Source organism: Nicotiana tabacum, chromosome 8 (assembly GCF_000715075.1).
Source record: "Nicotiana tabacum cultivar K326 chromosome 8, ASM71507v2, whole genome shotgun sequence".
In the NCBI taxonomy this organism is placed as follows: domain Eukaryota; kingdom Viridiplantae; phylum Streptophyta; class Magnoliopsida; order Solanales; family Solanaceae; genus Nicotiana; species Nicotiana tabacum.
Window position 1 is genome coordinate 207,945,793 of NC_134087.1, and position 72,089 is coordinate 208,017,881.

At 38.3% G+C, this 72,089-nt stretch overlaps 2 protein-coding genes across 3 annotated transcripts; both read right to left on the reverse strand.

The window, feature by feature from the left end:
- Positions 1–27,708: 27,708 nt before the first annotated feature.
- Positions 27,709–46,029, reverse strand: LOC142162928 (putative late blight resistance protein homolog R1B-17). 2 transcript variants are annotated; one of them, XM_075220113.1, is made up of 4 exons: positions 38,258–46,029; positions 33,126–33,251; positions 27,982–28,078; positions 27,709–27,851 (listed from the first exon to the last, which is right to left on the reverse strand). In XM_075220113.1, exons 1-3 carry the CDS (start codon positions 40,903–40,905, stop codon positions 28,045–28,047), a joined length of 2,808 nt encoding a protein of 935 aa, XP_075076214.1. In that variant the 5' UTR covers positions 40,906–46,029; the 3' UTR covers positions 27,709–27,851; positions 27,982–28,044. The 2 variants fall into 2 exon arrangements, with proteins under 2 accessions (XP_075076214.1, XP_075076213.1); XM_075220112.1 differs by lacking the exons at positions 27,709–27,851; positions 27,982–28,078; positions 33,126–33,251 and having other exon boundaries at positions 38,042–40,945; positions 44,983–46,028.
- A 1,230-nt stretch (positions 46,030–47,259) lies between these two features.
- LOC142162929 (protein BUNDLE SHEATH DEFECTIVE 2, chloroplastic-like) lies at positions 47,260–50,489 on the reverse strand. The gene is made up of 5 exons (XM_075220114.1): positions 50,302–50,489; positions 49,257–49,346; positions 48,328–48,391; positions 47,630–47,726; positions 47,260–47,496 (listed from the first exon to the last, which is right to left on the reverse strand). Exons 2-5 carry the CDS (start codon positions 49,329–49,331, stop codon positions 47,418–47,420), a joined length of 315 nt encoding a protein of 104 aa, XP_075076215.1. The 5' UTR covers positions 49,332–49,346; positions 50,302–50,489; the 3' UTR covers positions 47,260–47,417.
- Between the last annotated feature and the right edge of the window lie 21,600 nt (positions 50,490–72,089).

The window sequence follows — 72,089 nt, forward strand, 5'->3', positions numbered from 1 at the left end:
AAAATGGAGAGAGAGGGTAACAAAAAGACCCGGTCTACGGGCAACATGGGTGAGTCACTAGGTGGGGGAAGATCAACTTTCTGGGGAGGGACATCTAAGTCGTCCTAGTGTGTTGCACAGTTTTCAGCTAGTGCACCGCCATCAAGGCCCAGCCAGCAGCAACAGTGGAGTCGTTTCAGGCCCAGTCAGGGCAACAGAGTATCTTATCAACGGGGTTGGTCAGGAGAGAGATCCCAATAGCAGCAGAGGTCCCCGTGCCCCAATTGCGGGAAGATGCACTCAGGGATTTTCTACTTAGAGTTACCCGTATGCTATGGATGCGGGATGAGGGGCCACATTTAAAGGCATTGACATACATCCCACCAGGGAGCAGGTAGGGGCACATCACAATCATCCAGTTCAGCAGTTGCTACATCATTAGCCGCGAAGATGATCAAGAAGGGGTGTATCTATTATCTAGTCTGTGATACGGACACCGATGCCGAGGCACCTAGCCTTGAGTCTTTACCAGTTGTGAATGAATTTTCGGATGTCTTTCCAGATGAGCTCCCTGGGATTCCACCAGACAGGGAGATTGATTTTAGGATCAATATGATGTCAGGCACGCAGCCTATATCAATTCTACCTTACATAATGGCACCGGCAGAATTGAAAGAGCTAAAGGAACAATTGAAGGATTTGCTAGAAAAGGGTTTCATCTACCCGAGTGTGTCACCGTGGGGCACACCGGTCTTATTTGTAAGGAAGAAAGATGGGTCGCTACGGATGTGTATTAACTACCGGCAACTCAACAAGGTCACAATCAAAAATAAATATCCTCTACCAAGAATAAATGACTTGATTGATCAATTGCAAGGTGCTACGTGTTTCTCAAAAATTAACTTGCAGTCCAAGTATCATCTATTGAAGATAAGGGAGCAGGATATTCCAAAAACCGCTTTCAGGACTTTGTATGGGCACTTTGAAATTATGGTGATTTCTTTTGGGCTAACAAATGCCCCGGCAGCTTTCATGAATCTTATGAATAGAGTCTTCAAGCCTTTTCTAGACTCCTTTGTGATAGTATTCATTGACGATATTCTTGTATATTCCCGAAGTCGAGAATATCATGCTAACCATCTTCGGGCAGTTCTATAGACTCTTTAGCAACATCAACTGTATGCAAATTTTCGAAATGTGAGTTTTGACTTGAATCTGTCACGTTCTTGGGACATGTCGTCTCTAGGGAATGAATTATGGTTCATCCTCAAAAGATTGCAGCAGTGAGGAATTGGCCCAGACCTACCACTCCAATAGAGATTCATAGTTTCTTGGGTTTAGCTGGGTAATACAGAAGATTTGTGGAGGGAATTTCGACTCTTTCCTCTCCATTGACTAAATTGATGCAGAAACTAGTTAAATTCCAATGGTCCGATGCTTGTGAAAGGAGTTTCCAACAATTGAATTCAAGATTGATTACAACACCAGTGTTAACCCTGCCACAGAGTACAGAGGGATTTGTGGTGTATTGCGATGCCTCAAGGATCGGGTTTGGGTGTGTGTTAATGCAACATGGCAAGGTTATAGCCTACACTTCTAGGCAATTCAAGAATCATGAAAAGAACTATCCAACTCATGACTTAGAGCTTGCGGCGATGGTTTTTGCACTAAAGATTTGGCGACATTATTTGTATGGGGTGCATGTGGATGTATTTACAGACCACAAGAGTCTTCAATATATTTTCAAACATAAGGAGTTGAATCTGAGACAAAGAATATGGCTAGAGTTACTCAAGAACTATGACATTGATATTCTCTATCACCCGAGAAATGCTAAGTGGATGCTCTTAGTCAAAAATATATGGGGAGTTTGGCTCATTTGGAGGCATATTAGAGGTTGTTGGCCAGGGAAGTTCACCAGTTGGCTAGTTTGGGGGTTCGCCTTGCGGACTCTAATAGAGGAGGAGTAATTGTGCAGAATAGGGCTGAATCACCGCTTGTGGTGGAGTGAAAGAGAAGCAATTCAATAATCCATTATTAGCACAACTGAAAGAGGGGATTTATAAACATAAGACCACAGCTTTTTCCCTTGGCATGGATGATGGTACCCTGCAGTACCAAGGTCACCTATGTGTTCCGGATATTGACGGTCTTTGGGAGAGGATCATGGTAAAAGCTCACACTTCTAGGTATTCCGTGCACCCAGGTTTTACGAAAATGTATCATGATCTTAAAGAAGTTTATTGGTGGAACAACATGATAAAGGATGTGGCGGACGTTGTAGCAAAATGTCTGAACTGCCAGCAAGTGAAGACCAAACATCAAAGGCCCGGTGGGTTGGCTCAAAGCAAAGAAATTCCAATGTGGAAATGGGAGATGATCAACATGGATTTTATGGTAGGGTTACCGTGCACTTCGCACAAGTTTGACTCAATTTGGGTAATCGTGGATCGACTTACGAAATCAGCACACTTCTTGCCAGTTAAGTCTACCGACACAGCGAAACAATATGCCCAGCTGTATATTAAGGAAATTGTCAGGTTGCATGGCACTCCAGCCTCAATCATTTTAGATCGAGGGGCTCAGTTCATAGCCAACTTTTGTAAGAAATTTCAGCAAGGCTTGGGTACACAGGTAAATCTTAGCACAACGTTTCCTCCTCAAACCGACGGGCAAGCAGAGCGGACTATTCAGATGTTTGAGGATATGTTGCGTGCTTGTACTCTTGATTTCAAAGGTACCTGGGACAACCATTTTCCACTCATAGAATTTGCCTACAACATCAACTTCCATGCTAGTATCCAGATGGCACCATTTGAGGCGTTGTATGGTAGGAGATGTAGATCTCCCATTGGGTGGTTCGAGATTGGAGAAGCTAAATTGATAGTGCTGGACCTCATGCATCAGGCTATGGAGAAAGTCAAGATTATTAAAGAGAGGTTGAAAACTGCTCAGAGTTGCCAAAAGTCTTATTCGGATGTGCATCGCAGAGATTTAAAGTTCAAAAAGGATGATTGGGTATTTTTGAAGGTTTCCCCCATAAAGGGTATCATGCGATTTGGAAAGAAAGTGAAATTAAGCTCGAGGTATGTTGGACCGTACAGAATCATTCAGAGGATTGGTCAGGTGTCGTACAAGCTCGAGCAGTCATTATTGATAGGCAAGTTCGGAAATTGAGAAATAAGGAAATTGCCTCCGTAAAAGTGTTATGGCAGAACCAGCAGGTTGAGGAAGCCACTTGGGAAGCAGAGGAATAAATGAGAAAGAAGTACCCCCATTTGTTTGTATTGCCATGTAATAGCTTTTATGCATTTGGTTCCTATGAACTCTTATCTTTTGACTTGATCTATGTAAAATTGTCCTGTTTTGGTTATATGTTGCCTACGCGGCCATGGTTAGTGTCGTACAAGTTATGTTATGTCTATGGAATGTGTATATGCTGTTAGGATACGTTTCTGGGGCTCTCTGACAAGTGGATAGGCCTAGATACAAAGGAAACTCTGCGAAATTTTTCGAAATTTAGGGAGTTAGCAAAATTTGGGACTGTTAACATTTTTCATGATGTGAAAAAGATGAAGTTACATAAGGATGGCTAATGAGTGAACCTTGACTCTCATTCGAGGATGAATGATCTTAAGTGGGAGAGGATGTAAGGCCCGTCAAATTTCTACTCAAAAACTCGAATCCCGTGGTGCCAAGTTAGGATCATGTGTTAGAAATTCATAAAATTCTTCGCAACGAGAAAGCTCACAATGGTTCAGACCCTTTGGATTGATCTGTACATTAAAAAGATAAGAAATTATGTTTTCCAGAAAAGTGCAATTTTGCGGTCGAAAATGCGGTCGCATAACAGCTTTGTGAACCGCATAGTCACCGCAGAGTCAGTCAGTGTGATGGTTAATTTGAGGTCAGCTATGAGGCCAATTATGCCATTGCATAATCAATATACGGGCCGCATAGTCATCGCATAATTCTTTTGGAATTTTTGTGAGTGGCAGTTCCGCAGTGCATTATGCGATCGCAGAACAGGAATGCGGACCGCATTTCCAAAGCATACCCAGACCGTTTGTCCAAATTCTGGGACCATTTTTGTGGTCCATTTTGTGGGCCGCATGGTCATTATGCGATCTCATATGCAATCGCAAATCGGGTCGGGGATCCTATTTTCTAACTTTTAAAACCCGACCCCATCCCATTAAAAATACCCCATTAGACCACTTTTTGTTATTTCATAATATTTAGAGTGAGAGAGGGAGTTCTAGAGTGAGACAGAGTAATCTTCATCAAGTCCTCTCTCAATCCTTGCTCCCAAATCCTTGAAGATTGTCAATTGAAGCTATTAGGTCTTTATCCTTCATCCTAAGAGGTAAGAACTGTACCCTCACCAATAATTTCAAAATTTCTGTTAAAATAGGTAATTAACAAGTGGGTACATGGGTATAGGGGCTAGTAATCTTGCATGCACAAGAGATAATGGGGTATGGGGAGGATGAGAACTAAAGATACAACAATTGGGGTATTAGATTGAAGAAATTTCTTTGAAAAGGGGCCTAGTATAATAATGCACCTTCTATGTTTGATAATATGCTCAAACGAGCTAGAATCTTAATCTCATCTCTAATTCTGGTTCAATTGTAATTTTTATACACTGGATTGAAGTGCTAAGAGTCCCGGAATTTTATAAGAATTAGGGAAAAGCTTTATTGAGGTATGTATGGCTAAAACCCCCTCCGCTGAGAAATTGAGCTTCTGTGAAGCCCGTGTAAGCGTTGTAAGTTCAAAACATAATTGATGCAGTGCTTGTTATGTTAAGTGAGTTGATGTTGTGAAAATGCATGTGGTATGTACTTCCTTATGTGTTTTATGTGTTATTCTTGTAAATGGAAGACGTGTGGAGAACATGATTTATGTGCTAAATGCCTAACTATCCTGCCAAGGTTACTTTGGGAGTAATATGCCAAACTTGACGAATTCCATTCTATGCTTATGACTTAAAATTGCTTTTGTATATGCCTATGACATTAAGTGGCAAGATAAATGTTGAAATGGGAATGATATGATACGTGGGTTATGGAGTGTGGAAATTGTGGCCCCAAGTGCCGGTAAACTAATACATGTGTAACCAAAGATTGGTGCGAGATGAATAACGGAAAATGGTAACGTCTCAGGGAGACGGCTTAGCCGATCGGGTCGTGATCGGATGCCATGAGATGTATATACACATGGTGGTAATGTATTGATGATTGAAACTGGAAATTGTGAATGAAATAATGGTAACGTCTCGGGGAGATGGCTTAGCCGATCTGGCCGTGTCGGACTCCACTAACGGAAGCGGTGGTAATATGGATAATGATGCCATAATATGGAATGCCCCAAATCTAAGATGTCAGAGATTATGTGAAAACTATGTGAACCTTTGGTATTGTTTATGTGGGGCTTACTTGAAGCTTTGTTGTCCTTACGATTTCTTTTTACTCTTGTATGGTTGTTCTTTCTAACTGGATGGTGTTTAGTTATACATACTAGTACTATAACATGGTACTAACGTCCCTTTTGCCGGGGTCGCTATATTTTTAAATGAATGTAGGTGGCTCCATTGCGGATAGTGTCGATCGCGCATAGCGGAGTACCTTCTTCTCAAAGTCTTGGTGAGCCCCTTTCTCTTTCAAGGGGTTATATTGCATATCTTTTGTCGTGGACTTCCACTTTTGAGGTATAGCTGGAGCCTTGTTGCCGACATTGTCATACTTGTCTCTTGTATTCTTAGAGGCTTCGTAGACATAGGTGTCAGTAATGTACAGGTGTTGGATGGGTCTATGAACTATGTTGTAATTCTAACTCTTGTTTCTCTAAACTATAACTGTATGGAATCTTGGATGTCTACCTACGGCTAAGGTTGTGTTATAAAATTAGCTAGCCATGTTGAATGTACAACCCCTTTTTATTGTCTAATTAAACGATATTGTATCCCTTAATCGCATTGAGTTGGGTAGGAAATGTTTGATAAGGCTTGCTTAGTTGGTTTCACTCGATTGAGCACCGGTCGCGTCTCCCGAAGTTGGGGCTTGACAAACTTGGTATCAGAGCCTAAGGTTTTGAAGTGTCCTAGGATGTCTTGGAGCCGTGTCTCGTAGAGTCCTTCTTATCGGTGTATAGTCGACCACTTCTATAAACATATAAATTCCTGCTTCTGCAAGTAAAATTGAAGTTCATCAATATTTCTGCTACTGGTTTGAGTGTTAGAAAATGTAGAAAAAATACTAAAACTATCAAGGCCTTCTTCATCATCCACAGCAGCAGAAGTGCTACATTGCATAGCGGGATTAACATTGCCAGAAGCACGAGCAGCATTATCACATTCATTTGCATAATAATTATATAGTTGTTGTAAATATTCATTTAGCTTGTTCATAGAAACATATAAATTTGGGGTTTCAGTTTCTCCAATCTCCATATAAGTATATCAAGCATTCATTAATTGGTGACAATCAGACATTTTAATAGAAGGATTTAAAGCTACACCAATTAAGTAAATCGGAGGAATTGGAAAGAAATATTTTTTGAATTTTGCTTGCATTTTTTCAACAACATCCTTATATTTTTCTTTCTTCTTAAATTCAGATAGTAGAAAAGAAATTTCAGCTATATGTACTAAAGCCATAGTAACAGTGGGGTAATATGCTCCAGAAAACTCAACAGTAGCTGTATAAAATTTATGTAAAAATTTAACAACATCATTAATGACCTCCCAAGTATCACTTGTTAACATACGCCTTGGATTAGTACAATGTGCATTAGCAACTTCAGTTATTGGGAATCTATATTTGCAGCAATATTTTAAAAATATATATGTATAATTCCATCTAGTAACAATTTCGTCTGGCATGAATCTAGGTTTAAGGTTATACTGGATACACTTAGTCTTAAATTCTTTTATTCTAGATTGTCTATTATTTCCTTGAATAACACCAACTGCTCTTCTAACATGAGTAATCTCAACTGAAAATAAATCAAGGCCACTTTTAACAATTAAATTATAAACATGACATGCACACCTAACATGAAAAATATCATCAAGAGGTGGTTGCAAATGCATTTTTAAAATTGAAATTGCGGCATTATTGTTAGAAGCATTATCAAAAGACATACACAATACTTTTTCATTTAGATTATAAAATTCAACAACTTCAACAATAGTACTACTTATAAACGCAGTAGTATGACTCTGATCTTCATCATATTTAAAAGCGATAATACGTTTTTGCATACAAGTACTATCATCTATCCAATGGCATGTAATTGTCAAATAATCATTTCCATTAACAGCATGGCCAATATCAGAAGTTAGACATACTCTAGAAGGAAGGTGGCTAAACAAATAACATATGTATGTTTGATATTGTCCATGAAGTCTAAAGATATCTGCTCTACAAGTACTTCTAGGGATACTTTTAAATAAAGGATTGTAAATCTTTTGAATATACATAATAAGATACGATGAAGAAGCAAAAGAAAAAGGTAGACAACCCAAAGCAATCATTTTTGCTAATTCCTCACGATCCCTCATTTTATCATATTTTACTAGACCTCCAGTAGTAGGGTTAATAGTTGTTTGATTTCCATCCCCATCAGTGCCCATTCTATGGGATGGTCAACTCTCATATGTCTACTAAGCGTCCCCATCCCACCTAAATTTCCTCCAGTCAAATGTTTAAAAGTATCGTTACAAATTTTGCACCTAACTCTATCAGTACCTTCTACTATTTCAAAAAAATTCCAAACCTTACTTCTTTTTCTACGAGTAGAAGTCGAAGACACAGGTGGTATACTAGGATTGGTTCCACGACCACCACCCTTGTAGCACTAGCAACTCCAACTCCAATACTACCAACTCCACCACTAGTAGGTGTAGGTGGTATCTCATCTTCTATTCCAATTTCATTATCTTCTATTCCAAAATCTTCTTGTAATTGTTCATAATCTATATCTACATTATCATTAGGCGATGATTCAGAAACATGTGTTAATGGGTCATTACTATTACTATCAGAAGCTCCAGGACTACCTCTTTTTTTATTTCCACCCCTACCAGTAACTTTTCTACACGCTCTTTTAGCAGCACTAAACATATTGTAAAAATTAAAGTATAAGTTAAAATTAAATATGCAATTAAAATATTAAATAAGAGAAAGAGTTGGAGGGAGTGCACCGAATTCGACAATAAATTGAGGACTTGATTACGCAATTCCGGTGTTACCACGAACAAACATCAAGCAAGTATATCAATTTTGAACTTCAAACTTCAAATTTCTGAATGACAACTTCCGATAAAATAAATTCAAGAAAAGAGAGTCAAATAAAAATTATAAAAATTAGAAGATGAAATCTTGCAAATTGAAGGGAAGAGAGAAATTGAGAATTTGAGAATTGAGATTGAGATAAGATTTTTGAGTGAAAAAATGAAGAGGGGGGGGGGGTATTTATAGATTTTTAAAAGGGTTAATTTTGTAAAGTACTAAATACAAAAAATTAAAAAAAAATGGCCATTTATGCAACAAATCCATTGGCCAACGGATATGTGATGAAAAATCCGATTTTTCCAACGGATAGTGGGCCCCACGCTGCAGGAAAGTACAAAAAAAATAAAATAAAAAAAAATTCTGACAGTTAACCGGTCCGGGTTAACCGGTTCGGGCACTGTTCATGCCAACCGGGTTACCCGGGCCCGGTTAACCGCTTGCCCAAACGAACCCCTCCGTCCCCGGCCTAACCCCCTACCCAGCCCACCCGGCCCCCTATGAACCGGGCCGGTCCGGTTCAGGTTTAAACCGGTCTGGGCCGGTCCGGTTCCGGTCCAACCCGGCCCGTTAGCCACCTTTACTCTAAATACAGTATTATCAAAAGGCGAAAAGCACAAAAAAACTCTAAGGTCTATTGGGGCTTTAAGCGTAAAGCGCAAATAAAGCGTGAGTTTTAATGAAAAAGGGCGCAACTAGAGAAAAAATAAAAATATGTATATGTAGTCCAAGACTAATAATTATAAACATGAATAACAAATATATGGACAAAGAAATTAAAAAAAATTATGATAAAGTGAAATATCAATTGCTTAATATCGTCTTTCATATATATATATATATATATATATATATATATATATATATATATATATATATATATATATATATATATATATATATATATATATATATAAATAAATATAATACTTGAAAGTGTAATTTATGGGTGGGAGGAAGAGAAAAAGAAATAAAAACGAATATAAGCTGAGAAAACTTTTTCCAGCTAAAATTTAAATGCATCATTTTTTCCCGGCGTGGGAAGGTTTTCTGATAATGAACTTTTCCCCCCAAATTTGAGTATATTTTGCTTTGCTTATGAATAGAATTTTTTGAGAGTTTAATTTGTGTGTGAAAAGAAAAAAATGAAAGAAAAATGGTTAGACAAAGTCGCCGGTGAATGAATATCCGCCGGAATTAGAGAAAAAACGAAAAAAAAAGTAAAAGAAAAAAGACAAAGAAAAAGGAAAAGGAAAAGGAAAAGGAAAAAAAGGTAAGAAAAATAGTAAAAAAGAATAAAAATTAATCTGAAAATCATTTTTTCTTGCAGTGAAATACACACACTCTACCACATCAGCGTTAAGGGTGCAAATAATTTCATTTAAAATAAGTTTAAGGGGGTAATAAGATTCCCGCAAAGAAAAAGTGTGTAGTTGGGAATCCGGGTATAGGTTATTATACATTTTCCCTAATTTTCAAGTTAAAATGCACAATTATGCACAATTTAAATGGATTGCCTTATATTTAAAATGAAATATTCCTCGGTAAAGGAGTCATGAAAAGTATAAAGTGACTTTTTCACAAAGTACAAAAGAATATTTGGGCTCCTTTTATTTCCTTTTAAAACTTATGAAACTGACTTTTAGTCATATTTTAAATCTATTACCATGACCGTGCGAAGCGGATAAATATATTAGTATACTATAAAAGAGGAGCAAAAAGTGCTGACATGGCACCTCTCAAAATCCTGGATTCATATTTATGTTTTTCAGATTTTTTTGCTTTTTCATTCATTTTTTTTATTTATCTGCTAATCCCTCCGTCTCAAATTATCGGTCATATTTCTCTTTTACATGACCCTTAAGAAACATTAATTATAAGGGATTTTTGACTATTTACCCTTATTTATGTCTTGATATGTAATCTATTCTCATTGAATATTTATTCTAAAATAACGAATAATTTGAGACTAACTATGTTTAGAAACCACAATGGATAATTTGAGAAAGAGTGAGTACATAAATAATAAACTGAAAAGTTGTCACAATTAATTCGTATGTGTTATGACCTTTCCATCTTCTTGTAGCGGTTATCATTCCATGGAAGAGTCTATTTAAAAGTTCTTCATTATTACCGAAGTTCATGACCCAAGTTTTCAAATTGAGCATGACGATTCTTCTTTTACTTAGCCAATATTTTTTCGATCTCAGGAATCTGACATTCAAAGCCTATGAGTGTTCAAATGAATCCAAACTTCAACGCCTATGAGTGTTCAAGTTCTTAGTTTCTCATTACTTTGTATTTACATTAATAACTGGAGTATTCCATATGTACTATAGGCTTAATTGATGCTTTTATATTTCATTTTTTGTTTCTCAAAATCCCCAATCTTCCTTCTATTTACCTTCTATCATTGTGCTCAATGTACTATAGGAATGTTTTCTCAAAATCATATCACTGAATGCAAAGCTTTAAAGAATTAGATTAATATTATCCATCTGCTTTAATTTAGTTTAACTGGATACGGAATTTAAGAAAGTAGGAAAGTAAAACTTTTGAAACTTGTGATCTTGCACGTACCATAATATTTGAGTGGCTATAAAAGTTTATCATTAAAAATAAAATAAAATATTCATGTTTAATTAAGCTTCTCCAATCCTAGAAGCACTTTTTTTTGTCTCAACTTAAAGTGTTTGGCCAAGCTTTTTGGGAGAAAAAAAATGCTTTTCGGAAGAAGAGGAAGCAGTTTCTGAGAAGCATAAAAAAATATAAGCAGAAACAGTTTTGACATTTCTTCTTAATTACCAAAAATATCCTTAACAATATATAGTATAGACCAATATAACCTTACTTATTTTAAAATAATACTTAGGATATTAACGTATAAGTATTTCTTTTTTTCAAATTAAAAGTATTGTTAATTTTTAAACGAACTAAAAAAATAGTGTTATTCTTTTTGGAATGAAGAGAGTATAAAAAATATATTTGAACTCAAAAAAAAAAAGAAAACTTGCACCACAAAAGTTCTCAGATGCTAATAGTTTAGTTAATTAAAAATAATTTTACTCATGTGATGAAAAAAAAATTAATTTAATTTTTTGCTAATTAGTTAATGTAAAGATTTAGTTGTTTCTTTTTCAACATTAAAGGTAACTTAATTTAAACACTTGATTATATTTTCCTCAACATTAAATGTAATAACTTAAGTTTCATTATTTAAATTTTAAGTATTAGCTCATTACAATTTTTTATAATTTTAACTGCAATTATTATTTTTTGTGCTACTCTCAAAGAATAAAAAATTTGATTTGACATTTTTCTTTTGAATCTTTATTTTTATTGACTCTTGCCAATAACGTTTTTTTTCTCTTTTTCTCTCTAACAAATTTCATCGATTTGTTGATTTCCTGCTAATTCAACTAATTTCATCTTTTAGTAATAAATGAAATAAGTTAATTCTAAAGTTATAATACTAAAAAAATTTAATGCGGAAGGGTTCAAATAAGGCAAGGTTACAGGTAAGTTGAAATGTTTTACAAATTTTAAGGTACTAAAAAGATAATTTTGAATTTATAGATAAAGTTCTAAAATTTAAATTTAAATTAAATCTATATATATATATATATATTAAAGCAAGAAAGTTACCATATATAATTGACATTATGGTTAAGCCAAGTGGCAAGCTAATAAATATCAATAGTATATGGTAACTTTATTCTATATTTGACTATTTTAGTTAAATACAAATATTTAAATTTAAATTAAATCTATATATATATATATATATTAAAGCAAGAAAGTTACCATATATAATTGACATTATGGTTAAGCCAAGTGGCAAGCTAATAAATGTCAATAGTATATGGTAACTTTATTCTATATTTGACTATTTTAGTTAAATACAAATATTTTATATATATATACGAAATATAAATTAAAATATATATGGAATTTAAATTAAAAGATAATTTTGAATTTATAGATAAAGTTCTAAAATTTGAATTTAAATTAAAAATAAAATTTATCTTTTTTTATCATGTTATCATACTTAATTTGGTTAATGATCATATGCAATCATGTTAGGAACTTTTGTTATTTTTTCTAATTATTTAAATACTACTTTGCCTCTACCAAAAAAAAAATACTCCATATAATTATAAAACTCTTTCATATTTAAAATCCTATAAGTATAGTTCTTTGAAACACTGTAGCTAGATTTGAATAAAATGAAATTCGTTTAAAATAAATGTAATATATAGGCTACACGTCTATGTTTATCTAAATAACAAAAAAGAGTTTACAAAACCAAATAAAAACTTACTTACATATATAACAAAGTAAACATACATGCTGGAGAAAGAAACATCACAAAATCAGTCAATATTAAAAATAAAAAAAAAAGTTATTTCTTTTTTCTTCTTGAAGAATATTTGTTTGAAAAGTCAATTTGCATAAATGGACTTCAAACAAATAACAAAACTTTGGCTATACAATTGCTATCATTAATTTCAATTTAGCACATTCAAGGAATTGAAAGGTATAAGTTGAAACCCCTTCTTTTAGCTATAGTCAAGCCAATATTGCAAGGGTATAATATTTTTTTGGTCAAAGAATATTAGTTTTGAATCTTTAGATTATGTGAAAGTTTTTTTTTCAAACTCAACAAGAGATAAATTAGTTTATAATTGATAGTTTCTATAGTGACTTTTAAATGTAACAAAGAGTATATATAAAGAAAAAATTGGTATGACGTGAAATATTTTTTTAAAATGTAAATAAATTATTTCGGAAAACTCTTTACTTTTTTTAATTCAAAGATAATAAAAAGATAAGATATTTTTGAACATTAGTAGAGAGTTTTAAAATTATTATAATAGAAGTTATATAATAAATAAACTCAAAAAATCGAAATCTTATGGAATATTTACATAATATCCGGTCATATTTATTGTTTACTTTTTATAGCTAATATAAACAGATAATATACCGACAATACACGATTATACACATTATATATGGATTATATAAAAATTACACATCATTCAATTTTTAAATTTAAGTGGTCGGATGAGCACCTATTTAGGCTGATTAGATAAAGCCAAAAGAAAAATATGAAATAATTTCAACCAAAGACTAAAAATGTAATTAAAGTTCATACGTAGACAATTTTTATTAAAACTGATCCTTTTATAGTGAAATAAATTAATTTTTTGTAACAAAAGAAATAATGACATAAAAATAAGATAAAAGAAAATATATATTGAAAAAATGTTAGAAAAATCTAAAATCGAGAAATAAAAGATTACAACAAATTTCTTCTTATGTTTCATCTTTGTTGAGTATAAAAATTTTGAAAGTTAATCTCATCGATTTTAAATATTTTTTTCAACTCAAATACATAGATTATAAGATAAAATATCCTAGAATATTTTTTTAATTTACATTATGTGTCGTTTTTAAAAAAATCACTATTACTAACAAACTGATATGATATTCGAATTTGAATTGGAATGCAATTTGAGTAGTTTGTATTGAGGTTAAGCCAAGTATGGTGTCGAAAAATAAACTACTTGACAATTTTAAGACAATACATGTAATATTTTATAATAATAATAATAATCAACTAATTTAACGTTTAATGATTTGAGAACTGGGTCCAAGTCAGTGAAGCAGCCTCGTCTGGACTGTCTAACTCATAGGTGTGCCACCACTCATAGGCGGCTCCCCAAAGTTGGAAAGCAGTGAAAGAAACTCCGCTCGATCCGATAATACCCATAGTACGAAGAATACGATGGCAACCCTGTAGAAATCCCAAGGCATCATCTGTCGCTAGTCCACTGAAAACCGGAGGATCATACTTCTTGAACCTCTCGAGTCTCCGCTGCTCATCCTCAGAAGCAGCTGCCCCATCCTCGGGCTGAACTAGAACTGTAGTCTGTACATGAATGATCTCTGGGACCTGCTCAACCTGCACTCGCTGCTCAGGAGTGCGGGCGGCGGGAGTCTGTGCCCCTCCCCCGGCCTGGGATGTGGCTGCAGCAAGGGGAAGCAACCCTGCCTGAGCCAGCGTGGTGTACATACTCATAAACTGTGCCAATGTCTCCTGAAAGGCTGGAGTAGTAGTGGTTGTAGGCGTGTTGGGTGCCTGAACTCCGGCTGGATCTGCTGGCGGTACCTCAGCGGCAGCTCGTGCAGGTACTCTGGCTGCACCCCGTGCACGTTCATGGCCTCCGCCCCAACCCCTACCTTTGACGGCTGCAGGAGGGGGTGCAGGTGCCTGATCGTCCCGAGTAGCACGTGTCCTTACCATCTGTGAGAGAATAGAAGACAGAAATTTAGAATTGATGTCAAAAATATCGCACGACAAGGAGATCAATGAAGTGAAGAATTTTTTCCTAAACAGTTACATAGACTCTCGTAGATAAGTACAGACGTCTCCGTACCAATCAACGAGACTCTAATAATCCGGCCTGTGTTCCGTGACTCCTATGAACCTAGAGCTCTGATACCAACTTGTCACGACCCTAGTTTACCAACTGTGAACATGTCATAACGGCACCTGGTCTCCGTGACCATGTAAGCCTAACACTTACAGAAAAACATAATAATTGTAGAAAAATAGAATACCATATCTAAATAAATAAATAAAAAGAAATTGTATAGAATGCCTCTCGGCATGAACAACTCAATATCTCAAGACTAAAACAATCCCAAAACCCGGAAACTCACGGGAAACACAGGCTACAGAATATGTATAGAGAGGCTCCAAACTCCAGAATATCTAACAAACGGAAGGAAAGAGAACTAAATACTAAAGATGGAATAAAGAGGGAGACTCGTCGGTATGCGGACGCAGCATGTCTACCTCAAAGTCTCCGTAGTCCTCCTACCTCACTGATAGTGCACCTGAGTAGAGGTACCTGGATCTGCACATGAAAACATGCGCAGAAGAGGCGTGAGTACACCACAACGGTACTCAGTAAGTGTCAAGCCTAACCTCGGTTGGGTAGTGACGAGGAAGGTCAGGGCCCTACTGAGGTTAAATAAAATATAAAGATGACAGGATAAGATAAACAGTGCAATTGAGAATCTACAATAAGAATCTATACAGGATAATAAGAGTACAATAACGGAAACAGAGGTGAAAGCAAACCATAAGGGAAGTAACCGGGGATCTCTAAGTATCCCGAGGATCTCTTAGTATCCTCAACATGTACTAGGGATCTCTTGGTATCCCGAGGATCTCTTGGTATCCTCAATATATGCCAGGGATCTCTTGGTATCCCGAGGATCTCTCGGTATCCTCAATTTACACCAGGGATCTCTTGGTATCCCGAGGATCTCTTGGTATCCTTAATATATATGCGAGGGGATCTCCCGGGAATCTAGCCCGTAGTCCCAAAGTAAAAGTGCAGGGGAAATCTCCCGGGATATCGTCCCATAGTCCCAATTTAAAACACAGAGCAGCAACACAAGAATATTAAATTAAATGCTAATTCCGTACCAAGTAAACATTTACTTCTAGCCTAACATGCTTCACGTAATGCAATTCAGGAAATTTAAGCAAATAGGCAATTAAGTCAACTAAACATGCCTTCCTAAACTAGCAACATGCTAAATTCACAAGTAGAATAAAACAGGAAAAAAAAAGAACTCAATTGAAATACTTAAGGAAAAGTCGGATTTTCAACAATTAGCTCAAGTACGCGCTCGTCACCTCACGTACAGGGCATTTCAATTATCAAATATAGCACATCCTAAGGGGAAAGGTCCCCCACACAAGGTTAGACAAGCCACTTACCTCGAATGCTCCAAACTCAACTCACGCTTCTAGAATAGCTTTACCCCTCGAATTCACCACCCCACCGCTCGAATCTAGTCACAAATTACTTAAATGCATTAATGAATACTATTGGAACTAACCCCAATGCATAAAATAGTTTTTACAAGGTTTTCCCCCAAAAAAGGTCGAAAATACCCCCGAACCCACATGGTCAAAACTCGAGGTTCGGACCAAAACCCGGTTACCCATTCCCCCATGAATCTAAATATATGCTTAGTGTTGAAATCGGACCTCAATTTGAGGTCCAACTTCCCAAATTTAAGAAAACCTAAGTTCTAACCAAAACCCCCAATTCCCATTTATGAAAATCCTTGATTCAAGTTGAAATCATGTTAAAAGATGTCAAGGAATAAAGAAATTAAGTTAGAAATCACTTACTAAATCGTTTTGGAGAAGAAATGTTGTTTGGAAAACCGCCTCTTAGGTTTTGGGTTTTTGAAAAGTGGAAAAATGACTGAAAACCCCGAGTTTATATACTTTGCCGAGGGTTGGCGCGGACCGCGCAGAAATGTACCGCGGCCGCGCCGAGGGAGGGAAAAAGTGGGCTCTCTCTGAACCCACCCAGCGCGGACCCCACTGATTTGGTGCGCGGCCACGCTGGTCGACCTAGCTACCGACCCCTCTGAACCCCACCACGCGTACCGCACAGAAAAACACAGCGGCCGCGTGGCTGCCATCGCGGACCGCGCGGAAATGGCCGCAGCCGCATTGGGGCCTGCAACACCTGAACCTGCAATTTTTTTTAAGTCTAAGACCTCCCGGGCCCCACTCAAAACTCACTCGAGCCCTCGGGACTCCAAACCAAACATACATATGATCTCGAAAATACCTTACGGACTTACTTGTGCGATCAAATCGCCAAAAATAACATCATAATCAAAGAATCAAGCCTCAAAATCATCGTTTCCAATTCAAACTTCTCAATCTTCTAACTTTAGACATTTAGGTCTGAAACACGCCAAACGACGTCTGATTTCGACCAAACTTCACAGAAAGCGCTTAACGCATATTTAAAACCTGTACCGGGCGCCGGAACAAAAATACAGGCCCGATACCTATATTTTCTAACTCATTTTCATTTCAAGTTTTCATATCATTTTCAGAAAAACAATTTCTTTCAAAAATTCTTTACTCGGGCTCGGGACCTCGAATTTCGATTCCGGGAATACGCCCGAGTCCCATATTTTCCTACTGACCCTTCGGGACCGTCACATCACGGGTCCGAGTCCGTTTACCTAAAATGTTGACCGAAGTCAACTTTAACAATATTTATATCAACATTCATCAAAATTTTCACATAATTCGCATATTTCAACATAAAAGCTTTCCGGCTACGCGTTCGGACTGCGCACACAATTCGAGGCAACTAAAAGCAAGGGTTTCAAAGCCTAGGAAGCATGGAAAAGGAAGGAATCCGGTGATGACCCCTTTGGGTCGTCACATCCTCCACCTCTAAAACAACCGTTCGTCCTCGAACGGACAAAAGAAAAAAGTACCTGAGTCGGGAAATAGATGAGGATAACGACTCCGCATATCAAACTCGGACTCCCAGGTCGCCTCCTCGACCGGCTGGCCCCGCCACTGAACCTTTACCGAAGAAATGTTCTTTGACCTCAGCTTTCTAACTTGTCTGTCCAATATTGTCACTGGCTCCACAATATAGGATAGATCCTTGTCCAGCCAGACTGAACTGAAATCCAACACGTACGATGGGTCACTGTGATACCTCCGGAGCATCAAAACATGAAATACTGGGTGCACTCCTGCCAAGCTGGGGGGTAAGGCAAGCTCATAAGCAACCTCCCCAACTCACCTCAATATCTCAAAAGGGCCAATATACCTCGGACTCAACTTCCCTTTCTTCCCAAATCTCATAACGCCCTTCATAGGCGAAATCCGAAGCAGACCTCGCTCACCTACCATATAGGAAACATCACGAACTTTCCGGTTTACGTAACTCTTCTGTTTGGACTAGGTTGTACGGAGTCTGTCTTGAATCACCTTAACCTTTTCCAAGGCACCCTGAACTAAGTCCGTGCCCAATAATCTAGCCTCGCCCAGCTCAAACCAACCCACCGGAAATCTACACCGTCTCCCATATAAAGCCTTATACGGTGCCATCTGAATACTGGACTGATAGTTGTTGTTGTACGCAAACTCCGCCAATGGCAAGAACTGATCCCAAGACCCTCCAAACTCAATCACACACGCGCGGAGCATATCCTCAAGAATCTGAATAGTGCGCTCGGACTGTCCGTCCATCTGAGGGTGAAATGTTGTACTCAACTCTATCCGAGTACCTAACTCGTGCTGAACGGCCCTCCAGAACCGTGATGTGAACTGAGTACCTCTATCTAAAATGATGGAAACCGGGATACCATGCAGACGAACAATCTCCCGGATATAGATCTCCGCCAACCTCTCTAAGGAATAAGTAGTACACACAGGAATAAGGTGAGCGGACTTGGTCAGTTGATCCACAATCACCCAAATAGCATCGAACTTTCTCAAAGTCCGTGGAAGCCCAACTACAAAATCTACGGTGATCCGCTCCCACTTTCACTCCGGAATCTCTATCTGCTGAGGTAACCCACCTGGTCTCTGGTGTTCACACATTACCTGCTGACAGTTGAGGCACCGAGCTACAAATCCAACTATATCCTTCTTCATCTCCCTCCACCAATAGTGCTGCCTCAAATTCTGATACATCTTCGTGGCACCTAGGTGAATAAAATACCGCGAACTATGAGCCTCCTCCAATCTCAACTCCCGAATACCATCAACATTGGGTACACAGACCCGACCTTGCATCCTCAATACCCCATCATCACCAATAGTCACATCTCTGGCATCACCGTGCTAAACCTTGTCCTTGAGGACAAGCAAATGAGGGTCATCATACTGCCGTTCCCTGATACGGTCAAACAAGGAAGACCGAGAAACCACACAAGCTAGGACTCGACTGGGCTTTGAAAGGTCCAGTCTCACAAACTGGCTGGCTAAGGCCTGAACATCCATTGCCATAGGCCTCTCTGATGCTGGTAGATATGCCAAACTCCCCAAACTCTCTGCCCGGCGACTCAAAGCATCGGCCACCACATTGGCCTTGCCCAGGTGATACAAGATAGTGATGTCATAGTCCTTCAGCAACTCTAACCACCTCCTCTGGCGCAAATTTAGATCCTTTTGCTTGAACAAGTGCTGCAAGCTTCGATGGTCAGTATAAATCTCACAAAGCACACCGTATAGGTAATGGCGCCAAATATTTAGGGCGTGAAAAATGGCGGCTAACTCAAGGTCGTGAACAGGGTAGTTCTTCTCATGTATCTTCAACTGTCTGGACGCGTAGGCAATCACCCTACCATCCTGCATCAACACCGCTCTGAGGCCAACCCTCGAGGCATCACAATAGACTGTATAAGACCTCGAACCTGTAGGCAGTATCAAAATTAGGGTTGTGGTCAAGGCTGTCTTGAGCTTCTGAAAGCTCGCCTCACACTTCTCCGTCCATTGAAATGGAGCACCCTTCTGGGTCAACCTGGTCATAGGGGCTGCAATCGATGAAAACCCCTCCACAAAACGACGGTAGTAGCTAGCCAAACCAAGGAAACTGCGGATCTCGGTAGCTAAGGATGGTCTGATCCAACTCTGCACGGCCTCTATCTTCTTCGGATCCACCTGGATACCTTCACTCGATATCACGTGGCCCAAGAATGCCACTAAATCCAACCAAAACTCATATTTCGAGAACTTAGCATATAACTTTTTCTCTCTCAGAGTCTAAAGCACAGTTCCCAGGTGCTGCTCATGATCTTCCCGACTCCGGGAATACACCAGAATATCATCAATAAAGACAATGACGAACGAGTCAAGATATGGCCGGAACACACTGTGCATCAAATGCATAAAGGCTGCTGGGGCATTGGTCAGCCCAAATGACATAACAAGGAACTCGTAATGGCCATACCGAGTCCTGAAAGCAGTATTCGGGATATCTGGTTCTCGAATCTTCAACTGATGATAACCTGAGCACAAATCAATCTTAGAAAACACCCGTGCACCCTAAAGCTGGTCAAACAGATCATCAATACGAGGCAAAGGATAACGGTTCTTAACTGTAACTTTGTTCAACTGGAGATAATCAATATACATATGCATAGAATCATCCTTTTTCTTTACAAACAAGACAGGAGCACCCCAAGGCGATACACTAGGCCAAATAAAACCCTTGTCAAGCAATTCTTGCAACTGATCCTTCAACTCCTTCAACTCAGGAGGAGCCATACGATATAGGGGAATAGAAATGGGCTGAGTGCCCGGCAACAGATCAATGCCAAAATCAATATCTCTATCAGGCGGCATGCCTGGAAGATCAGCTGGGAACACATCGGGAAAATTTCATACTACTGGAACTGAATCAACCGAAGGAGTATCAATACTGACGTCTCTCACATAAGCTAAGTACGCGGCACACCCCTTTTCAACCATATGCTAAGCTTTAAGAAAAGAGATAACTCTACTGGGAGTGTGATCTAAAGTACCACTCCACTCAACACGCGGAATATCTGGCATAGCCAGCGTCACGGTCTTGGCGTGACAATCAAGAGTAGCATAATGGGGCGACAACCAATCCATGACCAGAATAATATCAAAATCAACCATATTGAGCAACAATAGGTCTGCTCTGGTCTCAAAACCACTAATAGTGACCAAACACGACCGATAAACGTGGTTCACAACAATAGAATCTCCCACAGGAGTAGATACATAAACATGAGAACTCAAGGAATCTCGGGCTACACCAAAATGTGGAGCAAAATAAGAAGACACATAAGAATAAGTGGAGCCTGGATCGAATAGAACTGATGCATCTTTGTGACAAACCAGTATAATACCTGTGATGACGGAATCGGAGACAATAGCCTCGGTACGGGCAGGAAGGGCATAGTATCTGGCCTGGCCTCCCCTTCTAGGGTGACCTCTACCTCCCCGACCTCCACCTCTAGCTGGATGAGCAGGTGGGGTAGCAACTGGAGTTGTAACCATAGCCTGAGAACTCTGCGGGGCACGTTGTGGCTGAGAAGTCTGTGGAGGTGCACCCCTCCCAAGTCTAGGGCAATCCCTCACCACGTGGCGTGTGTCACCACACTCGAAACAAGCTTTGGGAGGATGTGGTGGCTGTGACTGGCTAGGGCCAGGTCTGCTAGACTGACCTCTGAAAGCACCCCGCGTAGGAGACGCGCTAGAAACTGGAGGTGCATAATATGGCTCCTGAGATCTGGGAGGAGCTGGAGCATTGTTGGCTACTGGAAGAGCTGAATGAACGGGGTGACTCATATAGCCCCTACCATGATGACCTGCAGTTGGGGTACGGGCACCAGAAAAATGGCCCGACTCACGAGACCTCTTGGCCTCCCTCTCCTCTCTCTCCCTAGCATGCATACCCTCAACCCTCCTAGCAATGCTCACTACCTGCTGATAAGAAATATCCATCTCTAACTCACGAGCCATGCTAGATCTGATGGGAGGAATAAGCCCCTCAACAAACCGGTGAACCCTCTCGCGAGAAGTAGCAACCAAGGCTGGTGCATGCCTAGTCAATCTAGTGTAACAGATGGCATACTCTGAAACAGTCATAGCACCCTGGCGCAAATGCTCAAACTCTACAAGCCATGCGTCCCTAAGGCTCTAAGGGACGAACTCTCTCAAAAACATGTCTGAGAACTGGGTCCAAGTCAGTGAAGCAGCCTCGTCTGGACTGTCTAACTCATAGGTGCGCCACCACTCATAGGCGGCTCCCCAAAGTTGGAAAACAGTGAAAGAAACCCCGCTCGATCCGATAATTCCCATAGTACGAAGAATACGGTGGCAACCCTGTAGAAATCCCAAGGCATCTTCTGTCGCTAGTCCACTGAAAACCGGAGGATCATACTTCTTGAACCTCTCGAGTCTCCGCTGCTCATCCTCAGAAGTAGTTGCCCCATCCTCGGGCTGAACTAGAACTGTAGTCTGTACAGGAATGATCTCTGGGACCTGCTCAACCTGCACTCGCTGCTCAGGAGTGCGGGCGGCGGGAGTCTGTGCCCCTCCTCCGGCCTGGGATGTGGCTGCAGCAAGGGGAAGCAACCCTGCCTGAGCCAGCGTGGTGTACATACTCATAAACTGTGCCAATGTCTCCTGAAAGGCTGGAGTAGTAGTGGTTGTAGGCGTGTTGGGTGCCTGAACTCTGGCTGGATCTACTGGCGGTACCTCAGCGGCAGCTCGTGCAGGTACTCTGGCTGCACCCCGTGCACGTCCATGGCCTCTGCCCCGACCCCTACCTCTGACGGCTGCAGGAGGGGGTGTGGGTGCCTGATCGTCCCGAGTAGCACGTGTCCTTACCATCTGTGAGAGAATAGAAGACAGAAGTTTAGAACTGATGTCAAAAATATCGCATGACAAGGAGATCAATGAAGTGAAGAATTTTTTCCTAAACAGTTACATAGACTCTCGTAGATAAGTACAGACGTCTTCGTACCAATCAACGAGACTCTAATAATCCGGCCTGTGTTCCGTGACTCCTATGAACCTAGAGCTCTAATACCAACTTGTCACGACCCTAGTTTACCAACCGTGAACATGTCATAACGGCACCTGGTCTCCGTGACCATGTAAGCCTAACACTTACAGAAAAACATAATAATTGTAGAAAAATAGAATACCATATCTAAACAAATAAATAAAAAGAAATTGTACAGAATGCCGCTCGGCATGTACAACTCAATATCTCAAGACTAAAACAATCCCAAAACCCGAAAACTCACGGGAAACACAGGCTACAGAATATGTATAGAGAGGCTCCAAACTCCAGAATATCTAACAAACGGAAGGAAAGAGAACTAAATACTAAAGATGGAATAAAGAGGGAGACTCGTCGGTATGCGGACGCAGCAGGTCTACCTCAAAGTCTCTGTAGTCCTCCTACCTCACTAATAGTGCACCTGAGTAGAGGTACCTGGATCTGCACATGAAAACATGCGCAGAAGAGGCGTGAGTACACCACAACGGTACTCAGTAAGTGTCAAGCCTAACCTCGGTTGGGTAGTGACGAGGAAGGTCAGGGCCCTACTGAGGTTAAATAAAATATAAAGATGGCAGGATAAGATAAACAGTGCAATTGAGAATCTACAATAAGAATCTATACAGGATAATAAGAGTACAATAACGGAAACAGAGGTGAAAGCAAACCATAAGGGAAGTAACCGGGGATCTCTAAGTATCCCGAGGATCTCTTAGTATCCTCAACATGTACTAGGGATCTCTTGGTATCCCGAGGATCTCTTGGTATCCTCAATATATGCCAGGGATCTCTTGGTATCCCGAGGATCTCTCGGTATCCTAAATTTACGCCAGGGATCTCTTGGTATCCCGAGGATCTCTTGGTATCATTAATATATATGCGAGGGGATCTCCCGGGAATCTAGCCCGTAGTCCCAAAGTAAAAGTGCAGGGGAAATCTCCCGGGATATCGTCCCGTAGTCCCAATTTAAAACACAGAGCAGCAACACAAGAATATTAAATTAAACGCTAATTCCGTACCAAGTAAACATTTACTTCTAGACTAACATGCTTCACGTAATGCAATTCAGGCAATTTAAGCAAATAGGCAATTAAGTCAACTAAACATGCCTTCCTAGTCTAGCAACATGCTAAATTCACAAGTAGAATAAAATAGGAAAAAAAAGAACTCAATTGAAATACTTAAGGAAAAGTCGGATTTTCAACAATTAGCTCAAGTACGCGCTCGTCACCTCACGTACAGGGCATTTCAATTATCAAATATAGCACATCCTAAGGGGAAAGGTCCCCCACACAAGGTTAGACAAGCCACTTACCTCGAATGCTCCAAACTCAACTCACGCTTCTAGAATAGCTTTACCCCTCGAATTCACCACCCAACCGCTCGAATCTAGTCACAAATTACTTTAATGCATTAATGAATACTATTGGAACTAACCGCAATGCATAAAATAGTTTTTACAAGGTTTTTCCCAAAAAAAATGTCGAAAATGCCCCCGGGCCCACATAGTCGAAACTCGAGGTTCGGACCAAAACCTGGTTACCCATTCCCCCATGAATCTAAATATATGCTTAGTGTTGAAATCGGGACCTCAATTTGAGGTCCAACTCCCCAAATTTACGAAAACCTAAGTTCTAACCAAAACCCCCAATTCCCATTTGTGAAAATCCTTGATTCAAGTTGAAATCATGTTAAAAGATGTCAAGGAGTAAAGAAATTAAGTTAGAAATCACTTACCAATCGTTTTGGAGAAGAAACGTTGTTTGGAAAATCGCCTCTTAAATTTTGGGTTTTTGAAAAGTGGAAAAATGACTGAAAACCCCGAGTTTATATACTTTGCTGGGGGCTGGCGCGGACTGCGCAGAAATGTACCGCGGCCGCGCCGAGGGAGGGAAAAAGTGGGCTCTCTCTGAACCACCTAGCGCGGACCGCACTGAATTGGTGCGCGGCCGCGCTGGTCGACCTGGCTACCGACCCCTCTGAACCCCACCACGCGGACCGCATAGAAAAACACCGCGGCCGCATGGCTGCCAGCGCGAACCGCGCGGAAATGGACGCGGCCGCACTGGGGCCTGCAACACCTGAACCTGCATTTTTTTAAGTCTAAGACCTCCCGGGTCCCACTCAAAACTCACCCGATCCCTCTGGGCTCCAAACCAAACATACATATGATCTCAAAAATACCTTATGGACTTACTTGTGCGATCAAATCGCCAAAAATAACATCATAATCAAAGAATCAAGCCTCAAAATCATCGTTTCCAATTCAAACTTCTCAATCTTCTAACTTTAGACATTTAGGTCCGAAACACGCCAAACGACGTCTGATTTCGACCAAACTTCCCAGAAAGTGCTTAACGCATATTTAAAACCTGTACCGGGTGCCGAAACCAAAATACGGGCCAGATACCTATATTTTCTAACTCATTTTCAATTCAAGTTTTCATATCATTTTCAGAAAAACAATTTCTTTCAAAAATTCTTTACTCGGGCTCAACCCGAGGAATTCGTTACTCAGATAAGAAAAATCATGTTTGCTTGCTTAAGAAATCTTTATACGGTCTGAAACAGTCGCCTAGGCAGTGGTATAAAAGATTTGATACATTCATGATTCAAAATACATTTTCTCGAAGTACATATGATAGTTGTGTGTATTACAAAAAGCTTGAAGATGATTCTCGTGTATATTTGTTGTTATATGTGGGTGGCATCCTTATTGCTGCTAGAAGCATGTCACATATTATCAGATTGAAGAAGCAGCTAGGTGAGGAGTTTGAGATGAAGGATTTGGGTGCTGCAAAAAAGATATTGGGGATAGAGATTGCTCGAGATAGAAGGGTTGGAAAGTTAATGTTGTCTCAATTGTCCTATATTGAAAAGGTCTTCAAGAGATCTAACACGATGTGTCTTTTCCTTTTGCTTCCCATTTCAAGTTGTCTGCAAACATGTCACCAAAAACAAACGAGGAGATGTAGCATATGTCTAGTGTTCCATATTCGAGTGTTGTAGGTAGCATTATGTATGATATGGTTTGCACTTGCCCTGACATTTCACATGTTGTTAGTGTTGTGAGTAGATATATGGCATGTCCCGGTAAAGAACATTGGCAGGCAGTGAAGTGGATCTTCCGATATTTGAAAGGTACTCACATGTACGCTTGACTTTTTACAAAGACAAGTTGAGTGAATCCTTAGTTGGCTATGTTGATCCAGATTATGCAGGAGACTTAGATAAGAGAAGATATCTGACTGGTTATGTTTTACTCTTTCTGGTAGTGTCATCAGTTGGAAGGCGACTTTGCAGTCTCTTGTTGCTTTGTCTATCACAGAAGCTGAGTATATGACAATTACGAAAGTACTAAAAGAGGCTATTTGGCTACAAGGTTTGGTAAGTAATCTTGGACTAGCTCAGAAGAAGATACCAATATTTTGTGACAGTCAGAGTGTCATTCATCTTACTAAGAATAAGATGTTTCATGAGCGGATGAAGTATAATGAAGTCAGACATCAATTTATTCGAGATATTATATCAAAAAGGGTTGTTAATGTGGAGAAAGTGTCTACGCATGATAATCCAACTGATATGATGACCAATGCAGTCCTGGCCAACAAGTTTTGGCATTGCCTAGACTTGACTGGTGTGTGCAATACTCAATAGAGCCCTCACAAGGGTTAAGGGCAAGGTAGAAAGACGTTGTTCCTGTTAATAAAGAGAATTCAAAGCAAGGAGAAGATTTGTTATTTTATGGCTTGAATTATTTTCTTGTATTTTTAGGAAACTCATAATCCCTATAAGTTTAGGAAAACACATTCTCCAAATAGATTTGGAAAAGGAAAACCTATTGTTCTTGTCAAAGTGGGAAACCTTTCTCTTATAAGTTTGGGACTATTTGGGATATATATATATAGAGGTTGTAATTGGGATTCTAGAGATTGTACTGTGCTTTTCTTCTCATTCATAGTGAAAAACTTTCTCTACTTCTGCCCCAAGGATTAGCCTTAGCCGAACCTCGTTAAATCCTTGTGTTGATTTTTCTTCTCTATTTGCTTTGTGTGGGATTGTGTGCTAGTTAACCCACAATCTTCCGCAACACACCCAATTTGTTTTTCCTTACATCTGATGAGAATGAGCTGATATTTTCTCTATTTAAAATATACTGATTGGTGTCTATTTGGAGACTCTGTGGAGAAGTGTGATGTTTATTTGCAATGTAAATACAGTGGAGATGAGAAAAATGTTCAAAATGAAAAATGCAAGAGTGCCACTCGTTTTTTTTGTTTTGTAACATTTTGGTTAAAAAATTATCACTCAATAAATGGAAAAACGAATCTAGCCTTTAAAAGATCTTTTGTCCACGTGGCATTCATCAAGAGAACTATTGAAAAATACTGGAGCTAGCGTTATTGGAGCAGAGCCTATCCCGGTATTGACCATACTATTGCTTAATAATCTTGCATCTTCACAAGTTTGTTGTTCCAAAAGAACATACACTTCTGTAATCACTAACTTGCTTAAAATGCTGGCATTAGCAAATAGGTTTGCCAAAATGTAGGTCCTTTGTCATATAACACTAATTTCTTAATGCAAAGCTTCTTCCACTTACATTAGAGAGAAGCTTCTACTCTTCTACAATATAAAGCTCAAGAAATCTTGAACATGTGAAACTGGAACAGGAAAATGATAATGTAATCTGTTTATCAAATACTTTATCGGAAACAACCTTTCTACTTCTCACAAGATAGGGGTAAGGTCTGCGTATGCCCCATCCTCTGCAAACCCTACTTGTGAGATTTCACTGAGTACGTTGTTGTTTGTTTATCAAATACTTCGTTGTGCTTCTCTTGGGATCAATGGTGGCAACCTACCTAGGAGCAGATGGATCATAACTTTTATGATTCAACTAAATCCAATATTTTAAATATGAAGCATGAATATGTATGTGAAAAATCACTAATATTCAATAATTATTAAATTCTAAATCTATAATCTCGAAGATGAAATGAGTTCAATGCAAAAATTTTAAAGATTGAACCCATCAAAGTATACATTCTGGATTTGCCTCTGAACCTACCCGAGAATAGTGCATATGAAGTCTACTCATCGAACGTACTCATAAATCCACCAAGAAATCCAGCAACATTGCAGTCACCACATAACATATCGTTTTTTACCTCTGAAGAAAGAAAATGCAAACATGAAGGATATGATTAATCGTCAGACGTCGTTGCAGCATCTTCTTGCTTAAGAACAAAATTACAATGTTAAACCATAGTCACCAAAAGCACAAAGGATAGAACAAGTACCTGCACAACCAACATAGTCCACCGGCTTTGAACCGCCCGTTGAAATGATCTACAGAGTTAACCCTAGTGCCTTGACATTGTGAGCAGAACAATGCACCTGAGAGCAATATAGTGTATAAGAAGCAGAAAGTGTTGAGCTAAATCAAAGTCCAAATGGATGATTTCAGGTTTGTGTAACCAATATGTATATATCTATTTCTCAAATAATCATGGACATAAATGATGAGTATAAGCAAGAAAAAGAACCATAAAGGCAAGTTTGAGTATGTAACCGGCAAAGAACCGGTAAGGCTGCAGCATCAACAAAAGTTCTCTCAACTAGGAAATTCTCGCCCAGATACAGTGTAATTGTCACATAAAATTTGATGTATAATTTTGACAGGAATTTATAAAAAAGCGGTTCTTCCATCTAGTTCTCAACATCAAGAGTCAAATTACACTACACCAGATGCAAATATAATTTTAATAAAAGAAGTTCAAAGCAGAGAGGAAAAACAAACATTATGATGATGTAATGCATTCGCTGGTACCTGGAGCTTACAACAAGAAGTTGTTTAATGTAGGAGTTCCACAAAATGCTTGGTTTCACGCACGCACTCTCACCAGAGATGCAAATAAATGAAAGATTTTCTTAGAAAACATAATCTTTATGATCTTTCATTTGACTGTAGATGCTGAGTTCAGGAACACAAGATTAGAAAGGTTAGAGAGTTTAGCAAAGGATTATGCCAACCCAGAACCATCAACTCCCCGTCTCAACTATGTGTGTTACTTAGAGGAACCATCATACAAGGATTTTCAAGCATTTATTTGCCACTTGTTACAACACATACTTTGTGCATTCAACTGGAGATCGCATGACAGGGAGAAAGGCCAGTAATGTGTTAATTGAGGCCAAATACATAGACATCCCCTAAAGTAGGCTTCAATTTTCATTTTGATACCTCAATTAAGGCTAGTACCTATTAGACAATTTACCAAAGTTGGCTCCCCTTGGATGTGATGCGTCAGTACGTCCATCGCCCAGGCAAACAAAAAAGGACCGAGTGTCGATCCCTGGTGCAACCCCAACACGACTGGGAAGTGATCCGAGTCCCCTCCTCCTATGCTCACCCAAGTCTTGCTCCATCATATATATCTTTAATCACCCTAATGTATGCAACAGGTACACCTCTAGCCTCCAAACATCTCCACATAACCTCCCTCAAGACTTTATTGTAAGCCTTTTCTAAGCCAAAATATTTGAATAGTTCTCCTTAGAAAATAGTTGGTAGACATAAAAATTCTCTATTAGTTAAGCCACCTTTTTCTAAAAAGGATTGTGGTAATTCTAGTTTGACACTATTTGGAATGGCTCTATCAGATTGAGCCTCAGCTCCTATCACAACCCCTGAAAATTGGGCATTCACTCTAAATTCCAAGCAGTCTTTTTCAGTTTTATTTGTTTAAATAAAAAAAGAGTAAAGAAAGTCCCGAAGAGCGGAACGTCCGTCCAACTCCCCCAAATACAAGGGAGCGTCCAGGTCTTATTGTGAAAAAAAACCGCCCGCCACACCAGTTCATGTCTTTATTTCGTGTGTTCCTGGGAGGAATTCGATCTCGAAATACCGCCTAAATAACTACGGCCAGAGAGTCAACTAGGTCGGGAAGAAAGAGTCTGGAGATCATTTTGATCTCCAGTCATTACCATCTCTTTCTCAAACTGAACACTGTTTCAAGGCCTGGTTGCCATTTTGTTGTGCATACTATTGCAATGTTTCAAAGGTAAAAAGAAACAATGAATTCGTTGGGGCTTTCAATGCAAAGCACAAATACAACACGAGCTTTAAGGAAGAAAGGCACAAATGAAAAAAAAAAAAAAAAGTATACATGTAATAAGTATAAGCACAAATAACAATTGTATGAACGATGGAACTAAAAGATACAATCAAGTTAAACAGCCATTGTTAATTAATGCATTCCTCAAGACAGATTTCATGAGTAAAGAGATGCACACCTTAACCTAAACCGACGCATAACCTAACTAAGGTGCCTGGACTTTAGCGTGCCTCAAACGAACCTCTAACTATATTATTGTATCAATGTGATTTATCCTGGAAAATTTTCTCTTTCAAATCGTCCAAATCATGCACTGTAGAGATAATTTGTATGCTTTAGTCAGCTTCTTGTGCATAACAAGATTTCATTACCTTACCTCAGTCCAAATAGTTACGAGTTATAACCTGTTTGGTTTCTACCTATCACATCCCAAATGTAACATGAAAGGCACTCGTAGGCCTAAACTTCAGGCGAAGGCTGAATACATATGTAGCCCCCTAAACTTGCCTGTTTTTTTCCATTTGGGCACCTAAACTGAAGGTTGTATTAATTGGACACCTAAACCTAATTGAAGCTGTGTCAATTGAACACAATTTTTACAACGAGCAAAACTAATTCATGCGTGACGGCCAAATGCTGCTGATGTGGCCATGTGACAAATAACAAAATGACATATCAGTAAGGAGAAAAAAAAAACCTTTTCTTCCACCTCCCCCTTTTGACTCTTCACAAAATCCCCCATTGCACACATAAAAATACCATGCCGCCTTGTTAAATATAGCATCCAGTCTTCCAGTTAAACCTGGTGATCCCAGATGCAGTGCCATCGCCTTATAAACTCCGACAAAATTGCAGGGGTCGGATGTAAAATCATTCAAGCTTTTACGAATTGCTTGTAGTACTAAGAAATCAATAGAGTCAAGCACACCATAAAGCCAAAAATAAAAACAGTAATTTATTCTTTATTTATAAGAGCCTCATTATTGTCACCATGGTGGTTGTAAATAAATGAAGAGAGGAATGTAAAAGGGGTTTATATAGAATAATACTGGAGACTCTTGAATATTTCTTTTCCGTGAGAAGCTATAACGAGTTCTCATGGGATATGGCCAACTGGTGTTCTTGAACGCTTTAATGGCGACGACTTCAAAGTAGAAGTTGATATAAGAAGAAAACGAGTGGCTTATGAGAAAAAGCAACAGCTAACAAATGGAAAGAAAAAAGTTCTTTTCATAAAATCTTCTGTTGAATAACATAATTGGAAGAACAAGAAGAGACCAAAATTTATATTAAGCTAATTGGCTCCCTTCTTCCTTGGTGGGTATCCAGTATAGCTGCTACAGTTGTCATCATTAGCCGTGGAACTGAGCCACCAATTATCTCCCTTCGCGGAACAAACAAAAGAAAATAGTTTGACCAAAAATAAAAATATTTGATTACAAAACTAATTAAAATGTTAATTTTACTGTCAAGGTGGTCAAGATGGTAGTGAAGAAGGTGAGAATGGTGGTGGCACATTGAGGTTGAAGGAGACAAAAGTGAAAAAATATATTACTGCTATAAAAGAAAGATTGGGGGTTTTCACTCTCTTACAGGAGAGTGTAATACACATGTTATGCCATATCAGCAGTATGTGTTCAATAGACAAAATAGAACTGGAGTTCCGGTGCCTAATAGGTACAACCTTCAGTTTAGGTGTCCAAATGAAAAAAATGGTCAAGTTTGAGGGAATGCATATGTATTCAGCCTCAGGCGAACTATAACATTTTAGACAGCCTCAAGCAATCACTACTAGTATCAAATGAAAAATCAGATGAAACGTTCCCTGTAAGACTATCCGTAATTTAAAGTCTCAGCTAAACTTCACGTAACAACATGCATCAAGAGTTACCCATTAGTTATATGTACCAACATCAAATTTATAATATCAATAAACCATAGATGAAGCACAAAGTTTTGGATATGACCCCAATATATATAGCCGTAACAAACCATAGTATTAATTACTATTACAACCCAAAGGAGTCCATGGAGCAACTCTAAAGTTCAAAACAACATGATTAAGCAAAAGAAACTCCAAATATAGCACCCACATATGAGAAATGGGGCTCACCAAAACAGCCTTCTCAAACCAACAATGCCTCAACCGCCGAGTAGCGTCTCAACAACAGGAACTTTCATACCTTGATATAATGTAGAGATACATAGGTTAGGTAGCTGCCTATAGCCTTGATAACAGTCATACTTACGGCTTCTCCTAAGTTAGCCTTGATTATAGCTACCTAACAGGTAACACATATGACATATCCTTTCCTTGACAAAGATATATATCTTTTAGGGAAGGAGTTATAGTTATTTTACATCATCCAAATATAATAAATCGCACAGACATAATTATTGTTTTGATTATTTTATATATATATATATATATATGCGATTTATTATTAAAAGGTATAAAAGATGCATGATCAACATTTTGCGTAGGTGCTTCGTGCTTTAATAATAGTGAATGTAGTTTAAAATATTATATAAAAATTTGATGATCAATATAAGATATTGTTTGAGTAGGAAAATAATTCAAATATAATATGAAAATGTACTGTAGTTCAAAGGTAACACGAATATATTATAGTTTTCAAAGAATGTTTGGTTAATATTTTTTTTCACTTGCTAGGCTCCTTAATATTTCAGATTTTAAAGAAATTTAGAAAATTGAAATCAAGTAATTAGCACCAGTTGGCTTAAAATTTTGAAAAATTTCCTATTATAAAAAAAAATAGAACTAATTGCAGCCATGTTAATATCGGTTGGGTTAAAATTGAAAGTACTCTTCGACATATAAACACATGTTCAAGTCTTTTGAAATGAGACTAATCATTTACAGTCTACATTTATAGTTTTATTCAAATAAGAAAATAATTTATATAAGGTAGTATATTAATCGATAAAAATCAAAATTTCAATTGAGTTTCTAGTCATAAATACGAGGAAAATAATTAAATTTACAATTTTGTCCAACGTAAAATAAGTTTTAAAAGGTAAAAAGGTGAAAGACATTTTGCTTAGGGCCTTTGGTGCTTTTAATATAATATATTAATTAATATAGATAAACTACTTAAGTTTTTTCAAAAATTTAGTGAAACCTCCAAGGCAATAATGAATTATTCGACTACAATATATACAAGCCTTGAAAATATTTATTCTTTACAATTACTATTTTATTACTCATTTTTTATTACCTATTCCGAAAATAATTTGATTCACGTAATCAAAGCATCCAGTTATCCAAATGTTACAATATTAATCAAGAATATACAACAACATACCTGGATGGATTTAGGATACGAATATCCACGGGTTTGTTTCCGTTATCTTCTTGTTCTTGTTGAATTTGTGCAGCAGAAGCCTCGAGTTTGGGCTTACAGTTGCATAACACAATTCGTTGTAGTGAGCTGTGTTGAAGTTTGGCAAAATGCCAAAGTCCCACATTGGTTGGGAGTTAAGTTTGGGGGGATTTTTCCCCTATAAAAGAAGGCCTAATGTTTAGGATTGAAACACACCTCTCATTTGCCTTCTCATCTGTTTAAGGCATTTGTATCTTCTCTCTTTAGTATTATTTCACTTGTATTTTTGGAGTGGAATAAAATATTGGTTGTGTCCGAGGAGTAGGCAAAATTAGCCGAACCTCGTAAATTCTGGTGTTTCCTTTATTGTTGTTTTATTGTCTTATTTATTATTTGGTGGCTGTCAAATTTTTGGTATAGTAGTTGTGACTTATTCACACTATATACATTTGGCTTCCGCAACAATTGGTATCAGAGCCAAGGTACTGTCTAAGTATGCTCTGTGGTTGCAGCATAGTCTGATCTTCCACATCAGAAAAGATTTATCTTGGTAACTGAGTCAAGGTTCTGTCTGAGTATGCTCTGTAGTTGCAGCTTAGTCTGATCTTCTACATCAGAAAGGAAATAATCTTGATTTGTGTCGTCAGCTATTAAATAATATTTGTGTCAAATATGGGAGACAATAAACAAGAAGAATCTACATCAAGTGTCAACAATACGTCATCATTGGCATCTTCGCTTATGACAAGAATTGTGTCAAATGCGAAATTTGCGGTAGAAATTTTTGACGGGTCCGGACATTTTGGGATGTGGCAAGGCGAGGTTCTAGATGTCCTTTTTCAACAAGGGCTAGATCTGGCCATTGAAGAAAAGAAACCAGATGTTATTGGAGAAGAAGATTGGAGAATTATCAACCGTGTTGCTTGCGGTACCATTCGATCCTACCTTGCTAGAGAGCAGAAATATCCATACACAAAGGAAACTTCTGCAAGTAAATTATGGAAAGCACTGGAGGATAAATTTTTGAAGAAAAACAGTCAAAATAAATTGTACATGAAGAAGAGACTGTTTCACTTCACCTATGTTCCTGGTACCACGATGAATGAACATATCACCAGTTTCAATAAGTTGGTCACAGATTTGCAAAATATGGATACAACTTATGATGATGGTGACTTGGCCTTAATGTTGTTGGCGTCACTTCCTGATGAGTACGAGCACCTTGAAACTACTCTACTCCATGGAAATGACGAAATTTCTCTCAGAGAAGTTTGTTCAGCTTTGTACAGCTATGAACAAAGAAAGCGAGAAAAACAGAAGGGCGGAGAAGGAGAAGCACTGTTTGTGAGGGGTCGTCCTCAAAATCAAACGAGGACAAAGAAGGGAAGATCCAAGTCAAGATCCAGACCCAGCAAAGATGAATGTGCCTTTTGTCGAGAAAAAGGGCACTGGAAGAAAGACTGTCCGAAGTTGAAGAATAAGGCCAAACATAACAATGGAAAGGCTATTATGGATTCAAATGTAGCTGATTGTGATGATTCAGACTTCTCATTAGTTACAACAGAGTCATCAACATCATCAGACATATGGTTGATGGACTCGGCTTGTAGCTATCATATGTGTCCCAACAGGGACTGGTTCGTGGAATTTCAAGAAGGAGAATATGGAGTCATCCACACAGCGGATAACAGCCCTCTTACCTCATATGGCATTGGTTCAATACGATTAAGGAACCATGATGGAATGATCAGAACATTGATAGATGTTCGATATGTACCGGATTTGAAGAAGAATCTCATCTCTGTGGGAGCCCTAGAATCAAAAGGGTTCAAAATCATTGCAGAAAATGGAGTGATGAGAGTATGCTCCGGTGCACTAGTGGTAATGAAGGCTAATCGGAAGAATAATAATATGTACCGCTATCGTGGCAGTACAGTTATTGGGACAGCGACAGTAACATCCAGTGACGACAAAGAGGCAGAAGCAACCAAGCTATGGCACATGCGCTTGGGACATGCTGGAGGAAAATCCTTGAAAACTCTATCAGATCAAGGATTGTTAAAAGGAGTAAAGGCTTGCAACTTGGAGTTTTGTGAGCATTGTGTTAAAGGGAAACAGACAAGGGTTAAATTTGGTACAGCGATCCATAATACTAAAGGCATTTTGGATTATGTACACTCTGATGTTTGGGGTCCTTCCAAAACACCTTCATTGGGTGGGAAGCACTATTTTGTAACCTTTGTTGATGATTTTTCCCGAAGAGTATGGGTGTATACAATGAAGAGCAAAGATGAAGTGTTGGGAATTTTTCTCAAATGGAAGATGATGGTGGAGAATCAGACAGGCAGGAGAATCAAGTGTATTCGCACAGACAATGGAGGTGAATACAAAAATGATCATTTCAATAAGGTCTGTGAAAATGATGGCATCATCCGACACTTCACTGTTAGACATACACCACAACAGAATGGAGTGGCAGAACGTATGAACCGGACCTTGCTGGAGAAGGTACGGTGTATGTTGTCCAATGCTGGCTTGGGCAAAGAATTTTGGGCTGAGGCAATTACATATGCATGTCACCTCATTAATCGTCTACCATCTGCTGCTATTGATGGCAAAACACCATTTGAAAAATGGTACGGAAAACCTGCTGTAGATTATAACTCTTTGCACGTGTTTGGCTCAACTGCATATTATCATGTGACGGAGTCAAAATTGGATCCAAGGGCAAAGAAGACTATTTTTATGGGAATTACTTCTGGAGTCAAAGGATATCGCTTATGGTGCCCTATGACAAAGAAAGTAATATTCAGCAGAGATGTTACCTTTGATGAATTTGCTATGGTAAATAAGGTAACAGAAGATACCAAACAAAATGAAGGTGCTTCTAAGCAGGTGGAGTTTGAGGGAAAATTTATTTTTCCTACACAAGAAGCAGAGGAGGAAACAAATGAAGATTACCCTCTGGAAGGAGAGCCAGTAGAGGAGATTCCAACTCAGGAATCTCAACAACAACTTGAATCAATAGCAACCAGCAGGCCAAAAAGAACAATAACGAAACCTGTTCGTCTCATAGAGACGGTTGCTTGTGCAACCTCAATTGTAGCTGATGATGTTCCTACTACTTATAAAGACGCTGTCCAAAGTTCAGAAGAAGATAAGTGGAGGATTGCCATGAATGATGAAATACAGTCCCTTCATCAGAATCATACATGGAGATTGGCCAATCTCCCGAAGGGAAAGAAAGCAATTGGGTGCAAATGGGTATTTGCAAAGAAGGAAGGATTTCCTAACCAAGTAGATGTTCGCTACAAAGCAAGATTGGTGGCCAAAGGATATGCTCAAAAGGAGGGAATTGATTACAATGAAGTGTTTTCTCCAGTTGTAAAACATTCCTCCATTAGAATTATGTTGGCTTTGGTAGCACAATTGGATTTGGAACTAGTTCAGATGGATGTAAAAACTGCGTTTTTACATGGAAACTTGGAGGAGGAAATCTACATGACTCAGCCAGAAGGATTCAAAGTTGCTGAAAAAGAAAATATGGTGTGCAAACTTGAAAAATCGTTGTACGGATTGAAACAATCTTCTAGACAATGGTACAAGCGATTTGACGAGTTTATGTTGCGGCAAGGGTACAAGAGAAGCAAATACGATCATTGTGTGTATTTGCACAAGCTTAAAGATGGTTCCTTTGTATATCTTCTCCTATATGTTGATGATATGTTGATAGCTTCCAAGAATTCGGAAGAAATTGATAAGTTGAAGATTCAACTGAAGAAGGAGTTCGAGATGAAGGATTTGGGTGAGGCAAAGAAAATTCTTGGCATGGAGATAATTAGAGATAGACGTTCAAAGAAACTCTGTTTATCTCAAAAGGAATATTTGAAGAGAGTACTTCAACGTTTTGGCATAGATGACAAGACTAAGCCAGTTAGTACTCCACTTGCTTCCCATTTTAAGCTAAGTACTACTATGTCGCCAATGGATGAAGCTGAACGAGAGTATATGTCAAAGGTACCATACGCAAATGCTGTTGGTAGCTTGATGTATGCAATGGTTTGCACAAGGCCTGACATTTCACAAGCTGTTGGAGTTATTAGCAGATATATGCACAATCCAGGGAAGGAGCATTGGCAAGCTGTGAAGTGGATTCTACGGTATATTCATAATACTGTAGATGTCGGGTTAGTTTTTGAGCAGGAAGACAATCAGTTTGTAGTTGGATATTGTGACTCAGATTTTGCGGGTGATATGGACAAACGAAGATCAACTACTGGTTATGTGTTTACTTTTGCAAAGGCACCAGTTAGTTGGAAGTCTACTTTGCAGTCAACAGTTGCTTTGTCTACAACAGAGGTAGAGTACATGGCTATTACAGATGCTGTGAAAGAGGCAATTTGGCTTCAAGGATTGCTAAAGGAGCTTGGTGTTGAACAAAAAGGTATCACAATTTTTTGTGATAGTCAAAGTGCTATTCAATTAGCGAAGAACCAAGTTTATCATGCAAGGACGAAGCACATTGATGTTCGGTATCATTTCGTACGAGAAATCATAGAAGAAGGTGGAGTCACGGTGAAAAAAATTCATACTACAGAGAATCCTGCTGATATGCTGACAAAGGTGGTGACTGCGGTCAAGTTTCAACATTGTTTGGATTTGATCAACATTGTTGAACACTGAAGATTGAAGATGAAGACACAACCAAAATTTGTTATTGAGAGAGAATTGAAAATGTGGAATTTTGCCAAGGTGGAGATTTGTTGAAGTTTGGCAAAATGCCAAAGTCCCACATTGGTTGGGAGTTAAGTTTGGGGGGATTTTTCCCCTATAAAAGAAGGCCTAATGTTTAGGATTGAAACACACCTCTCATTTGCCTTCTCATCTGTTTAAGGCATTTGTATCTTCTCTCTTTAGTATTATTTCACTTGTATTTTTGGAGTGGAATAAAATATTGGTTGTGTCCGAGGAGTAGGCAAAATTAGCCGAACCTCGTAAATTCTGGTGTTTCCTTTATTGTTGTTTTATTGTCTTATTTATTATTTGGTGGCTGTCATAATTTTTGGTATAGTAGTTGTGACTTATTCACACTATATACATTTGGCTTCCGCAACAAGCTGATGTCTGCAAACTCAATGGGTATCTCTTCCAAATTAAAGCAAGATCTAAGCACAAGGCATTCAAGGGCAGGGAAATTGTCATCCGTGGCTTTCCAGTAGTTGAGACGTGTCCAATCAATTAGCAAAAGCTTCAACTGAGTAAAACCCCCAGCAACTGTATACCATTCATTGTCCTTCATAACACTTAGCACCTTTAGCACCTCAAGGTTAGGCAATTCACTTATAATGTTTATGTCCTCCCACCTTAGACAAGTTCCATTCAACTCTAACTTCTTGAGCGTTGCTGGAAAAGCTTCTGCACTTGGAATAGTCGCTTCTCCAAACTTCCACGTGCTATGAAAATAAAACCTCAAATTTTCAAGTTGATGAAGATAGACAAGATTGTCGAAAAGTCTAGAATCTTCAAAGTCATCTCTATCTCCATAAATTCCTAACTTTTTAACATTTTCAATCCCTGAAATAACCTCCTTTGTGCAACTAAATGCAGACAACAAATAAATAGTTTGTACGTTTGAAAGGGCCAAGTGCGTCCCCTCTTCCTCAGCAGATACACTTGGAGGATTTGGTAAATAAAATGCATTCAGTTTGAGATGCCTTAATTGCATTAGTTCCCAAATTTGCTCCGGAAACACTATACATTCCGAACTAGACCCTTCAAATATGAGTGTGTGCAGATTCCATAACCTGCAAATTTCTGGAGGTATGTCAATGAAACGCCCGGACAACGCTAGGTACCTCAACCAAATGAGGCATAGTATTTGTGAAGGGAATGACTCCAACTCTATGGGACTCAAGTCCAAGGTTCTGAGTAATTTGAAACGAATAATCTCTGATTCCAGAGTAAAATTTGGTAAAGGACAATAATTGGAAAGAGAGATAATAGAACGAGTTCGTTTCAAGAAATAATTGCTATCATCGACATCATCATCTCTCTGCCCCCTTATCAAATGATGCAGTTCAGGGGTAAGAAGGGCCCTATAGTAACCACAGTGAATATCATCATGTTCAGTCCATCGTTTACAGGGCCCTATTTTATGCCTGCTAAGATGACGATATTTTGGAGGAACAGGATTTGGTTCATCATCAAGTTCAAGTACAATGTCGTGACTTTGAGCTATTTCATCCGAACCATCATCTTCATCCAAATCGAGGTAATGAAATACAATATCATTCATGATAAAATTTTGGCTTTGAGCTTCTCTCAAGCATAGCTCATATATTAGATCATGAACCTTACATGATTTAATTTCTGTTTCATCCCATTTTTTCTCACAGGCAAGAATTAGACATCTGTCGACAAGATCTTTTAAACACTTCTCAGCCTCCCCTTCAAAGTCTTTTTCCAACTTCAAAAACCCCTCAGCTAGCCATAATCTCACCAACCTCTTCACCGAAATCTCTCTGTCTTCTGGAAAAGCTCCAAAATACAGAAGGCATGCTTTTAGGTTACTGGTCAAGTGATTGTAACTCAACCCAAGCACATGTAAACATTGTTTATCAGGATCATTTGTGACAAACGACATGACATCTTGAGCAACATTTTCCCAATCTTCTATTGTCCTTTCAGATTTGGATAGAAGCCCAGCAACCACAACAATGGTTAGCGGTAACCCTTGGCATTTGTCGACAATTTGCTTCCCAATAATCTCATATTCAGATGGCAATTCTTCATTTGCAAACGCCGCACTTTTGAAAAGGTTCCAACTCTCATATGGATCCATGAAACTCATCTGTAAAGAAAAATTCTCTGTACCAGCATAACAAGCTACATCAGTGTCACGGGTAGTCAACAATACTCTGCTCTCATTGTTTTCACTTGGAAAGCATTGTCTCACGTCATCCCATGCTTTACTGCTCCACATGTCATCCATGACAATTAAATATCTCCTGCTTTTTAAACTCTTTTGTAGCATATCTGCTAGCTCTGCCTCATCTTCCATATAAAATGTGTCACCCATTCTAGAACGGAGAAGGCTTAGCAAGATTTCTTTTACATTGTGATGGCTAGATACAGTAGCCCAGGCACGAACATCAAAATGAGATCGAATGGATACGTCATTATAAACTTCTTTTGCTAAAGTTGTTTTACCAATGCCCCCCATCCCCAAGATCGGGATGACTTTCAGTTCACCAGAGGAACGTCTTGTCAGATCTTCTAACAACCTTTTCCTTTGATCATCACGTCCCACCATATTCTTCTTAACATTCAAAACATCTTTTGCTGAACTCGAACCTCGAACCAAAGATTTCTTTGATGCTTGTTTGCCTTTGTGTTGAATCTTCATGGACTCTTTCTGGAGATGACTAATGTCCTCAGCTACTTGTTGCAAGCTATCACAAAACATCTCGTGTGCCGTTACTTTCTGCATTTCATCATTTGCCATTGCAGCTTCTGTTAGTCTCAGCTGAATTGTGTATTCAACTGCATTTGCAACTTCTTTTATCCGTGCTTCCAAATCTGTCATTTCCTCAGACACATTGCTTCTCTCAGAGTTTTTGAGGAAAACTTCCAGGGAACTAACTTTTTCATGAAGAGTGAGGATTTCTTCTTTGTGATCACGAATTAGAGATTGTATTGGTGATTTCGACGTCAAGAGCAGTTTTATCGTTCTCATAAGAGAAACAATACTAGCATAAGCCATATCTACTGTATCTGTGTCCTATGAGATTATGACCTGAAAGCTGCATGTTGCAAGAAGCAAGTGGCGTTACACATAACATGATATTTGCAATAGGGAGGCAAAAACAGCAGATCAGATAAATTTCAGGCTTCACTTATCTCAAGTTCTCAATTTCCTTTGCGTACTGATCTAGACTTGTATAATTAATACTATAATATTTATAGCTTTTATGGACATCGTGTCTTATTTATTTTGATGTTCAGGTCACGTATGTTACTACACACGAGTTTACACTTTTGCGGTACAGCGGTATATAATCTTTAGACTTTACTCTCTAAACCTGGAGAAGGGTATGTGCAATTTGCCATGCATCTATTGGTTTGGTGTAAATACCCTGTGTGGGGTAAGTTTTTATGTAAATAGAGTAATAACCTTTGGAAGTACCTAATACCTATATTTACTGGTCATTAGTGTACATGCAAACTATATTTTCATTTGTGAAATCTCTTATAACTATATGTATCCTATTCCAACTTTTTTTATTGTGAGTTCGCGTCTCCCCAAGAGCAATGTGGGAAGTTCTTGGAGGGAAGGATGCTGGGGTCTATTTGGAAACAGCCTCTCTACCCCAGGGTAGGGGTAAGGTCTGCGCACACACTACCCTCCCCAGACCCCACTAAGTGGGATTATACTGGGTTGTTGTTGTTGTTGTTTTCCTTCACCGCTCAATTTTTTAAATACTTTTGTACTGTTTCACAGAAAATTAAATGCTGTGATTCTGTAATACTTTGAACATGAAATTCTCTACTTTTCTTTAAAAAAAAAACAAAATCGATCAATCAACTATATATGTCGCAATCCCAAACTGCTTGAATCGGCTATATGAATCCTCCGTATTCATTCTGCTCTATTTGAAACATTTTTATTGGAATACAGGTAAATAAGTTGTATATTAAGGCAAACTAAAGGCTTATAACTAGAGATATTATAAAGCTCACACTTACCTCGAAAAGTAACACCACAACTCCTAGGAAATATCAGATTAAATGTAAGTACAATAATGACAAATCTTTAATTTCTACTTAGGTATATATCATCTACATGGATCTTTACTTCAATAGTGTTCTATGCTTGGCTAAATCAACTTTAATGTTTGAATACCGTAGTGATTGGGCCACATATGAGTTCCGAATTTTTCCTATACAATTACAGAACGGTTGACTTTGTTTGTTAGAAGAACCATCACATTAAAAATTGAAGTTGGATTAGCTAAATGAATTTGAAATCCTGAAAGTTGTATAAGTCATAGTATATATAGACTAAGATGATCAGTTAAATGTTTTCAAACTTCTTAGTCAAAATATGGAAAAGGTATGTATCACGATAATATTGTTTATCGTGAAGGTTTTATTTTTCACAATATAAAAGGTTTCAATTATTGATTTATTCCATATTGCTTTAGGGCATTTCAAAAATTATTCTGTTGCCGCTCTTTAGTGGGAAATGGTAATAATATTCTGGAAACGGCAAAAGGAAAAAGTCTAAACAGCAGCAAGTTTTAAATTTAAAATAAAAAGGACGGAATATCTCTAGTCGCAAATATAGCTTTTAGAAAAAATTACTCTCTATCAGATGGAACAATATTCCTACCAAATCAGGCCTATATTTTATCTTCTTATCCAGAGGCGGATCCAGGATTTTAAGAGGATGGATACACTATTATAAATAAACGGATTTAGGATTTAAATTTGATATTCAACCTTTGGCTTACGGAAACCATTACACTATTGAAATTATAAATTTACAATTTTTAGACATTTTCATGATTTTTCCAAAATACATCTATACTCCATGTCGAAAATTTGTTAGTCGAACCTGTTAATTGCTCTATATTACATCCTCAATTACTACTAGTTTTAATATAAGACATGTCGTTTAATTATATAAAATTTTATTATTACATAAGAAGAACAAAGATAGACTTGGGGATTTTAAAAAATAAACCAAATAAAGAAAGAAAAACAAAGAACCAAGTTCTTAATCAAAAAGCAAGATGGACAAGAAAATTAAATCCTTGACCGCACTTGGTGCACCCATTAACCATTGCACCATATGACTCTCAAGAACTTAGGTGCACACACATATATTTGTATTATTTTAAAGTAATATAACATCTATGCATGGTTCAAGGAGGAGAGCATGGGTGCACGTGAACCTGCTTTCATCCCCGTAGATACGCCCATGTTCTAAGAAACGGATCCAGAATTTAAACTCTATGCGTTCAACCTTTCAGATTTTTAGTAATGAACCTATTAAATTTTTAAAGTACTGGGTTATAACTTTACTGGATTTTTATACATAAACTTGTGTCCTGTGTCGAAAGTACTGGGTTCAGATGAATCCAGTATTCCTAAGATGCATCCGCTCCTACCTGTTCTTATTCGGTTTGGCTCACTTTGTATAAAACTTGATTTTTTTCATTCCTTGGCCCAATATTAGAGACTCGTTTCTAGTTTGAAAATTTGAGTTGGATCTTCGAACTCGAAGAACACCGAAGCTTCATTATTAAAATCTTTATTGCTGGATTAGAAGAGTGGATCGAAATTCATGGTTAAAGTAGCTATTGGATTTACGAGTTTTGTTGGGTTTACTGATATTTTGAGGTACATTTCATTGCTGAAAACGTAAGGTGAACACCTAAGAAATTAGAAAACCTCCATTGTTGGAGTTCAAGTTTCTCAAATCAGTAAATTTTACAAATTTTTGTGCAATATGAGTATGACTTTAATAGTAACCCATGAAATTTTCTCTAGTTTTTACTATTCTTTGTGATGAAAAACTTTCTAAAGTACATCGATAACAAATATAGTATTAATATCGACATAATATTAAAAAATTTATGCCACATAATGCACCCTAAGTTCTCTTTAGGGGCACTTTCAATTAGTAATATTCAGAAATGGAACTATATGCGAAACTTCAGGCCAAATTAAATCTCCAAATAGAAATCAGTGTTTTCAAAGATGAAAAGCGCAAAAAAGATTTAAGGTCTATTGGGGCTTTAAGCGCAAATAAAACAGGGGCTTTAATGAAGAAAGGTGCAAATGGAGAAAAACTACACATATGTATGTGTAGTCCAAGACTAATATGTATAAGCATGAATGTCTTATATATGGACAAATAAATTGAAGAGAATTAATTACGGTAAAGTGAAATATCAATTGTTTAGTGTCGCATCTTCAGGATTACACTCATTTGCAAAGAAAAGTATGTCTTAGAGCCTTGATGACAACATTGAAGCGCCCGCTAAGGGCGAAGCGCTCAACATGTTTTGAGCCTCGCTTCAGGGCTCAAACGCTATGCTTTCCTCAGCCAAGAGTCCATTGGAAACAGTCTCTCTATCCACACAAAATAAGGGTAAGTCTCTGTACGCACTACTCTCCCCAGACCCCACGGTGTAGGATCAGACTGGGTATGTTGTTGTTGTTCAGGGCTTAAGCGCGCTTTAAGCTCGCCTTTAATAACACTGATAGAAATTAAGCAATAGATTCCACGTTGAAATATTAGTAAGATGCTAGCTTATGTTATATTCCAATAATGATTTGTTTTTGTTTCAGAAGTGAATTGCAAATGTTGATGTATTATTACTAATTTTTAGGAACTTTTGTCAATAGATTAAAAGAAACAAATACATTGCAAATAAAACCATAACAATATTATAATAGACGAGCAACAGAAACTCTATAACAGTCTCAAATCACAAATCTATTATTTTCCCGCTTTTATTTCCCGTTAACATCTTGATATAACCTTTAGGGCCTCTATGTTTATGCATTTCCAAAAGGGACTGGAAAAGTTGCTACTGTTTGACCAGGAGATCATGGGTTCTAGCCGTGGAAACAGCTTCTAGCAAGGATGCAAAATAAGGCTGCATACAAGAGACCCTGATTACGGTCCTTCCCCGGACCCTAAGCATAGCGGGAGCTTAGTGCAGGACGTCCCTTTTAACGACCATTTAAGCATTGAACTTGTACTATATATATGATATATAGCGCAAGGAGACAAAACATTAAACAAGAGTAATTAAGGGCAACTAACCTTTCAATGGCAGATCAGCAATACAGGAGAGTTGGGAAGCAGCAAAATCACTTCAACAAATATACACAATTAATATAATGAATATCAACAAACAAATGGGTAAAGCACACTAAAAATACAGTGTGTAACCAACATAAAATCAAGAGAACAAGGAATTGAGAAAACAAAGGAAAATAGCGTACCTCTAAGGGCTGCAATGATTTAGGCAACCAAGTTACCAAGTGAATTCTATATAATAAAGAACAAAAGAGTTGACTTTATGTGAATTTCATGACAACTTCAATTAGGGAATATAATATTATACCAAATGGGCATAATATATTATAAGCCATGATGGTTATAAGTAAAGGCAGATCCACAAGTTGAAATTTATGGATTCCCACAGTGGCCTTAAATTAATATATAATAATAGGTCAGTTCAAAGTCAAATATTTATAGATATCTAATAGATTTCTCAAAACATATACATGGTCTGATTATATAGCACATTCACATTAGCTGGTCTATGAGGATTGGAGATTAATAAATCAAAGAAAGATGTGAGATAACAAAGAAGATGGCATACCTCTGAGTTGTTAAAATCGTGTCTACGTTCATGTTACCATCAAGTAAATTTTATATAAGGAAAGAAAGACTTGACTTTGTTAAATGGGATGACAACTTCAATTAAGAAATATAATATTTATGAGCCACATGGGTGTTAGTATTTTATAAACCAGGTTGGCATGTTATCAGTTATCACCAAGTAATTCTATATAAAAAAGAAAGACTTAACTTTATAAAATGGGTGACAACTTCAATTAAGGATATACAATATTAGGCCACATGAGTGTTAACATAAGAAGGGGAACCTGGTGCAACGGTAAAATTGTCTCCACGTGATTTATAGATCACGGGTTTGAGTGGTGGAAGCAGCCATTAGTGCTTTTATTAGGATATGTTATTTACATCACACCCCTTGAGGTACGGTCTTTCCTAGACTGCGTAAATACATGATACCTTGTGCATCAGGCTGCCTTTATGAGTGTTAAATACAGGATACCTTGTTGGTTTGAAAGTTTATGACTTCTTGTTTATTATATCTAAATTATTTATGAATACTCTTGAGAAGTCATTTTCCTTACTTTGCGTACCAAACACCGGAAAATGAATAAGATTACTACTTTTTTTCCGAGAAAATATTTTCTTGGAAAACATTTTCTGTTATACCAAACACACCCTATATTGGAATCTCATATGTAAAATATTCGAATTTCTAACATATTCATATTATGCTGCAGCTTTTTCGGATTTTTAAAATTGTGACTATATTTCAATTACCATTTGTAAATCTGGTTATTTCTAAACTTTTTCGCCGAGTTAAAGAAATGCTTTAGGTTGAAAATTCAGAGTCGCAATTCAGTTGGTAAAGCTTTAATTTTCTCTGAACACTATAAAAAATCTTTATTTTTAGCTAGCAATATCCAATTATCCGGATATTTTCCAACTAAGAGTTCAACTTCATTGCCCGAACACGATTGGTAATATCCAATTATCCGGATATTTTCCAACTAAGAGTTCAACTTCATTGCCCGAACACGATTAGTGCTAACCACACTAGGCGCCACCAATCTAGATATTTTCCTACTAAGAGGCTAACTTCATTACTCGAACACGATTGGTGCTGACCACACTAGGCGCTACGACGATAGCAAGAGGGGGTGGGAATAATCTTGCATCTTCACAAGCTTATTGTCCCAAAAGAACATGCACCTCTGTAAAATCACTAACTTGCTTAAAATGCTGGCATTAGCAAATAGGCTGGACAAAGTGTAGGTCCTTTGTCATATAACAAAAAATTCTTAACGCAAAGCTTTTTTCACTTAGTTCAGAAAGAAGCTTCTACAATATCAACATGGGTGAATGCATCATGGGAGTGTCGGGTTCAACTGAACTCAGTACTTTTGACGTGGAACATAAATTTAAGTGTAAAAGTTAACCAAAACTATAAAAACTACTATATGAACCCATAACTTTAAAAATACAATAAGTTCAATGCTAAGAACATCAGAGGTTTAATCTATAGAGTTCAAATCCTAAATCCGCCTCTGAATATAAAGCTCCAGAAATCTTGAACATGTGAAACTAGAATAGGAAAATGATAATACAATCTGTTTATCAAATACTTCTTTCTGCTTCTCTTGGGATCAATGGTGACAACCTATCTAGGGGTGGATGGATCATAACTTTTATGGATTGAACTAAAATCCAGTATTTTTGACAAGGAGCACGATCATATATGTGAAAAATAACTGAAATTTCAATAAATATTAAATTCTGAATTCATAATCTCAAAGATACAATGAGTTCAATGCAAAATTATTAAAGATTGAACCCATCAAAGTGTATATTCTGTATCTGCCTCTGAACCTACCCGAGAATAGTGCATATGAAGTCTACTCATCGAACGTACTCATAAATCCACCAAGAAATCCAGCACCATTGCAGTCACCACATAACATATCTTTTTTACCTCTAAAGAAAAAAAGTGAAAACATGAAGGATATGATAAATCAGACGGCGTTGCAGCATTTTTATCGACTTGCTTAAGAACAAAATTACAATATGAAACCATATTATCAAAACAAAAAGATGATAGTACAAGTACCTGCACAACCAACATAATCCACCAGCTTTGAACCGTCCATTGAAATGATCTACAGAGTTAACCCCTGTGCCTTTGCATTGTGAGCACGACACTGCACCTGAGAGCAATATGGCGTATAAGAAGCAGAACGTTCTGAACTAAATCCAAGTTGAAACGTATTATTTGAGGCCTCTGTAATCAATACGTATATATCTATTTCTGAAATAATCCCATAAAGGCAAATTTTAGCATGTAACACGGCAAGGTACCACTAAGGCTGCAGCAGTAACAAAAAAGGTTTTTGAATCCAGTACGCTGTAATTCTCAGACAAAACTTTGATTAATAATTTGAGGGAAGTTCGTAACAAAGGTGTTTTCCGTCGAGCACTCAACATCAAGAGTCAAATTACTAATTGAAGCAAATATTGTTTTAAGAAACGAAATCTCAAGTAGAGGTAAAGCAAACATTATATTGATAAAAGATATAATAGCTCTCGTACTAAAATCTAGGAGTACAAGATTTCTCACGAAAGTACTGCTTCCGTTACAGTGCTCTCCATTGCCACAATTCGATAACCATTGAATAAATAGAAAGGCAAAATTACAGTATTATGCAATATTAGTCACTTGAGACTCAAAACAGTATGAGAGTGTTTTCCGAGAGAAACACTGAGCCTTAAATCAATGACGCGAAAGAAAGTTTACAGCAATCCACTTACCATTTCCATCACAATTTTGACAGACAATGCTCCTTACTTTCGTGTCTTTGTCAGTGTCAGTGGCCTGGAAAATAGAGAATAATGTCAAAGCTCTGGCATAATTCAACCAACTCAAGGAAATAGAAGCAAAGATGATTTAGAGTTGGATCACAAAAAGAGGTGAAAGAAAAATTCTAGGAGAAAACCAAAGTTTCAATAGAACTACAGCTAGCATTAAGCCTAGGAGTTTCACATTTACAAATGAGAGACGAAAAAAGAAAGCGAGAAAAAGGTTACTGATCCCATCAGGAATGAAATTATGCCGCGTGACGCCGTTCATATAAATAGAGAGATAATTGGTATAATGCTGATGCCATCACATTAACAGAGGCAGAGCCAAGATGTCAACTTTATGGATTCTGAATTTTAGACCGGCGGCAACTTTATGGTTCTTAATTTAGTATTTTGCACATGTTTAACGCCTTTCTTAACACAAATAAGTGTTTGAGCAAATGCTACCGGGTTCGACCGAACCCATACCCGGGCTTCTAGCTCTGCGCCCCTGACCACATAGTTTTCAAATTCCCACGAACAAGTTTATTTGGCGGTTTACTTAGCCAAGTAGTGTCACCACAATACTGGACCAGTTTGAGCACAAAAACTTCTTAAGAACATTCATTGCTCCCGTCTCAAGTCAAGACTATGAGCACACAAACTTCTTAAAACCCTCCTCTCCATTCTCAAGTCAAGACTATAAGTCCATGAGCCCCCTTTAGTCCACCTAGCTCTGTACCGCCATCACGCTCTGAGTTATATATGTCTAATGCCATACTGGATCTTAGCCTTAGTGTCTAAACATTAAAGTCAAAAAATGTAGCCATTGCATATCAATTGAGCACATTTAACTGCAAATTTTCACAATTATCTAATACATAGAGGTCCAAAATTACCTTCACTTCCACAACTCTTGGAGCTGTAGGTAACATCTTTGATCCATTGAATCTTTCCTCCGGTGCAATTCCCATTAATCAGATTTAGACCTGACAAGAATATAAGATATCCCAATTACTACACACAAAAAAGAAATTTGAACCTTTACAACCGAACACATTAGCATTCTACACTTGCAGACCCATAAACAAACACAAAGAGTGACAATTATGCGTAAAGTCACTGAAATTTATCCACTGTAACAGTAAATACAAGTTTTTCACTACATTGAAGTAACCGCTACATGGTGTTCCTATCGCCTCGTTTTTCTTATTATCTTGTTGTTGTTACTCCTTCATGCTACTGCTTTCTTTTCATCTTTCCTTGAGCCGGGAGTCTATCAGAAACAGCCTTTCTACCTTCAAAGTAAGGGTAAGGTCTGCGTACACACTATCCTCCCCAGACCCCACTTATGGGATTATACTCAGTTTGTTGTTGTTGCCGGTGCTGTTGAAGTAACTAAACATTACCAACTATAATAGTTATTGAACTTTATCCATTAACAGTTTAGCCACATTAATGTACTTGAACTTTAACCACTATAACAATAAAATTCAGCTTCTTTTAAGTGTCAAAATATACTTTTGTGACTAGATTGTTATAGAAGGTGAAAAAGGGCAGTCTGGTGCACTAAGCTATAGTGGTCCGGGGAAGGACGGACCACAAAGGTCTATTGTATAGAACCTTAGACTGTATTTCTGCAAGAGCCTGTTTCCAGGGCTTGAACCCGCTACCTCTTGTCATGGTAATAATTTTACTAGTTACGCCAAGGCTCCCTTCCATTGTTATGAAAGGTAAAGTAACTAAAGTTTAACCACTACAATAGTTACTGAACTTTACCCATTTATAACAATTTTAGTCACATTAAAGTAACTAACTTTATCCATTAAAACAATAAAACTCAGCTTCATTTATTTAACAAACCATAATTGACAGAAAATACAACTACCTATTAAGCAAAAAGGGATAAATAAATTACAAGAACAAATAGAAGCCGGAATTTACCTGGTTTATTGACAGAATTGAATGAAGCTAAAGGTGAGAAACACAGAGAGTTTTCCATTAAGAAAATGAAATTCAGCTGTTTCTTGAATTAGTTGAAGTAACAAATTTGAGATGGAAAAAAGAAGTGAAGTTGGGAAAAGTGAAAGAGTTGCTAATTAAAGTGCTGGAAAATGTTAGGTTATAACGAAAACTACATGCAGCCGCAGGTTTACTACATAAGGATTATTCCTTTTTTGGTCTCTCCCCTCCGTTGATCTAGACTAAAATCTAAAAGTAAAATGACTAATATAACCTTCTCTCCAGCAGCCAAATAAGCAATAAAATATCTTCCATCCCATTCTTCGTGTCGTTTTATCCCAAAAAATACTTTAAAATATCTGTTGTTGTAAAAAATACTTGAGAATGTTATGAATAGTTTGTACATTGGATGCCCATATCGTTAATAACTTAAAGATTAAATCTCTTACTTTATGTCCATCATCTTTACTTTTTATGCCTATAAAAGGCCATGCAATTGCAATAGAAAGATACATCAAAGTGAAAGAAGAAAGCACTTCTCCCTTCTTTCTATCTCTTCTTATTTACATCTTACTGCATTGCTTTCATTTTATAACACGTTATCAGCACGAAGCTCTAATTTTATTCTTAAGTCCCGCTAAGTTGAGCCATATTTTATTAAGGTGTATATCATTATAATCATTTTATTTATGGCAGTACATATCATATGTTCACTGTTTGCAGATTACTTGTGCGCTTGGGCATCTTAAATAGTTTAAGTGCATTGCAGTGATAAAATAACTATTTTCTTCCGTGCTCAACTCTTAGAGGACCTCAAAGTCATCAAACTAGCTATGCACTAATGTCATACTTATAATATTCATGGACTCTCTGGATCAAAACATATCTTTAAGGTATTTTGAAGAACTATGAGAAATGAATTGACAAGCAATAATTTTATAGTTTAATTACTTTATATTTATTGGAACATATAAATAATGTTAGTCACGATCAATTCTATTAACACATATATATATCAAAAATATAAAGTGAAATGAAACAAGTATATAATTTCTACTTTATGGCAAGAATAAAATGAAATAGTAGATTGTTAACATGATATAGCTCTATTTTCATTTCTTTTACCTTAATCGTTTTGTTTTCATTAATTGTTTATTATTATAATTATTTCTCTAACTTATTTATCTTTTATGATAGTTTTCATTATGTCAAATTTATCAAAACTTGAATTTGTGGCACTTGACATCACCGGGAGGAACTATTTATCATGGGTCCTTGATGCTGAAATTCACCTTGACGCTAAAGGTCTTGGAAATACTATTATACAAGGAATGAAGCATCAAATCAGGATAAAGCGAAGACCATGATTTTCCTTCATCATCATCTAGATGAAGGGTTAAAAACTGAATATTTAATCGTAAAAGATCCACTTGAATTGTGGATTAATTTGAAGGATCGGTATGACCACCTAAAACTTACAGTATTACCGAAAGCTCGGTATGAGTGGATACATTTAAGGTTACAAGACTTTAAAACCGTAAGTGAGTACAATTCTGCTATCTTTATAGTAAGTTCTATATTAAAATTATGTGGAGACATTATCACAGATGAGGACTTATTGGAAAAAATATTTTCTACTTTTCATGCTTCAAATGTGGTGCTACAATAACAATACCGTGAAAAAGGTTTTAAGAAATATTCTGAGTTAATCACATGCCTACTTGTGGCAGAGCAGAATAATACTCTATTAATTGAAAATCATGAAGCCCGTCCCACTAGGTCTGCTCTATTTCGGGAAGTGAATGCTATAGCAGCATATGATAAGTTTGAAAGAAAACAAAATAATTACCGTGGTCATGGACATGGTCGTAAACGTGGACGTGGCGGGGGGCGAAACAATTATCGTTATTATGGTGGAAATAAATTGGAGAACAATAAGAGTTCTCAAATTAATCATTCAAAAAGTAAAGCTAGTATGTGTCACCGATGTGGTATGAGAGGTCATTGGGCACGCATTTGTCGTACGCCAGAACATTTTGTCAAACTTTATCAAGCTTCCCTCAAGAAAAAAGAAAATAATGTGGTGGCACACTTGACCTTTCAAAATAATGATGATGAATCAGGTTCCTCAAACAAATATGACTAAGGCACATCTTGCATATAAAGATGATGATTTTGAAGGCCTAACAAATATTACTCATTTTGAACTTGGAGACTTCTTTGAGGATATTGACTGAAGAACTAATCATCTTACTAGGGAATGAAGCTATAAAAGTTCTTATTTTTATGTTTGCAACTAGTTTATTTTTCTTGAGTGTATTTTCCTAATGCGTCACGTGTTGCTAGTGTCTACATTCCTAATGTATTTCTTAACGTTTTTTTCCTGCTTGTCTTTCACATTTCTTATGATGTATTATTTGTCTTTTTTTTATGAAGAATATGAAAATTCTCCAGTCTCCAATTGGACTCAAGATTAATAAAGATGATATATGTCTTTTGGATAGTGCTACAACATACACTATTTTAAAAGATAAGAGATATTTCTCTTATATGGTAATGAAAGAAGCGAATGTTAATACAATATCCGGTAGTACAAGATTAATTGAAGGTTCTGGAAGAGCCAATTTATTACTACCAGGAGGAACAAATTTGGCTATTGATGAAGCATTATATTGTAGTAAATCTCAAAGAAACTTATTAAGTTTCAAAGATATTCGCCAAAATGGCTATCATATTGAGACTACAAATGATGAAAATATTGAATATCTTTATATTACTACAATAATGTCCGGTAAGAAATATGTGCTTGAAATGTTACCTGCTCTTTCCTCCGGCTTATACTACACATGTATTAGTAGGATTGAAGCACATGCCGTAATAAACGAGAAGTTTACTAATCAAGATAATTTTATTATTTGGCATGACTAGTTGGGCCATCCTGGTTCTAATATATTGCGTAAAATAATTGAGAATTCACATGGACATGCAATGAAGAATCAGAAGATTCTTCAATTTAAGGAATTCTCTTGTGCTGCATGTTCTCAAGGAAAATTAATTATTAGACCATCAATTATTAAAGTTAGGATGGAATCCCTTGCATTTCTGGAACGTATACATGGTGATATATGCAAGCCCATTCACTCTCCTTATGGACCATTCAAATATTATATGGGTTTGGTAGATGCATCTACAAGATGGTCACATGTGTGCTTACTATCAACTCGCAATATGGCATTTGCGAGATTGTTGGCTCAAATAATAAAGCTAAGAGCACAATTTTCAGATTATGCAATTAAGACAATTCGTCTTGATAATGCTGGTGAATTTACATCCCAAGCATTTAATGATTATTGTATTTCAACTGGGATAATAATTGAGCATCCGGTTGCTCATGTTCATACACAAAATGGTCTAGCAGAATCATTGATCAAACGCCTCCAATTAATTGCTAGACCAATGCTTATGAGAACAAAATTTCCTATTTCAATATGGGGTCATGCTATTTTGCACGCAGCAGCACTTGTGCGGATAAGGCCCACAAGTTAATCATAAAGTCTCCCCATTACAATTGGCTTTTGGTCAGGAGCCAAATATTTTCCATCTTAGGATCTTTGGTTGTGCGATATATGTTCTAATTGCTCCACCACAATGCACAAAGATGGGTCCTCAAAGAAGGTTGGGGATATATGTTGGATATGAATCTCCTTCTATTATAAAATATCTAGAGCCGATGACTGGAGATTTATTTACGGCAAGATTTTCTGATTGCTATTTTGATGAATCAATATATCCAACATTAGGGGGAGAAAATAAGTAGCTGAAAAGAAGATAGATTGGAATGCATTATCACTATCTCATTTAGATCCTCGAACAAATCAATGTGAACAAGAGGTTCAAAAGATTATTCGTTTACAAAATATTACAAATCAATTGCCAGATGCATTCACTGACCTACCAAGGGTGACTAAGTCACATATTCCAGCTGCTAATGCTCCAATTCGAGTTGATATCCCAACAGGACAATTAATTAAAGCAAATGAGTCTAAGCCATGCTTGAAACGTGATAGACCAATCGGTTCTAAAGATAAAAATCCTCGAAGAAGAAAAGGAGCAAGTGATCAAAGTGAACATAACACAGAGGTAGTGGCTCAAGAAGAGCCCCAAGACATAACAAATAATAAGACCTTAGAGGAGGTCCAGGTACCTGAAAATAATAAGAATGAAGAGATATCAATAAGTTATGTCTCAACCGGGAAAAGGTGGAATCGAAATAATATTGTTATAGATAACATTTTTGCTTATAACATTGATGTTGAAATAATGCAACAAGATGAGGATCTTGAACAAAAATCTGTCAATGAATGTAGACAGAGAAATGATTGGCCAAAATGAAAAGACGCTATCCAGGCAGAGTTAACTTCACTTGGAAAACGTGAAGTCTTCGGATCCATAGTTCGAACACCTGAAGGCATAAAGCCAGTAGGGTATAAATGGGTTTTTCTGCGAAAACGAAATGATAAAATGAAGTCATTAGATATAAAGCGAGACTTATGACATAAGGGTTTTTCCAAAGGCGTGGAATTGATTATATGGAGACATATTCTCCTGTAGTGGATGCTATCACCTTCAGGTATCTCATAAATATGGCAGTGCAAGAAAAACTTGATATGCATCTAATGGATGTTGTTACAGCCTATTTGTATGGATCATTAGACAATGAAATTTTTATGAAAGTATCTGAGGGATTCAAAGTGCCAGAAGCATATAAAAGTTTTCGAGAAACTTGTTCAATAAAGTTTCTCGAAAACGGTCTGGATCTGAAACAATCAGGTCATATGTGGTACAATTGCCTGAGTGAATACCTGTTGAAAGAAGGGTACAAGAATGATCCAATTTGTCCTTGTGTCTTTATAAAAAGGTCTGGATCTGAATTTGTTATAATCGCCGTGTATGTTAATGATTTAAAGATCATTGGAACTCCTAGGGAACTTGCAAAAATAGTAGGCTGTTTGAAGAAAGAATTTGAAATGAAAGATCTTGGAAAGACAAAATTTTGTCTTGGTCTACAAATTGAGTATATGAAAGATGGAATATTTGTCCATCAATCAACATACACCGAAAAGATTTTAAAGCGATTCTATATGGATAAAGCACATCCATTGAGTACCCCGATGGTTGTGAGATCACTTGATATAAAGAAAGATCTATTCCAACCTCATGAAAATGATGAAGAGTTTCTTGGTGCCGAAGTACCATATCTTAGTGCAATTGGGGCATTAATGTATCTTGCCAATAATTCCCGACCAGATATAACTTTCTAAGTAAGCTTATTGGCAAGATTTAATACTTCGCCAACACAAAGACACTTGTCACGACCCAATCCCCGAACCTGATCGTGATGGTGCCTCTCATGAAGACAAGGCCAGCCAGACCCAAACGGAATACCTCTTTTAAACAGTTAATCATCATAAACAGTAATAAAATATAATATAGCATTCATAAATTGCGGAATTTAACGATAATAACAGCAGGAACCATCCCGACACAGCCCAAACTGGGGTGTCACAAATCATGATCTACTACAGAATCTACTATAGGTCTACAAAGTACGGAATTCGATAAAACAGTCTGAAGAAAACATAAATGATAGAGGATAAGAGAGACAAGGGGCTGCGGACCTCAACAGCTACCTCGTAACTCCAAATCACTACCTAGCCTAGAAGGAATCAGCGCTCAGGAACGGACTCTGCGATGCCTGAATCTGCACACATGGTGCAGGGAGTAATGTGAGTACTCCGACTCAGTGAGTAATAATTACAAATAATGGCTGAAAGTATGAAAATACATAAAGGCACAAAGCAATTCCATATCAAGCAGTAAAATCACTTTAAGCAGTAAATCAGTGAAGAAATCAAATGATATTCCTTTTGAAAACAAGTAACAGGTAATTTAACAGGTAAATGACATGTAAAAAATTCGCCCCTCGGGCACAATATCAATCGCTCGGCATAATATCAGCCCCTCGGGCTCACTCTCAGTGCAGTATCAGCCCCTCGGGCTACCTCACAATCACTCAGCATAATGGTCAGCCATTGTTACCTGACCAAATTGCATCATACAGTATCATTGTTACCACTATTTCAAATCACATGGGTACCCGCGCTCACTGTGGGTGTGCAGACTCCGGAGGGGCCCCTTACGGCCCAAGCGCTATATCAAGCCACCTCGTGGAATCATCACTCAGCATATCCTCACATCACTCAATCCACCGCGTGGCATATAAAGTATCTCAGACCATCGACCTCATATCACTCAACATATCCTCACATATGGCCCTCGGCCTCACTCAGTCCGAAATTCCTCACAAGCCCCTCGGGCATTAGTAAAATAGTAGATCTCAGCCAAAACATCATTTAGAAATATCATTTAAGTTTCCAATCTGAGTAAAAGTGGATGAGTTTGTAAAACAGTAGAGATAAACAGGATTGAGTTCATGTAATAAGTCAAAACAGTGAGGAAACAATGATAAAAATCCCCGAAGAGTTCAATTAGTTAGCACGAAGCCCAAATATGACAATCAGCCCAGATCATGATGATAACAAATACATTTCAGTCAAATATTCGGTAAAATCATCAATCGGGATGGACCAAGTCAAAATCCCCAGTAGTAAAAGACCCCACACTCATCATCCAGCGCGTATCTTGCCTCAATATAGTACTACGATGTGCAAATCCGGGGTTCAAACCATCAAGACATCATTTACAATCATTACTCACCTCGAACAGGTGAAATCTCTAGCTCGCAACGTCTTTGCCCCTCCAATCGGCCTCCACACGCGTCGAAACTAACCAAAATCAGAGCGAATACATTACAATATGCTAAGGGGACAATACCCAATCGAAAAATATTAAGAATCTCGAAATTAGCAAAACCCGAGCCCCGGGCCCACATCTCGAAATCGGGTAAAATTTATATTTTTAGAATCCTCATGCCCTCACGAGTCTAACCATACCAAAATTATCCAATTCTGATACCATTTGGTCCTTCAAATCATCATTTTACATTTTTGAATGGTTTCACAATTTTCTTCGCAAATTCCATTTCAAATCACAAATTAAATGATGAATTCAGTGATAGGTTCATGTATTCTAGCCAAATCTGAGTTAAAATCACTTACCCCGATGAATTTCTTGAAAAACCTTTGAAAAATCGCCAAAATCCGAGCTCTCTAGGTCAAAATATTAAATAAAACCCAAAACCTCATATTTATAGAGTACCCCTCGGATACCGACACCGCTGACCGTACAAAAATGACCGCGGTCCGCGCAAAAATGACCGCGGCCGCGCAGATCTTGCTCTGCAGGGACATGCATTAGTATTTTGGCCACAACTTTCGTTTTTGAATCACCTCAAAATTCCTTGTAGATCAAAAGATATGAGCTTCCGAAGTAGGACCAGCAACCTGCAGTCTTCACGACCGCGGCCACTTTGACGCGGCCAGCACTAGGCCAGCGCACCAGTGTGAAAGGGAGCACGGTCCACGCCAAAACTGCTGCTCCCTCCATTTTTCTGAGTTCCGGGGTGTCCGTACTCGCTCAAAACTCACCCGAAACACACCCGAGGCCCCCGGGACCTCAACCAAAAGCACCAACGCATCCTAAACATTATTCAACCTCGTTCCAATCATCAAAACACCTTGACTAACACCAAAATCATCAAATCACATCGAATTCAAGCCTATGAATCTCAAGAACTTCCAAATTCCATTTTTGATAAAAAAAACCCAACCAAACCACGTCCGAATGACCTCAAATTTTGCAGACAAGTCCAAAATGACATAAACGAAGTTACATAAACTCTCGGAATTCCATTCCGGCCCTCGGATCAAAATCTCCCTATCAACCGGAATTCGCCAAAATACTAACTTCGCCAATTCAAGCCTAATTCTACATCGTACCTCCAAAACTACTTCCGATCACTCTCCTAAGTCACAAATCACCTCCCGAAGCTAACCGAACCATCGGAACTCACATCCGAACCCTCTAATACATAAGTCAACATCCGATTGACTTTTCCAACTTAAGCCTTCTTAAAAGAGACTAAGTGTTTTATTTTTTATTAAAACCACTTCAAATCAACTCGATTACACAAGATATGGATAATGAAACATAAGGAAGCTAAAAGTGGGGAAAACGGAGTGGCAACTCATGAGACGGCGGGCCGGGTCGTCACATCCTCCCCAACTTAAACAAACGTTCATCCTCGAACGAGTCAAGAAACATACCTGAAGCCTCAAACAGATGAGGATATCTGCTCTGTATCTCCCGCTCGGTCTCCCAGGTAGCCTCATCCATGGGCCGACCTCTCCACTGCACCTTCACTGAGGCTATATCCTTTGACCTCAACTTTCGAACCTGGCGACCCAAAATAGCTACTGGCTCCACATCAAAAGTCAAATCATCATCCAACCAAACCGTGTTGTAGTCCAAAACATGAGACGGATCCCCACTATACTTCCGGAGCATAGAAACATGAAATACCGGATGCACACTCGACAGACTGGGTGGCAAAGCAAGCTCATAAGCCACCTCCCCAATCCTCCGAAGCACCTCAAAAAGTCCAATGAACCGAGGACTCAACTTGCCTTTCTTCCCAAATCTCATAACACCCTTCATGGGCGAAACCTTCAGCAAGACCTTCTCATCGACCATGTAGGACACATCTCGAACCTTCCGGTCCGCATAACTCTTCTAACGCGACTGCGCTGTACGAAGCCTCTCCTATATCACCTTCGCCTTCTCTAAGGCATCCTGAACCAAATCTGTCCCTAATAGTCTAGCCTCGCCGGGCTCGAACCAACCAACCGGAGATCTATACCGCCTCCCGTACAAAGCCTCATATGGAGCCATCTGAATACTCGACTGGTAGCTGTTGTTGTAAGCAAACTCTGAAAGTGGTAGAAACTTATCCCACGAACCTCCAAAGTCAATAACACAATCATGCAACATGTCCTCCAATATCTGAATAGTACGCTCGGACTGTCCGTCTGTCTGAGGATGAAACACTGTGCTCGGCTCTACCTGAGTACCCAACTCTCTCTGCACGGCTCTTTAAAACTGCGAAGTAAACTGCGTACCTCTATCTGAGATGATGGAAACAGGAACACCATGCAACCGAACAATCTCCCGGATATAAATCCCTGCCAACCACTCTGAAGAATAAGTAGTACACACAGGAATGAAGTGCGTAGACTTGGTCAGCCGATCCACAATCACCCAAATAGCATAGAACTTCTTCAAAGTCCGAGGAAGTCCGACCACAAAGTCCATCGTGATTCTCTCCCACTTCCACTCAGGAATAACCATCTACTGAAATAAGCCACCCGGTCTCTGATGCTCATACTTCACCTGCTGACAATTGAGACACCGAGCTACGAATCCCACAATATCTTTCTTCATTTTTCTCCACCAATAGTGCTGCCTCAAATCCTGATACATCTTCGCGGCACCCGGATGAATGGAATACTGCGAGCTATGGGCCTCCTCCAGAATCAGCTCTCTAAGCCCATCCACATTGGGCACACAAATCCAACCCTGCATCCTCAACACACCATCATCACCGATGGTCACATCTCTGGCATCATCATGCTGGACTCTGTCCCTAAGGACAAGCAAATGCGGATCATCATATTGGCGCTCTCTGATGCGATCATATAAAGAAGACCGAGAAACCACACAAGCCAACACCCGACTGGGCTCCGAAATATCCAACCTCACAAACCGATTGGATAAGGCCTGAACATCAACTGCAAGAGGTCTCTCCCCAACTGGAATATATGCCAAACTCTCCATACTCACTGCCTTTCGGCTCAAAGCATCGGCCACCACATTGGCCTTTCCCGGATGGTATAAAATAGTGATATCATAATCCTTAAGCAACTCCAGCCATCTTTGCTGCCTCAAATTAAGATCCTTTTGCTTGAACAAATGCTGAAAACTACGATGATCAGTGAAAACCTCACAAGATACGCCATACAAGTAATGTCTCCAAATCTTCAATGAGTGAAATATGGTAGCCAACTCCAAATCATGAACGGGGTAGTTCTTCTCGTGGGGCTTCAACTGACGAGAATCATAAGCAATAACTCTACCCTCTTGCATCAATACACAACCAATCCCAACTCTCGAAGCATCAAAATACACAGTATATGAACCCGAAGCTGATGGCAAAACCAGTACTGGAGCTGTGGTCAAGGCTATCTTGAGCTTCTGAAGGCGCTGCTCACACTCTTTCGACCATACGAATGGAGCACCCTTCTGAGTCAACTTGGTCAAGGGCGATGCAATGGATGAAAATCCCTGAACAAACTGGCGATAATAGCCTGCTAACCCAAGAAAGCTACGAATCTCTGTGGCTGAGGATGGTCTGGGCCAACTCTGAACCGCCTCTATCTTCTTTGGATCAACCTGTATACCCTCGCTGGACAACACGTGCCCCAAGAAAGCCACTGAACTGAGCCAAAACTCACACTTGGAGAATTTTGCATAAAGCTTCTCCTCCCTCAATCTCTACAACACAACCCTCAAGTGTTCCGCATGCTCCTCCTGACTAAGCGAGTACACCAGAATATTGTCAATGAATACAATAACGAATGAATCCAGATAAGGCCGAAATACACTGTTCATCAAATGCATGAATGCTGCTGGGGCATTGGTTAGCCCGAAAGACATAACAAGAAACTCATAATGACAATATCTGCCTGAAAGCAGTCTTAAGAATATCTGAATCCCTGATCTTCAACTGGTGATAACCCGAACGGAGATCAATCTTGGAGAACACCCTTGCTCCCTGAAGCTGATCAAAAGGATACTTGTTCTTGATCATTACTTTGTTCAATTGCCTATAATCAATGCACATTCTCATTGTGCCATCCTTCTTCTTAACAAACAAAACTGGTGCACCCCAAGGGGACACACTAGGTCGAATGAACCTCTTATCTAGGAGTTCCTGGAACTGTTCTTTCGATTCCTTCAACTCTGTTGGAGCCATACGATAAGGCGGAATAGAAATGGGTTGAGTGCCCGGCACCAGGTCAATACCAAAATCAATATCCCTGTCCGGTGGTATGCCTGATAGGTCTGCAGGAAAAACATCAGGAAAATCCCTCACGACTGGGACAGAATCAATACTATGAGTCTAAGCTCCAACATCCCTCACAAATGCTAGATATGAAAGGAAACCCTTCCCAACCATACGTTGGGCCTTCAAGAAAGAGATTACTCTACTAGGGATATAATCAGTCACACCATGTCATTCAATCTACGGTACACCCGGTATAGCCAAAGTGACTGTCTTAGCATGACAGTCTAGAATAGCACGACACGGAGATAGCCAATCCATGCCCAAAATGACATCAAAATCCACCATGCTCAATAGCAATAGATCCACTCGGGTCTCCAGACCCCCAATAGTCACCACACATGACCGGTACACACGGTCTACAACAACAGTATCGCCCACTGGGGTAGATACATGAACAGGTAAAGCAAGAAACTCACGGGGCGTACCTAAATAACGAGCAAAGTATGATGACACATAAGAAAAGGTAGAATCGTGATCAAATAATACAGAGGCGTCGCTGTGGCAGACTGAAACAATACCTATAATGACAGCATCTGAAGCAATAACATCTGGCCTGCCAGGAAGTGCATAGAAACGGGCCTGACCGCCCCCTGATCGACCTCCCCCTCTGGGGCGACCCCTAGCTGCATGACCTCCACCCCTAGCTGGCTGGGCGGGTGGTGAGGTAACTGGAGTAGTAGTCGAGGGCTGACCCCTCTGCTGAGATGAACTAGCCATACGACGAGGACACTGCCTCCACACATGTCCAAACTCTCCACACTCATAACAACTCCCAGGTGCTGGAGAAGGGGACTGAAGGGAACCCCTCACACCGGAGTGACCAGCTGATGCACTCGGCATAAAAGAACCCTGAGCTGACGGGGCACGAGATGAACTCTAGGCTGGAAGGGCACTAAGTGATGACTGGCCCCGCTGAGATCCATGATGACCATGACCCGAAGATGCCCCGCGATACTCTAGGCGGGCTGACTGAGCATGCCTGAAAGAATGGCCTCTACCATGTTGAAACTGGCCCCTCGAAGAAGCACCACTATAACTGCCAGATGCTCGAGGCCTCTTGGCCTCCCTCTCCTCCTGATCCTGACGGTGAACCGTCTCAATCTCACAAGCTATATTGACCACCTCCTCGAACGTAGCACCCAACACCCTCTATCGGGTCATAAGAATACGGAGGTGACAGTTGAGGCCATCAACAAATCTCCTGATCCTCTCACGATCTGTCGGAACCATCCAAATGGCATGACGGGACAACTCAGAAAACCTCAACTCATACTGTGACACAGTCATATCCCCTTGTCGCAACCACTCAAACTGTCTACACAGCTCCTCTCTGCGGGACTGCGGCACATACTTCTCCAAAAAGAGAGTGGAGAGCTGCTGCCAAGTAAGGGGCGCTGCTCCAACCGGCCTACGCCTCTCATACGCCTCCCACCATGTGAAGGCAGCCCCAGTAAACTGAAATGTGGTAAATGCCACACCACTAGTCTCAAGAATCCCGGTTGTACGGAGCATCCGTTGACACTTATCAAGAAAACCCTGGGCATCCTCGCCCTCGGTACCACTGAATGACGGAGGCTGGAGTCTACCAAACCTCTCAAGACGACGCTGCTCATCATCCGACATAACCGGCACAACAAACTCCTGAGCTGGTGCAACCGGCTGAGATGGAGGTGCCCCCGGTATCTGTAGTCCCTGCACTACCTGCTCAGGTGTGCGAGCAGCGGGGGTCTGATTGCCTCCCCCGGCCTGTGAAGTAGCTGCTGCTGTAGTGGCTGAAACTGCCTGAGCCAGGCCAGTACAAACTGATAAGATCTGTGCCAAGGCCTCCTGAAGACCCAGAACCACGATAGGCACAGCTGGTGCCTGAACTGGTGCTGCTGGAGCATCTATAGCGGGAGCCTGATCTGGAGCTGGGGCAGCCGATACATCAATAGGTGCTGCCCTCGCTGCTCTACCTCTGCCACGTCCACGACCGCGTCCACGGCCTCTGGTGGCCTCAGTGGGTGGCACTGGTGGTCGTCCACCTCGTCCGGTAGCTCGCGTCCTCACCATCTGTGAGAGAATGGAATATTAGAAGTTTAGTACTCGAACCAACTAGTTCGCACGACAAGAGTTTCAAGAAAATGAAATTTTTCCTAAAGGTTTTGCAGCCTATCGAGGATAAATACAGACGTCTCCGCACCGATCCGCAATACTCTACAAAACCTGCTCATGACTCGTGAGACCTAAGTAACCTAGGCTCTGATACCAACTTGTCACGACTCAATCCCGAACCCGGTCGTGATGGCGCCTCTCTTGAAGATAAAGCCAGCCAGACCCAAACGGAACAACTCTTTTAAACAGTTAATCTTCATAAAAAGTAATAAAATATAACATAGCATTCATAAATTGCAGATTTTAACGATAATAACAGCAGGAACCATCCCGACACAGCCCAAACTGGGGTGTCACAAATCATGATCTACTACAGAATCTACTATAGGTCTACAAAGTACGGAATTCGATAAAACAGTCTGAAGAAAACATAAATGATAGAGGATAAGAGAGACAAGGGGCTGCGGACGTCAACAGCTACCTCGTAACTCCAAATCACTACCTAGCCTAGAAGGAATCAGCGCTCAAGAACGGACTCTGCGATGCCTGAATCTGCACACATGGTGCAGGGAGTAATGTGAGTACTCCGACTCAGTGAGTAATAATTACAAATAATGGCTGAAAGTATGAAAATACATAAAGGCACAAAGCAATTCCATATCAAGCAGTAAAATCACTTTAAGCAGTAAATCAGTGAAGAAATCAAATGATATTCCTTTTGAAAACAAGTAACAGGTAATTTAACAGGTAAATGACATGTAAAAAATTCGCCCCTCGGGCACAATATCAATCGCTCGGCATAATATCAGCCCCTCGGGCTCACTCTCAGTGCAGTATCAGTCCCTCGGGCTACCTCACAATCACTCAGCATAATGGTCAGCCATTGTTACCTGACAAAATTGCATCATACAGTGTCATTGTTACCACTGTTTCAAATCACATGGGTACCCGCGCTCACTATGGGTGTGCAAACTCCGGAGTGGCCCCTTACGGCCCAAGCGATATATCAAGCCACCTCGTGGCATCATCACTCAGCATATCCTCACATCACTCAAGCCACCGCGTGGCATATAAAGTATCTCAGGCCCTCGGCCTCATATCACTCAACATATCCTCACATATGGCCCTCGGCCTCACTTAGTCCGAAATTCCTCACAAGCCCCTCGGGCATTAGTAAAATAGTAGTTCTCAGCCAAAACATCATTTAGAAATATCATTTAAGTTTCCAATCTGAGTAAAAGTGGCTGAGTTTGTAAAACAGTAGAGATAAACAGGACTGAGTTCAAGTAATAAGTCAAAACAGTGAGGAAACAATGATAAAAATCCCCGAAGGGTTCAATTAGTTAGCACGAAGCCCAAATATGGCAATCCGCCCAGATCATGATGATAACAAATAAATTTCAGTCAAATATTCGGTAAAATCATCAATCAGGATGGACCAAGTCACAATCCCCAGTGGTAAAAGACCCCACGCTCATCATCAAACCCTCAGGACATCATTTACAATCATTACTCACCTCGAACAGGTGAAATCTCTAGCTCGCGACGTCTTTGCCCCTCCAATCGGCCTCCACGCGCATCGAATCTAACCAAAATCAGAGCGAATACATCACAATATGCTAAGGGGACAATACCCAATCGAAAACAATTGAAAAATATCAAGAATCTCGAAATTAGCAAAACCCGAGCCCCAGGCCCACGTCTCGAAATCGGGTAAAATTTACATTTTCAGAATCCTCATGCCCTCACGAGTCTAATCATACCAAAATTATCCAATTCCGATATCATTTGGTCCTTCAAATCATCATTTTACATTTTTGAAAGGTTTCACAATTTTCTTCCCAAATTCCATTTCAAATCACGAATTAAATTATGAATTCAGTGATAGGTTCATGTATTCTAGCCAAATCTAAGTTAAAATCACTTATCCCGATGAATTTCTTGAAAAACCTTCGAAAAATCGCCAAAATCCGAGCTCTCTAAGTCAAAATATTAAATGAAACCCAAAACCTCATATTTATAGAGTACCCCTCGGATTCCGACACCGCTGACCGCACAAAAATAACCGCGGTCCGCGCAAAACCAGTGGGGTCCACGCAAAAATGATCGCGACCACGCAGGTCTTGCTCTACAGGGATAGGCTTTAGTATTTTGGCCCTAACGTTCGCTACAGATGTCCAAATTGTGATATCTTTAGCTTTTTGGAAACTAGACACGAAGGGCTACAACTTTCGTTTTTGAATTACCTCAAAATTTCTTGTAGATCAAACGATATGAGTTTCCGAAGTAGGACCAGCAACCTGCAGTCTTCACGACCGTGGCCGCGGCCACTTTGACGCGTCCAGCACTAGGCCAGCGCGCCCAGTGCGAAAAGGAGCGCGGTCCGCGCCAAAACTGCTGCTCCCTCCATTTTTCTAAGTTTCGGGGTGTCCGTACTCGCTCAAAACTCACCCGAAACACACCCGAGGCTTTCGGGTTCTCAACCAAAAGCACTAACGCATCTAAATATTATTCAACCTCGTTCCAATCATCAAAACACCTCGACTAACACCAAAATCATCAAATCACATCGAATTCAAGCCTATGAATCTCAAGAACTTCCAAATTCCATTTTTGATCTAAAACCCAACCAAACCACGTCCGAATGACCTCAAATTTTGCATACAAGTCCAAAATGACATAACGAAGCTACAGAAACTCTCGGAATTCCATTCCGACCCTCGGATCAAAATCTCCCTATCAACCGGAATTCGCCAAAATACTAACTTCGCCAATTCAAGCCTAATTCTACATCGTACCTCCAAAACAACTTTCGATCACTCTCCTAAGTCACAAATCACCTCCCGAAGCTAACCGAACCATCGGAACTCACATCCGAACCCTCTAATACATAAGTCAATATCCGGTTGACTTTTCCAACTTAAGCCTTCTTAAAAGAGACTAAGTGTCTTATTTCTTATTAAAACCACTTCAAATCAACTCGATTATACAAGATATGGATAATGAAACATAAGGAATCTAAAAATGGGGAAAACGGAGCGGCAACTCATGAGATGGCGGGCCGGGTCGTCACAACACTGAAATAGTATTAAACATATATTCAGATACCTCCAAGGGACCATTAATATGAGTTTATTTTATTCAAATGAATCCAAGCCATCATTGATTGGTTATGCAGATGTAAGATATTTGTCTGATCCACACAAAGGTCGATCTCAAACAGGCTATTTATTTACAAGTGGAGGTACAACCATATCATGGCGTTCGACAAAACAAACTATAGTTGCTACTTTTTCAAATTATGCAGAGATAATAGCCATTCACGAAGCAAGTCGAGAATGCGTTTGGTTGAGATCTATACCTCAACACATTCAGCAAACACGTGGTCTTTCTTCGAAAGAGAATATTCCAACAATATTGTATGAAGATAATGTTGCATGCATAGCTCAATTGAAAGGAGGATATATCAAAGGAGATAGAACAAAACACATTTCACCGAAATTCTTTTTCACTCATGATCTTCAGAAGAATGATGAAATAGATGTACAACAAGTTCGTTCAAGTGATAATTTGGCTGATCTGTTCACTATGACATTACCAACCTTAATATTTGAAAAGCTGATATATAAGATTAGAATGCATCGTCTTCGAGACATTAAGTGATTTTTCATCAGGGAGAGTAACTACACGCTGCACTCTTTTCCTTAACCAAGGTTTTGTCCCACTGGGTTTTCCTGGTAAAGTTTTTAATGAGGCAGCAAGCAATGCATATTATAAATAACTATGTACATCCCAATATTTTTTTGTAAGTTCTTAATGAGGCACATTATCTTACATGGACATCCAAGGGGGAGTGTTATGAATAGTTTGTACATTGGATGCTACATTGGATGCCCATATTGTGAATAACTTAAAGATTAAATCTCCTACTCTATGTCCATCATCTTTACTTTTTATGCCTATAAAAGGCCATGCAATTGCAATGGGAAGATACACCAAAGTGAAAGAAGAAAACACTTCTCCCTTCTTTCTATCTCTTCTTATTTACATCTTACTGCATTGCTTTCATTTTATAACAGAGAAAGCGTTCTTTTCATTTTTTACACAGCATTTTCTTTAAAGAAAACTACAAATATAGTTTCCCAGACTGTAGGAGAATATTTTGGGATTAATGCAAGCGTAATTTGAACCTCTGTTTTAAAAGACAGAATTGGGACTCGTCCGGGGCTCGCTCCGGGGCGGAGCACTCGTAAAATGCCCCTGGACTTATGTGTGAGACTTAGTTCCATGAGACTTACGCCTCGGTCATGGGGGATTACGCCCCGGACACGCCCATCGCCCAGCGTACTGGGTTCGCCTAATAGAACTTTATGTAATTAACTTTGTAAATCATCAAATTTTCTTAATAAATCGTTGACTATTCAAAATTATTTTTTTCCTAATTGTAAATTATTAAGTTGAGAGTATTTTATGTCATAATTAAAATAAAAATTATTGCACGTTATCTACTAAGACTACTATGATAGTTAATTTTAAGTAAATCTTTCATTTAAAAAGTATTTATTTATTAACTTTTGTTATGTCTTTACTATATAATAGTCCATAATTTTTTATGATTATTTTTTAAATATTATTTTTTTCACGTTTACGAGATACAATACTTGTTAATTTGATAGCTCAATATTAGCTAGTAACTATTTATAGATAATTAGTTATCATGGTATTATATGGTGAATTATGTGTCACTTTATTAACTTGTTGAAACTTACAAATGAATGGTGTTTGAGAATCATATTTAAATTGTGAATTATGTTTTTATATAAATTCTCTTTTAAATAAAAAGTATATTAAATAAAAAAAGTATTTAAAAAAAATAACAAATTATAATATTGAAATTCTTTCAAGATTCATTACTCTTTACGAGATACATAGAAAATTTCGTATCGGATATATTGCTTTTGATGTTTGAGTTGTAACGACGTTGCAGCAAATTTGCATATTATGATATATGTCATACTTTTCGTATTATTCGTAGTTGAATTATAATTTATAAATATTTTAAATAGATTATTTGTTATATTTTTGTGATTTAAATGTAGTTTTATAATTATTTTTTATTTTGTATTGTCTTAAAGTTCTTGAAATTAGTAAAATTTAAAGATTCATGGGACTTACGCCCCATGTCTCAAGGCTTACGCCTCGCCTCGTCAGAAATAAAATGCCTCGTCTCACGCCCCCGCCTTTTAAAACATTGATTTGAATTTTAAACTGAATAAATTGTAATTGGGATGCTGAATTTATGGATAATTTGATCCAATCTGTCAAATGCTAGTGAAACTAATCAAATCCATTCACCCCTCTATTTAAATTATTTCTAACTAGCCTTAACATATGCGTATTGTGTGTAACTTGTTTCAGTTAATTATTTTTTTTTAAAATCACATAAATATTATATTAAAAATTAGGATTGATTTATAAAATAAAAGTTTATGCACATGAAATTGATGAATAAAATAATTGAACACAAAAAACATTTAATTAGAATAATCCATTTGTATCAAAAAAAATTGATAATAACAATTAAAACTCAAAAATCTATTTACACAATTGAGAATGAAAGATAATAAAAGCTTTTAAAGGATATATTTGTGCATGTAATACAAATGAATAATATTTTCGGTAAAAATATAGAAGTATTTATAATTTACATTATATATGCTTAAAAACTTTGCTCAATTATTTTGTTCCAATAGTATATGCGTGAAAACTCTTTTTTATTTATTTTATAAATAAATTTTACTTATTCTATAGGTAAGTCAATAATATAGAGTAAAAAGAGAAAAGTCATAATATTAAAAAAGTATTAAAAAGAGATCAAAATTGATAATTTAGAAGGTAAATAGGTATTTGGCTATCAAAAGTTTGAGAAATCTAGTTAAGTGACTTTCCGAGTGCTATGGAAATAGTTAAGTGACCATGTTACAAACAAAGGAAACATGATTTTACTAGGCGATTTTGAATAATTGAGTGACCAATTGAGTAATGGACGTAGTGTGAAGAGTCCTATATCGATGGTTTAAGGGAAGGGTGGTTTCTTTAATATGATTGGATAATCCTCTATGTCTTAAGCTCGCTTTTGAAATTAAGTTAGACCCAATGCCCAATTTTTTTATACTAATCTTATTTTTTTATGCACGATTATTCGTAGGTACATTTTGTAGACATGATAGTGTACTAATTCTTTTACATCATTTAGCTCAACGGCTTATGTAGCCTCTTTTTGTAGTTTCGTTCAACTGAACTCAATATTTTGACATGAAACATAGAAATATATGTAAAGACAGATGAAGTTTCAATAAATGTATAAAATTGTGAGCCTATAATTCAAAAAAATATAATATTGGTTGAACTCATGCAATTTTAATTTTAATCTCGCTCCTCAATTAGTTATATGACTTATATCCGATTAAGGATTATCAAGTAAATGCTTTGATGCAACTCAATATTAATGGAGCATAGTTTCCTGTGACCTTTCGTCACGTCCATTTTGTACTAAAGTAATTCTTTATTTATGTCATTCTTTTTCATGATCTGATCAAGAGCCAGAGTGTTATGTGTAAACGGATATTAAATGCCTTGCCTCCATATATAAGTGACTTATCTTTTCTTTGGTGTCCCACCCGATGTCCGGTACTCGTATTAGAGCCCGATTATATCCGGATTCGCATCGCGTAGGACCCCATTCGGAGGAAGCGCTGTTGGGATGTACTATTAACCATGTGGTTTAGACATAGTTTTATATATTATTCTTTATGAAATAATTATTTATTTAATTTATTCAATTCAATAAGGTACTATTTTAAATAGATCATTTTTTACATGTGTGTCATTTTAGTTATGTAGTAGACAATTTAGTATATGGAGTCTTAGCTCATGCACATAAGATTAAATTGTTGGTTCTCATAATTAATAAACTATGTTCACAATCAAAGATATTGTTGGACAAAATATCTTGATGATTGTAGCACAAGATTATCGTATAATTTGTCTTGATTATAGGAGTAGTTTTACTCCAACTCCCTGTGCTAGTATACTCAGTGTATATTGAACGGACCAAATAGAGAAAATAACGAATAACATTTGTGAATAATAATTAGTTGATAGAATCCATGACTCGATTTTGGGTTTGATGATACCCTTTTATGTAAGTTTATAAGTTTTCATGTGAAAACCCGACCGGTGAATTTTGTATCCGTCACATGAAATAGTTTAAGCGGAATTATAAAGGATTTAATTAGTTAATTGAATTACATTTTCAGTGATTTAATTTAATTAACTGGTATTTGAAATCTTAACATGGGGAGCTAAAATAAGTATTAATGAATTTTCGAAATTCATATTGAGGAGTTCAATTGCAGTTTTTAGTGGAATAAATTGCAATTAATTATAGTAAGAATTAATTCATGCTAATTTCGAATTAATACTATAATTAGTAGCCTATTATTATTTCTGTTGTCCCTGATATACCTAGTAAAAACCTGGACATACTTGGGTAAAAAGTAGCTTGGGAGAAAAGTTATCCTTTTGAGTTAGAGTAGGATTCTACATACAGAATCCTACACGTTTTTGAGCCCCTATTGTGGCTTAATTTCGGGTCTATTAAAGGAAGACTAGTTTTACCTAATAACTTACCTTTCAATTGTATTGTTCTTGCCCTGTAACGACCCGACCGGTCGTTTTGAGTTCTAATGCGCCATTCAGCAATTTAAGGTCATGAGCAGCTTCTCTTTAGATATTATGACTTATACACGTGGTCGGAATTGAATTTCGGGAAGTTCGGAGTTGATTTGGAAAGAGAATTCTCATTTCGGAAGCTTTAAGTTGGAAGAAATTAACTAAGATTGGATTTCAGAGTAAACGACCTCGAATCGGGATCTGAAGGTTCCAGCAGGTTCGTATGATGATTTCGGACTCGGGCGTATGCTTGGATCGGGTTTTAGATGACCCGAGAGCGTTTTGGCGCCTATTGTGGAAGTTAGCATTTTTGAAGAAATTTCATAAGTTTGGCTTGAAGTGTATTTCAGCGTTATCGATGTCCGTTTGGGATTCCGAGTCTAGGAGTAGCTCCGTATGCTAATTCTGGAGTTGGGAGCGTGATCAGAAGTCAATTTGGAGGTCCGTAGGTCATTTTGAAGTTATTTAGCTAAAGATAGAAAATCAGAGGTTTTTAAGAAGTTTGATCGGAAGTGGACTTTTTGATATCGCGGTCGGAATCTCATTCCGAAAGTTGGAGTAGGTCCGTAATGTCAAAAATGACTTGTGTGCAAAATTTGAGGTCAATCGGACATGATTTGATGGGTTTAAACATCGAACGTTGAAGTTTGAAATTCTGAAGTTCATAAAGCTTGGATTGGAGGTCGATTCATGATTTTAGCGTTGTTTGTTATGATTTGAAGCCTCGAGCAAGTTTGTAACCTGTTTTGGGACTAGTTGGTATGATTGGTTGAGGTTCCGGGGGGCCTCGGGTGGATTC

Bases quoted from the DNA above. Each gene is read 5' to 3' on its own strand.
- LOC142162929 (XM_075220114.1), bottom strand. From the start codon at position 49,331: ATGGGAATTGCACCGGAGGAAAGATTCAATGGATCAAAGATGTTACCT. The intron at 48,392-49,256 runs GTAATTTTGGAC...TCTATTTTCCAG, and splicing joins CAAGAGTTGTGGAAGTGAAG to GCCACTGACACTGACAAAGA. The intron at 47,497-47,629 runs GTACTTGTACTA...TTTTTTCTTTAG, and splicing joins GGATTATGTTGGTTGTGCAG to AGGTAAAAAAGATATGTTAT.
- LOC142162928 (XM_075220113.1), bottom strand. From the start codon at position 40,905: ATGGCTTATGCTAGTATTGTTTCTCTTATGAGAACGATAAAACTGCTC. The intron at 33,252-38,257 runs GTTGCGGAAGCC...ACTTCAACACAG, and splicing joins GAGTTTGCAGACATCAGCTT to CTCACTACAACGAATTGTGT. The intron at 28,079-33,125 runs GTATGTTGTTGT...TATTGCTCTCAG, and splicing joins CGTATCCTAAATCCATCCAG to GTGCATTGTTCTGCTCACAA.